The sequence below is a fragment of the Nicotiana tabacum genome, chromosome 7 (genome assembly GCF_000715075.1).
Source record: "Nicotiana tabacum cultivar K326 chromosome 7, ASM71507v2, whole genome shotgun sequence".
Classification (NCBI taxonomy): Eukaryota; Viridiplantae; Streptophyta; class Magnoliopsida; order Solanales; family Solanaceae; genus Nicotiana; species Nicotiana tabacum.
In genome coordinates, this window is record NC_134086.1 from 168,178,038 (window position 1) to 168,248,933 (window position 70,896).

General features: G+C 36.7%; 7 protein-coding genes across 7 annotated transcripts; 4 read left to right on the forward strand and 3 right to left on the reverse strand.

The window, feature by feature from the left end:
- The first annotated feature begins 10,935 nt into the window (after positions 1–10,935).
- LOC107816761 (probable cinnamyl alcohol dehydrogenase 2) lies at positions 10,936–15,663 on the forward strand. The gene is given in 5 exon segments (NM_001325984.1): positions 10,936–11,115; positions 11,241–11,354; positions 12,742–12,969; positions 13,993–14,432; positions 15,222–15,663. Coding segments are annotated over 5 exon segments (1,074 nt in total). The 5' UTR covers positions 10,936–11,026; the 3' UTR covers positions 15,425–15,663.
- A 1,010-nt stretch (positions 15,664–16,673) lies between these two features.
- On the reverse strand, positions 16,674–27,001 carry LOC107816760 (uncharacterized). Its single transcript, XM_016642499.2, has 10 exons — positions 26,744–27,001; positions 22,407–22,474; positions 21,901–21,926; positions 20,336–20,426; positions 19,931–20,026; positions 18,877–18,945; positions 18,651–18,709; positions 18,401–18,523; positions 17,110–17,181; positions 16,674–17,031 (listed from the first exon to the last, which is right to left on the reverse strand). Exons 1-10 carry the CDS (start codon positions 26,828–26,830, stop codon positions 16,967–16,969), a joined length of 756 nt encoding a protein of 251 aa, XP_016497985.1. The 5' UTR covers positions 26,831–27,001; the 3' UTR covers positions 16,674–16,966.
- A 922-nt stretch (positions 27,002–27,923) lies between these two features.
- Positions 27,924–32,273, forward strand: LOC107816759 (uncharacterized). Its single transcript, XM_016642498.2, has 3 exons — positions 27,924–28,057; positions 28,138–28,398; positions 31,701–32,273. The coding sequence occupies exons 2-3, from the start codon at positions 28,138–28,140 to the stop codon at positions 31,953–31,955; spliced, it is 516 nt and encodes a 171-aa protein (XP_016497984.1). The 5' UTR covers positions 27,924–28,057; the 3' UTR covers positions 31,956–32,273.
- A 670-nt stretch (positions 32,274–32,943) lies between these two features.
- Positions 32,944–37,148, forward strand: LOC107816758 (reticulon-like protein B11). The gene is made up of 6 exons (XM_016642497.2): positions 32,944–33,173; positions 33,411–33,591; positions 33,857–33,998; positions 34,109–34,178; positions 34,257–34,429; positions 36,876–37,148. The coding sequence occupies exons 1-5, from the start codon at positions 33,122–33,124 to the stop codon at positions 34,424–34,426; spliced, it is 615 nt and encodes a 204-aa protein (XP_016497983.1). The 5' UTR covers positions 32,944–33,121; the 3' UTR covers positions 34,427–34,429; positions 36,876–37,148.
- A 1,578-nt stretch (positions 37,149–38,726) lies between these two features.
- On the forward strand, positions 38,727–40,698 carry LOC107816757 (uncharacterized). Its single transcript, XM_016642496.2, has 2 exons — positions 38,727–38,755; positions 39,528–40,698. The coding sequence occupies exon 2, from the start codon at positions 39,558–39,560 to the stop codon at positions 40,566–40,568; it is 1,011 nt and encodes a 336-aa protein (XP_016497982.1). The 5' UTR covers positions 38,727–38,755; positions 39,528–39,557; the 3' UTR covers positions 40,569–40,698.
- Positions 40,699–41,762: 1,064 nt separating this feature from the next.
- Positions 41,763–44,869, reverse strand: LOC107816756 (protein TIC 21, chloroplastic-like). Its single transcript, NM_001325983.1, has 4 exons — positions 44,591–44,869; positions 43,553–43,810; positions 42,505–42,702; positions 41,763–41,876 (listed from the first exon to the last, which is right to left on the reverse strand). The coding sequence occupies exons 1-4, from the start codon at positions 44,867–44,869 to the stop codon at positions 41,763–41,765; spliced, it is 849 nt and encodes a 282-aa protein (NP_001312912.1).
- Positions 44,870–53,906: 9,037 nt separating this feature from the next.
- Positions 53,907–55,143, reverse strand: LOC107796458 (uncharacterized). Its single transcript, XM_016619230.1, has 4 exons — positions 54,854–55,143; positions 54,334–54,534; positions 54,240–54,270; positions 53,907–54,191 (listed from the first exon to the last, which is right to left on the reverse strand). The coding sequence occupies exons 1-4, from the start codon at positions 55,141–55,143 to the stop codon at positions 53,907–53,909; spliced, it is 807 nt and encodes a 268-aa protein (XP_016474716.1).
- Positions 55,144–70,896: the final 15,753 nt, after the last annotated feature.

Sequence of the window (70,896 nt, forward strand, 5' to 3'; positions counted from 1 at the left end):
TCGTCATTGTTTCGATCCGGTTAGTGGGTTTTTGAGTTTCATTTTTTGCCCGTAATTTGTTTGATATTTTTCAGATCCAAAATCGATAAATGATTCAATTCTTGTTTTGTTTGTTCATCATTGAAATAATTTTTTTTAGTTTGTTTATATGTTTGGTTGGTTTAAATTTCAGATTCAAATGAAAATTTAATTAATTGATTTTCAGTTTATTTCATGTTAATTTAATTTTTGCAAAAAAGGAATTGTTAGTTTAGGTTTAATATTGTTAGATTTAGTTTAAATCGCTTGAATCCGTTGTTTGTTTAATATAGATTTCATTCATGATCATGTATCTTTGTTATATTTTTTTTGTTGGATTTAATTAAGAAAGATTAATTGATTATTTGAAGATTAGTGATTTGAATATGTTTATTTGTTTTGTTTAAGTTCAATTCGAAATTTGAATAAAGTTTGTTATTGTGGTTGAATCTTTTCATTCATGTTCATACTTTGTTTGATTGATCTTGAATCCGAAATTTGTATAGTTTGATTTTCTTATTTCTTGTTTATCATTTGTGATTATTTCTTGAATTGGTCTCATAATCTTGTTTAAAGTTTAATATAAGAATTGTTTGTTGTAATGTTGTTAGAGTTGATTTTAAGTTCAATATTATTGAATTTAAGAATCTAAATATACTTGTTTGATTGTTATTGTTTAAATCCGAAAAATAGGTTTGTTGTTGCTAAAAATATTGTTCAATCAAATTTTAGTTGTTCTTGGTTGTTCAATTTGTGTTCATGTGATTTGTTGTTGAAATGTTGTTAAAATCATGTTCATGTGATATTGTTGTTATGATGTTCATCCGTGTTCATATTGTTGTTTGAACATTGTTAGAAATTGATCATATTGTCTATATTTTGGTTAAGTTTGATTAATTGATGTGTTATAGCTGATGGGTAGTTTGGTAAATTTGTAATACGTTCAGGGGTAGTTTGATAATTTCAGTAAGGTCGGAAGGGGTAGTTTAGGAATTGTACATTTTGTAATTGTTTATTTGAAGCATGGGGGACAAAATGAAATGGGGTGGGTTGTGATAAGATTATTTAATATAAAGGGGGGACAAGATTTAATTTAAAGGGGAATCTTGCATTATTTTAAATGAAGCATGGGGGACAAAATGAAATGGGGTGGTGTGATATGTTTATTTAATGTAATGGGGATGAGTGGAAAGATAATGGGTTGGGTAGAGAAAAAGTATTGATTTTAATTAATTGAAAGGTTTATGGGATGGGTTATATATGTGAAGTCTTGAAATCAAAAGAAAATATACAGAGAGATAGAGAAAAAATACACAGATACGAAAGAGAGAAACAAATCTGAAAATAAGAGAGAGAAAAGGGCTGAACATTTAAGAGATAGAAAATTCCGAAAAATATTTAAGCTTTCAAAAATAAATAAAAAAACTAAAAAAATATTCTGCTTTCTTTTGTTGTTTGAAATCAGAATTAATTGTTGTTTCATCAAAGCTGGAAGATTTTGTTTTTTTTTGGATTGCTACTCCACTGGTTTGTTACTGTTGCTGGGCTATTGTTGCTGTGTTGTACTGATTTTACTGCTGCTGCTGATACTCATATTCATTTTTCTTTTGCTTCCAATATCAGGTACACAACTGAAAAGCTGGTTATTGTAATCCGAAATATGAAGCATGAATACATATGAAGAATGAAAATTTGAAGTTTTAATTTCGTTTTTTTTCTTTGTTTCTTTTGTTGATTGTATTTAAGCTATTTCATGAATTACTAAATAATAGCTGGAATAAGAAAATAATATCATAAGTTAGTCTGTAATAAATCAGTTCGGCAAAACAGGTTAATTCACTAGCTATGAAGGCTTCAAGATTGTAGGTTGATCATGAACAAGTAGCTAAATTTAGTTAAAACATGAATTTAAATTAAACATCGTAAATTAGGCATTAAGGCATGACTTGAGCTTAAGCAAGATTAGAAGAACGTTTAAGTCTAATAAACTTTCTAATAAGCTTTAGTAATTATGGTTAAATCTAGTTTCAAATGATTGTGAATAATTAATCTCAATAATATTTTTTTAAAAAAAAAATAATAATAACAATGCTGAGTTTTAATCTGGCTATATTTATTTATTTTGAATATTAGTTGTTGAATTTTTATTTTATTTAAAATTTCGAAATTAAGAGTAAATTTTATTTATTTTTTTTCATCAATATTTGTATTAACCAAGCAATTAGCATGTCATGTTTTCTTAAAATTATAAAAGTTAGTAATTAATTAGGATTTTTCTTTCTTTATTTTAGAGACTAATTTTTATAGAAAAAATGTAGTCGCTTTAAGATTTGTCCATTTAAAATAAATGAGATGAGCATCGCTTAATGAAATGTATAGATTTCGGGGCCCTCAATAAATGTACAGTTAATTGCTTAGAATTAGGGAGGAGCCGTTTTAGCAAATTTCACGGCCCTACCCAAAATAATGACACGCTAGTCGCTCTAGACGCGTATTTAATAATGTTATTTCCTTAAATACGGGTGTGCATTTATGTAACCCAAATCTAAATCTCAACGGAGTCGAAATGTGTCGATAACCACGGGTGCAATTGATTGCGACGTGATTTGAAATACGTTTTCATAATGTTGCAATTATTTCGTAAAATAATAACAATAAATAAAAAGAATAATAAAAGCGGCTAAGGGATAAAATTTGCACATAAGTTTATAATACGTATTATATTAGATAATCAAGCCGAATATAACAGTTAAGCGACCGTGCTAGAACCACGGAACTCGGGAATGCCTAACACCTTCTCCCGGGTTAACAGAATTCCTTATCCGGATTTCTGGTGCGCAGACTGTAATACAGAGTCATTCTTTTCCTCGATTCGGGATTAAAATAGGTGACTTGGGACACCCTAAATCTCCCAAGTGGCGACTCTGAAATAAAGAAATAAATCCCGTTTCGACTGTCCTTTAATTGGAAAAAACTCTTGTACCCTCGCGAGGGCGGAAAAAGGAGGTGTGACAACATGTACCTGGAAAACGAAGGCAGAAGGAGAAAATTTCAGCAGTAGCAGCAGTAACAAAATCAGCCGAATACCAGTTTTTCCGCAGATTTGAGCAATAATAAGACCCGAGAAACCCAGATGAATAGTGACAGGAACTTGAGAAAAATTTCAGATTTGAACCGAACAATATTCACAAGCAAACAACGGACAGATTCTAGAAAAATAACATTTTTCAGATTTCAGTTTCTTTCCTCTATCTGTTTCAAATTCCTATTTCTGATCTTTCTGTTTCTGCTTTTGTATCTTTTTCAGATTGTATGTGTGTGTGTGAATGTTCTCTTTTCTATTTCTTTTTCTGTTTTCTTCCTCTCTTTCCTTTTCTTAAAAAAAATCTGAGTTCTTTTCTTTTCTTCAAAATCTCAGTCCTTAAAATCTGAGTAAATTCCCTCTGAAAACTGATTTTCCTCTCTCTAAAAAAAACTTCCTCCTATTCTGAAAAAACTTCTCCTCCTCAACTGTCTGTCCAGCTCCTGTATTTATACAGGGCTGGTTCTATACTAATTAGTGTTGGATGGACCCTTTATCCCTTTAAAAATCAGAAAGTTTTTCCATTAGAACTACTTTTGAATATTTTAAAACTAAGTGTTATTTATCCTGTTTTTCAGCAGCCCCATTATCCCTTGTTCCCCCTTTATTACTTAAATATAGCCATTAACATTACATTATAATACACTAGCACTAACACCCTGTTTTTACTGTTTCATTCCCAGAAATGCTCCTGACCTACTGTAATTACTGTCCAAGTTATCTGAATTAAACTTGTTTAGCAGCTAACAACCAATTCCTAAATCAAATAACATTCTGTCCTTTCATTGTTAGTTAATTAACCCAACAAACTCAATGTCTAATAACTAATGGACAAGCTAAATTCAGATTGAGCAGCTGAACTTGCATACAAACACATTAACACTATGCAGAGCTTAACAGAACCAAAAAAATTGAATTGAAATTCAGATCAACATAAATGCAGGGGCATTGTCAGTATGCTGACAATGCCCTGAAACTTACTGGTTCAGAAATCAATCATATACACAGCATTCATTTTGACAGACTCATTGAAATGTAAACAAGGATGATTTAACTGACGAGTATTGATTTAAACTGATTATCTACAACAATTGTCCATAATTGGTCTAAAACAATAGAAGCAGACTGTTTTTTATTAGCATTATCATAAGTGAGAATTCATAATATAACTAATCGACGAACTTAATCGAGTCGATTACTTACATTATGAACAATCACAACCAACTGAAACAGTTTCATATTTGACCATATAGACGGGCATGAGACAAAGGTGACAGAATTAATCAAATAAAATCATGAAAAATTAACAAGCTATTAAGACAAACAACAATACATGTAGAATACACAAAATAATAGAAAAAATACCTTTGAATCTTCAATTTTATTCCGACTCGAACTCAACTTGGATTTGGACTTTGTTTGAAATCAAACAGACCTTAGTCGAAGTATTTTCTTTGACTAAGGTCAATTAAACCTCAATCTTTGTCTGAAGTGAAAAAGATTCCACTCTTGGAAAATTTAGGATTTCTGAAGGTTCGATTTGGGATTTAACCATTTCTGGTCAGATTCGAGGGAAACCAAAGATGTTCTAGGCACGAGGGAGGCCAGGGGGTAACTGGTGTGAGTTTGAAGTAAGTTTGGATAATGTCAGGTGGTACTCGAATCTTCAAATGAAGATTCGAGTAGTTCCAGTATGATTCGAACCATGCAACTAACAGATCCGTGATGAGGGTATCTAGGGGAAGTTGTGGTGTTATTTTGGAAGCCATCGGAGAAGATCAGGTTTTCAGGCCAACCTTCGATTTAAGATTCGAAGAGTTGGGGCCTGATTCGAAGGAAACTAAGGTCGGATTCGTGTAGGGGATGTTCAGGAGGTCCTAGGGTGTTAAGTTGGTGACCGGCGGCGTTGATGCCGCCGGGTTTCAGGCGAAGGGGAATAGGGGCGGCTAGGGTTAGGGGTCTGTTTGGAACGATGATGAACAGGAACGGAGAGGGGGGTGTTCAGTTAGGGGGCCGGGTAAAGGATTATGGGTTTATATAGGGGAATGGTGGGTGGATATTGACCGTTGGATTAGGCAGGATGGATGGCTGAGATCTATTCACTTAACCAAACGGTGTCGTTTGGTTTAAGTTAGGGGGACGGGTTGAACCGGGTATTGGATCGGGTAAGGGTCTTGGGTTAGGGTGATGAAATCTTGGCCGTTGGTTGGATTTAATCCAACGGCCCTTGATGAGAGGTGACCAAACGACGTCGTTTGGTTCTGGCTTTGAATTGGACCGGACAGGCTGTTTGGATTGGGCTGACAGGGGGGGTAAATTGATTTGGGCCTGGATTTTAATCCAGGTCCAATCTTTACAACTTGTATATTTTTTATTTATTGATTTTATTAATTAATAAAATCCTAATTAAAAATAAAAACAAAATTATCATTACAATAATATTAACTATAATATAATTTTAACTTCACAAAAATATATTAATTACTCTATAACAATTATTTAACACATAGACAAAACATCAATCACACAGTGAAACATTTGAAATAGAACCAATGCATATTTTTGTGATTTTATTTAAATTATCTTTTAAATGCATAATTAAATCCTATATGCATGCAATATGTATTTTATTTTATTTTCATTTTATTAAGACATAGTAAACATTTACGGATATAACACAATTATTTAGCATCACGCAAAATTCAAAAATTACACAGTAAAAGAAATTTATTTTATTTTTTGATTTATTTTGGAGTAGTTTTCGTAAGGCAAAAATCATGTGCTCACATGTCATGTCTCTGAACCTCCTAGTGCGGCCGCGGTCACTGGTACGCGGTCCGCACTAGGCCCTTTCTTCTTCAATTCTCTTGGTCTTTGATACTTGAGTAGGTTTCACTCCTTTTTTAGCCGATCTTTGACATTTCGTCACTTTGTCGATCAAACCTGCAATCGAGCACAACTTGTGAGCATTTTGGGACTATTTTGTATCAATTTATACTCAAAGCATAGGCAAGTAGGGGCATAAACACGTAAAAATCCTAAGTTATCAACTCCCCCAAACTTAAGCCTTTGCTTGTCCTCAAGCAAAGAGACTTTTGGCCAAAGATATTCAGAGACTAGAAGATACAGGTATCAAATTTAGTGTCGGAAACTCAGAGGCATTGTTGGCTTGTGCTCAGGCTAAGTCTTAATTAGTTGAGCGCATTAAGGCCACCCAATATGAGGATGAACGATTACGCAAATACAGGGATGAGGCCTTAGCTGGTAAAAGCAAGGATATGATTGTTGAAAGTGATGGTGTTCTTCGAATGGGTGACAAGCTATGTGTAGCAGACGTAGATGAGTTGAGACATGCTATTCTTAAAGAAGCTCACAACACTAAATACACTATACATCCTAGATCCACAAAAATATACCATGACCTGAAGTAATTTTATTGGTGGGAAGGTATGAAGAAAGATGTTTCTAACTTTGTTTCTAGTTGTTTGACTTGTCAGCGGGTCAAGGCTGAGCATCAGCGACCCGCAGGACTATTACAACAAATTGAGATTTTCGAGTGGAAATGGGAAAGAATTACTATGGATTTTGTCACTAGGTTACCACGAACCCTTAGAGGTTATTACTATGTATGGGTGATTGTAGATCGACTCACGAAATCAGCACACTTTTTGCTAGTGAAGACTACATATGGTGGAGTGAGGTATGCATAGATATTTATGAACGAAATTGTACGACTTCAAGGAGTTCTAGTATCCATCATCCCTGATAGCTGATCACAGTTCACTTCATGCTTTTGGAAATCTTTTCAAGAAGCATTGGGTACACGAGTAAATCTTAGCACTGCATTTCATCCACAAACAGACGGGCAGTCTGAACGTACTATTCAGATCTTGGAGGATATGTTGAGATCTTGCATTCTTGAGTTTGGAGGTAGTTGGGACACTTACCTACCATTAGCTGAATTTGCTTACAATAATAGCTTCCAGTCCAGTATTCAAATGGCACCGAACGAAGCATTGTATGGTAAAAGATGTCGTTCTCCTATCGGATGGTTTGAAGCTGGTGAGACTAACTTATTAGGACCCGACTTAGTACAAGAAGCATGGACAAAGTCCAGTTGATCAGACAGAGATTGCTTACAGCTCAAAGCAAACAAAAGTCTTATGCTGATAAGAGGAGAAGAGATTTAGTGTTCACAATTGGAGACAAAGTGTTCCTACGAGTCTCTCCTATGAAAGGTGTGATGCGGTTTGGGAAAAGAGGCAAGCTGAGCCCCAGGTTTATAGGACCGTATGAGATACTAGATCGAGTGGGAGCTGTGGCTTATCGTTTGGCACTTCCTCCCGAGTTGTCCTTTATTCATCCAGTGTTTCATGTCTCAATGCTAAGAAAATGTATATCAGACTCATCTCAAGTGCTTGAAGCACCAACTATACCGTTTGATGAGAAGTTGTCTTACGAGGAGGAGCTTGCGGCAATTGTTAATAGACAAGTAAGAAAGATACGGTCAAAAAAAATTGTGTTCGTTAAAATTTTATGGAGAAATCATACCATTGAAGAAGCTACTTGGAAGGTAGAAAAAGATATGCAAGTGAAGTATCCTCATTTGTTTCAGTTTACAGGTATGTACTTGAGTTAAATTCGGAAACCGAATTTTATAAGGAGAAGAGGATGTAATACCCTATATTTTAATAAGGGTGTATTGGTCATTAGCAAAATAATAATAATATAAGAAACTAGCTAAAAAAAAGATAAGGAATTCAAAAAAAAGGGTCGAAGCCCAATCTGTCCAAAAAGGAAAAGAAACAAAACCTAGCAAAATAACAAACAAAACAAAAAAAAAAGGAAAAAGTTTAAGAATAAGAATTAAAAGGGCACGAAGCCCATTCAGTGAAAAAGGGTTAGAAACAACAAAACGGAAAAAAGGGGAAAAGCAGCAAAGGTTGTGTTAAAAAGAAACATAGCTTTGAGCCTTCAAAAACAAATACGGACCAAGCTCAAGCTCGGCAGAAGCAAAACGGATAGAGGCGATCAAAAGCAACGACAAAGTGGGTTTACTTTGTTCTAACAAAGGGATTTACAGAGAAGGGGAACAAGGTAGGTAAATTTTTGGAACTTAATTCATAGATTCGATTCATAAATTCCATGGCTATAGAGATGGGGTTGAGAATTAGTTGAACAATTAAAATTAATGAATTAATGGAATTCATGAAAATTTTCATGAATCGGTACTATAGGCTTAGGGTATAAACTTATATATATTCTGTATATGCCAGAAAAAAATCAATGTAATTTTGATAGCAGTGAGTTGGGATACTGAAATAGGTCTTGATATTTCAAGTAGAATAAGAGAGATTTGTTGGGTTATTATAATTCGACGAATTAAGAGCCAAACACTTAAACTCTTAGAGTTGAGCATTCTAAATTAGCTACGAATTAGCCTAAACATGAAAATTAACATGAGAACGATATCATGTGCTATAACTATATTTAAGTTAACCAACTAACTAATTGACAGCTCATTAGGCGCGGCTGTCATCTAACAGAAAAAGACACGTGACTAACTAACTAATACATGTGCTATACTATTTTATATTACAATACCCCTTGACCACTAAGCAATGCTTTGGGACTATTAACAAGGAATTCAAAACATAATATATAGAGATAAAAAAAATAGATTTTGCTTATATATATAATGTAATTTTTCAACGAAGTGGTTCAGGTCTCCTCCCGCCCCCTAAATGAATGGGTGCGGTGGGCATTTGATTAAATGCAAAACCTACTCTCATGAACGGGGGCGGATCTAGAGCATACAATACGAGTTCCCGGGAATTCAGTAACTTTTGCGTAGACCCTATATTTATATTAAGAAATTTATTAAATATTTATAAATATTTAACTGTGAACCCAATTATTATTGCATATTAATCTAAAATTACGGTAGGAACCCATAAGTCTCAAATCCTAGATCCGCCTCTGCTCATGAAGTATCAGTTTAACAGCACAATCAACCAAATAAATTCTAAAAACAAGAATTTTATTGAATAAAAAACGTTCGAATAAATAAGAATATCGTAAATTTAGTAGGAACCAACAATTTTGCATGGTTCCAACTTATAAGCACGTGAAATGATTTGTAAAATACATTGTTTGGATCCAAAGCCTGGTTAATTTGTTTCTTTACCTTCTTTTGCACAAGCAATCTAGTTTCTTCTACCTATATTACCTAACTTTTAAAAGTTCAAAACCTCAACAAAATCAAAAGAATATTTAAAAAAATAATAATAATACCTTACCTAAAAAGATGACGATCTAGTGACGCATACTTCTACCTAACCCCGGGGGACCCAAACTGCTGTCCAGAACAATTCTTTCTTTTAGGAAGTTATATCATTCACATAAATCATTAAGGCATGTGATAAAGATAATTGGTCATCATTGGAAAGTATCTCGCGTAGGAAAGGCAGAACTAGGTTTTTAAATTTGTGGGTTTTGAATTTGACGGCGAACCCATAGTATATCTTAATTATTGAGTTCACAATTATATATTAATATAAATTTATTAGATTTTTTAATATAAATACAGAATTTATGCAAGAGTTATGAGTTCGGTTAAACCCGTAAAAAATATCCTACTTCTGCCACTGATAAGAAGACAGAAACAAATACCAAAAAAAAATAAAAAAAATTGAGACTCTGCGTACATTTCTATAATTTTCAAAATAAATATAAAAGCTGGTGAAAGGGAAAAATGGTTGGGGGAAGAATAAGATAGGAGAGAACAGGGCGGAAATCTGTCGTAAGGGATGTAAAATTAAAAATATAATAATTTTGTTGATTACAAGTTATTTAAAAACTATAGAAGATGAAGAACAACAATGTTTCTGAATCTTTTCTGTTTTACAGTCAGTAGTTCTCCTAACAAATTAAATAACAAATGAACTGAATGTGCTTTTAAAATGTTTAAGGGAAAAGAAAAACGATAAATTAAAGTTGTTGTATCAAGAAAGCAAAACATATGATCAGATTTTACGGCATATTCTTAGTATTATTAACGATGGTTTAATTTACTCAGTTTATAAAAGTTCCTGAGAAATTGATTTGAAATTCTAACAAAAAAAAAGCTCAAACAAATACTTTTTTCTTTAAGATTTATTTATTTAGCTGTCTTCGCATTATTCTTTATTGAGGTTCTATTAATCAGTGGCCGCCACATGCATTCCCCTTAGTTGGAAAATCACATTATGCAGTTAGATAAATTTTTCTTAAATATGAATATATATTATGTATTGACACTCTTGGTTTCTTGGTGAGTTTATTTCTTTATATTTTGAACTCCTTAATGAAAATCATGGTTCCGCCACTGCTATTAATGAGCCCAAATTATTAATTCTCTTAACAAACAGTGAGTAGTTTGCCAAACGGTATATTCGTTTATTGTACGTATATTGTGTATTATAAGAATTAAAAAACTATTTAACACTTACAATTTGGTTAGTATTAACATATTTAAAGGATATTTTCCAAGCTGTATCTATTCTTTTTTTTTTTCCTGCTCCCATCTCAAGATGCAAGTGTCATTTAATTTGTACAACATGTCGATTAATGTAGTGATTGCAATTTTACCTTATTATTCACCTATTGGTTGGAAATATAATATAAGCATCTACTCAATTTAATTATAGAACTTGATGTCAATATCTTAGCTACTGAGCAAAAAATCAACTATTGTAAATTCTAGAAAAAAACGCCACCTAAGCTCTGTCTTCCCCTTCTTGAAACTATATATATGTGGTGTTATTAACCAAACAATACTAAAATAGCTCACCACTATTTCTTTCTCTTTCCCTTGAACTGTGTTTTCATTTTTTCTGCTCTGAAACAATAGTGTTTTCCTTGTAGATTTTAAGTTAAAAGAAAACCATGGGTAGCTTGGATGTTGAAAAATCAGCTATTGGTTGGGCTGCTAGAGACCCTTCTGGTCTACTTTCACCTTATACCTATACTCTCAGGTACGTTACATTAGTTCTTTCTATAATTGTGGTGTTCGCATCACCTCAACTACATTCTTATAATAACTATTCTACCAATTTTAAGATGAGTTATGAACCTTGTTTTTTTTTTAAATCATGTCCAGAAACACAGGACCTGAAGATGTGCAAGTCAAAGTTTTGTATTGTGGACTTTGCCACAGTGATCTTCACCAAGTTAAAAATGATCTTGGCATGTCCAACTACCCTCTGGTTCCTGGGTATTTGCTCTTCCCTCTCTATTTTCCCTGTTTTTTCTCTCTCTCTATATATATATATAAAAGATAATTTGAGAGTTCAAGTTTTGTGGACAAAATGAGGATCATGACTATCATGAGACCAGTGAGGATTTCTCAGTACCTACATCAGATAATTTGAGAGTTCAAATTTTGTGGTCAAAACGAGGATCACTATTGATCCCCTAATGATGGAGGAAAATTGATTAATTAGAAGAGAAAATACAGTTTAACAGTAATTTTTTCAACGATAATTTAACTTGTTTTAGCGGGTTGTTGCAGAACTTTTTAGATTGCTAATTTCACTTATGGTGAATACTTGTAGCTATATTTTAAGTGATACGATAGCGTAAAAATCTTTACACGCTTTTAAAAATTAAAATTCTCCTACTGCAATGGTGCCCTTTGAATCTTTGTTTGATGTCAATTTCAGTTTTTTCCTTAGCCACAGAATAAATCAAGAGAAATGTAGTGGTCCTTGTGCCTTTTTTAATACCAGTTCACTATCCTCGGAGACCTAATAAATTAGCAACTGTTAGTGGTTCGGATTTGATTTATTATTCCAAATGTCTTTTTTTTTCCTTCCTTTATTAAACGAATAATATTACTGAATTGTTTAATTGTGGCAGACACGTATTTTAGTGGCCTATAAATGTCAAAGCAAACACGTAATAACGTACGACTAAGTTTACTTCTTTCATTTGATTAGTAAAAGTTGTTGGTGACACTTACGTTTTATCCAATGCTAAGATTGTTAGATAAATTTTTACTTTTAGTCCCTAAAATGATTGATAAGTTCTGATTTTAACCCTCGTAATATTTGGCTAAGTACATTTAGTCTTCAATTTAATTCGAATTAGACTTTTGATCACGCCTCTGCTTGTGAATCTTCACATAGTTAATCAATCATGAATTATGTTAAATTTGTGTTGTTACTCCCTAAGGATACTAGAGTTCTAATTCAGGGTGACAAAATGGATAAATATAATAATTATTCATTCATATTATTCACTAAAAAATAAATAACCAATGAATTTAACTTTTACATTTACAAATGCTCAATTAAGGTTTTTGGAAGTTTGGGATTTTCTTAAAAGTAATCATATTCAAGAAGCTGTGGATAATATGAATATACATATTATCTGCCGATTAACTCATTTTCTATCCGTATTAAATATCAACCGGATTGAATATTTCATTCGTTTTCAACCCGCCCATATCCAACAAGACACCCAATTTGTTACCCCTATAATCATAAGGGACTAAAACACACTTTTTTATTTAGTTATCACAATTATCAAAATCGAAAGTGCAATATCCCTTTTTTGTTTTTTATCCCTTTGTAACTTTATATTTGTGGTGAATGATGTAGACATGAAGTGGTGGGAAAAGTAGTGGAGGTAGGAGCAGATGTGTCAAAATTCAAAGTGGGGGACACAGTTGGAGTTGGATTACTCGTTGGAAGTTGTAGGAACTGTGGCCCTTGCAAGAGAGAAATAGAGCAATATTGCAACAAGAAGATTTGGAATTGCAATGATGTCTACACTGATGGCAAACCCACCCAAGGTGGTTTTGCTAATTCTATGGTTGTTGATCAAAAGTAAGTCTCTACCCCTCCATATATAGACAAGTACCTTTCTTTCACTTACGGACTTTATTTTTTTCAACTATATTATATGCTGACAGATCGAAGTATTAAGTTATATCTAATAAGGGAAGTTTTGGCGTAATTGGTAAAGTTGTTGTCATATGACTAGGAGATTACGGGTTCGAGCCGTAAAAATAACCTCCTATAGAAATGTAGGATAGACTGCATACAATAAATCTTTGTGGTTCAACCTTTACCTGGACCTCGTGCACTGGGCTGGGTTGCCCTATTATGTTATATCTAAACATAGTTGTTTATAAAATAAGATTTTAACTAATATGCAGTGACAATGTAAATTTTTTAATACCATTAGGTTAAGATGATCTATAACCACGTATAATTGTTTATATTAATCCTAATTTGGTAACATGACAATGCAGTAAATAACCTGCTCTAATCAGAATAATTTTACGTGTCAACTTACAAAGTTATAACTAGAAAAAAGAAAGGTAGTCAACATAGTACAATACATAAAATTGCGTATAACTGCCATGTCGTAATAGGTTTTTTTTTAGGTAATATGTCGTAATAGGTTGCTTGCCTTATTTTTGAGGTAATTAGTTTCACTTATTGTGGACTGAGCAACAACTATATTTTAGATGATAAGATAGTACAAAATAATTTTTACACTGTCAGTGTATTTGTTAACTCTTTTTTAAATCCATTGGGTATTGACTCAGGATAATGTTACTAGGACGATGAAGAAATCATATCATTAAAAAGGGCGGTCCAATGCACTAAGCTCCCGTTATACGCGGGGTTCGGGAAAGGGCTGACCACAAGGGTCTATTATACATAGCCTTACCCTGCATTTCTTCACTGCTCAAACCCGTGACTTCTTGGTCACATGGCATCAACTTTACCCGTTATGCCAAGGCTATCTTCAAGAAACCATATAATTAAAGTGGTTAATTCACATTTTTTGAATTAAAAGATCAACAATGGACTGAATGTTTATTTTTGCCTTGTTTATAGCTTTGTGGTGAAAATTCCAGAGGGTATGGCACCAGAACAAGCAGCACCTCTATTATGTGCTGGCATAACAGTATACAGTCCATTGAACCATTTTGGTTTTAATCAGAGTGGATTTAGAGGAGGAATTTTGGGATTAGGAGGAGTTGGACATATGGGAGTGAAAATAGCAAAGGCAATGGGACATCATGTTACTGTCATTAGTTCTTCAAATAAGAAGAGACAAGAGGCATTGGAACATCTTGGTGCAGATGATTATCTTGTTAGTTCAGACACTGATAAAATGCAAGAAGCTGCTGATTCACTTGACTATATTATTGATACTGTCCCTGTTGGCCATCCTCTTGAACTTTATCTTTCTTTGCTTAAAATTGATGGCAAACTTATCTTGATCGGAGTTATCAACACCCCCTTGCAATTTATCTCTCCCATGGTTATGCTCGGTAAGTCATTTAATTTATTTACGCTGACAGTATAACATGTTCAGACAAAATGCATTATTACGACAAATTAAAATTGGTTTCTAACAACATATTGTGTTAGTACTTGCTCTGATAAAAAGGGCAGCACGGTGTACTAAGCTCCCGCTATATGGGGTCTGGGAAAGGGCCGAACTACTAGGGTTTCTAGTACTTGCTTTGAAAAGTCGATTGAAAGTTTAAACGTAGAATTTGTCTATATATGAAAAAAGATAGAACAAAGGGATTGGAAGAGTGGTCATTTTAGTCAATGAAAGACATGATTTATTGAAATATGTAGGTGCCATTGTCTATTTTTGCGGCATAATAATGTTATGAGCAGAATTAATATATAGACAAATTCTAGGCTTGTAGGGTTGTGTTATTTAAGGAACCATGTCTGCAATAATGGACTGCTATAACAACAGTGACCATACACGTATTAAAGTTAATTGATTTGATAACATTTGTTTAATGCAACCTTTTATTAGTAGTATTAATTTAGATAGTTTAAGCACAGTCAGTGTGTAAGTTTTTTGTACACCATCAAGCTAAGTTGGTATATGAAAAAAAAAAAAACTAAGTTGATGTACACATAACACAATAGGTAACTTTTTATTAGTCGGATATGTTAATCTGAAAAATAGTATTATTTGGTATACACTTTTTCGGTTACGGAATGTAAATAGTTTCTGGTGCGGGCTAAAAGTAAAAAAAAATCATATTTTTTTATACTTTTATTTACATGACTTTAAACTTTATTGTTATGACCAGGGAGAAAGAGCATCACTGGAAGCTTTATTGGTAGCATGAAGGAAACAGAGGAAATGCTAGACTTCTGCAAAGAGAAAGGTGTGACTTCACAGATTGAGATAGTGAAAATGGATTATATCAACACTGCAATGGAGAGGTTGGAGAAAAATGATGTGAGGTACAGATTTGTTGTTGATGTTGCTGGAAGCAAGCTTGACCAGTAATTGCACAAGAAAAACAACATGGAATGGTTCACTATTATACAACAAGGCTATGAGAAAAATAGTACTCCTCAACTTTGATGTCATCTTTGTTACCTTTGTTTTATTTTCCACCTGTATTATCATATTTGGTGGTCGAGAGTGACGTTTATGTATATTTTCTTTCTTCAAAACAATCTTAAATGAATTTGGATGTTGGTGACGATTTTGAAATATACCAACCATGCAAACTTACTTTGGTACGTGAAAGCTATCTCCTCTTCTCGTGACCAGAGGAATTTTTATATTTTATAAGTGGCCGATCACAATTAAGATGATGTGGATTCTCAGAGTAGGTTTTGAAATGTTTTTGTGTCTCTATCCATACATTTTTGCGAATACATACAGTGTTCCATCCAAATACTTAGTTCAATTGAATCCATGGAACCTATTATTGGATCCGCCATTGATTTTAATTATTCTTGCGACCCCTTTAAATAAGAGATGTGACAGCATAACTAGTAACCAAACAAATCTAAGAAGATGCTGTACGCTTAATAGTGAGATTTGATTGTCCTCCAGTTCCACCATTTGTTGGTATTTGGTAATAATAAAATATACCCGCTGATTGCGTTCTAAATACGGTGGTAGGTGTGAGTTTTAGATTATATAAGAGTCGGGTCCATTTCGTCGTTTGCTTTTGAGTTTTTTATTTCTAAAATGCTTATAATTGGGAGGGAAGTCATCAAAATCCTTTCATGTAACTATGTTGTGGAATACTTATCCTAAAGAGTTTTAAGTTTGGATCAAGATGTAAAAACAATTCAGTCTTTCTAGAACGGATTCAAATCAATCAGTCTTTCTAGAACAGACTGTTATCCTTATGTAACATGTTAAATGCAGAATTACTCATTGTGTTTGGTCAGAATTATGGCTGAAATAATTCTGACTTTTTTTTCCCTCAAAATTTTAATGAATAGAAGGGCTACTAACCTAAAACGTGAAGGGAACATTGAGAAACAACAGAAATATTCTGGTATAAACTATAAACCATGTCACTCTTTCCTCTCTAAAATAATTGAAGAGAATTATCTCAGTTCACCAATGCTCGCATTAGAAAGGTAAGAATGATGGGTTAGCTGTACAGAGAGAATTAGCTGAGGTGCGAACAAATCTTGATCCAAACACAGAAAGACAATTGTTTCGTCCAACATGAAGCTAATGAGTCACGGACACCAACAAATGGTAAATGTTATAACCGCAGAACAAGAAATCAAGAATAATGCTACAGTCACCACTATGATTCAAAAAATCAGAAATAAAATCTTTACATTGAATGAACTCATCGGGTGAAGTTTTAGGGCTGAAGCACAAATAAGGCTCTTGTCAGATATATTTCTCATTCATAACATCAAAATTACCTAACCAGAGATACTAAACAAGTGTTCCCAAATCACATTAACAATTAAAGCCTCTGCAAATGATCTCAACAATGTCCTATTCACGACATGTATGTCTGAAGGCATCTTTCATCCTAACATGTCCTCATCCAGTGTTAGCTTGATTTCATAACGCTCTGCTGAAGTAGATGTTCATGAAGTGTCTTGATGGATTGAAGCCAATTAAGATAACTATAAGCAAGAAACAAAATTTGTCACCTTATTAACCAATATGACGCAACACAATCATGAATTAATAAAACTACTTACAGATGGGTGAAAGGACGATGACAATGCCAATTGGATATAGGAAGAATGTTGTCCTCTCCAAAAAGGGTAATACTGCATAGAGCGAAAATAACTTCATCATCCACATCGACTAGTTAACATAAATGGAATGCACCAGCGGACGGTCATGCATTAAGTCAGAATACTACGTTTCACAATAGTGTTTTAAGGCCATGCTTATTTATTTGTGTCAGAGTACCTAGGAATGAAACACACCGACTCCAACTAACATTTGACTTCTATTTATAGCTATACCTTTGGAAGGAAAACTCATACAGCACCGGCCACCGGTCACAATAATGACTTACGGGTTGTTTGGTAGGATGCATTAGATAAAATAATGCATGCATTAGCTTTGTGTATTAATAATACATTGTTTGGTACACATTTTGAACCTATGCATTACTTATGCAAGTATTAGCTATACATCCTATTTGGTATTATCCTATGCATAACTAATGCATAGAAAACAATGGTATTAGCAATGCAATGAGTTTTAATGCATGCATTAGCTTAGTTAAAGACAAAATTGTCCTTTCAAAATTTATGTTTGATTAAAATATACTAGTTAGTATATTAATGCAAGTTCAAAATAATCCAAATAGTGAGAAATAAAATTATATCCCTAGTAAATAAATAAATAATTAGCATATTTTTTTATAAATAAATATTTAATTTTATTTTACAATATAGGTAGATAAATCAAATAATTTTTTGTAAATTTTTCATATAAAAATATTTCTCAACATATATTTCTTTTAAAAAGTTAGAGTGTGAACTAGTTTTGAAGGCATTTTTGTAAACAAACAATTCTTTTAGAAATTGTGCAATGCTTTAATACATCAAACCAAACAATGGATAAGAAATATGTCAGCATAACTAATACCAGCATAACTAATGCAAGCATAATTAATACCAACATTACTAATACACCTTATTCAGCATTATTCTTATGCACCCTACCAAACGACTCCTTGGTGAATTTGGATATCTAAAACCAAGAAATGATTGAATTTGAACAGACCAATCATGATACAAGAAAATACATCAGTATATTTGTATACACAGGTAGTCAACAAATTTAGCCACTGGAAATCTCTGAATAGAAAATGGAGAGAAACCAGGAAGATTATGTTATCATTTCAGTACAAGTAAATCTTAAATGCTTTAGGTGAACACCAGTGGAGATGCTCCATACACAACAATCACCTCATGTTGAATTTTCACGAAATTCAAGAAGGAAAATATTCTTAGGGTATGGAATTTATCTTACCATCATAACCTAAAAAGTTGAGGTAATGATAGTAGGAAGCAGCAACCATGAAGAGCAAATTTGACAGCAAAACAGGAATGAAACCATGAGCTACCAAAACAGGGGAGAGAAAATAATGTATAACTGCGACAAAGAGAAAGCCATCAGTCTTCATCAAAAAAAGAAAGAAAGAAGGAAACCATCAGTAGCAGTCAAATATTCTGTCTCTGGAGATGCGCAAACAGCACGTTTCTCTTAACACTGGCCTTACCGTATAGCAAAACAAACATAGGGAAGAAAGAGTTGCAGTGGACATCAAACGCGTACAACCTTCATGAGAGACAAGAAAGTGTGTAAGAAAGAGAGTTTTTCAAATGAAAGTGAAATTTCTTTAACCCTAGATGTAGAGTTTCAGAATTCAGCACGAGGAGAAAGAGGTAGATAGAATCAACTATTAAGTATACGAAGAGTCTGATATGGAAAGGTTCTGAACTTGCCATTCTACCCGTTGTTCCACGGCATGACTGCTTGGAGCTTCCTCTCGAAGGTAATTGTTGGTTAGGAACCTGCAAGGAAAATGCTAGCTAAGATTATGCTGGAGTACAATTTTTTTATCACCATAAATATTGCAAGCATAATGTCATGATACAACCAAAGATTTATGCTTTCACCATAAACAAGGAAAGCTTGAAAGAGAAACAGAGGAAAGTCTAGATAGCTGTTTCTCTTGCTTGGTTTATGTTGAGAATGAGGAAAGATCATAAGGGAAATCATTTTCTTGATGGCCACAAATTTTTAATCCAATGAAAAAAAGAAAGTCGAACAATGTTCCATTTCTTTTTTATTTCACCCTAACTAAACAAAGTAAAAGATGATTTCCTTCACTTACTCATGTGTTTACTCTTTTTCTATCTTCTTCTCCTTTTTCTTTCTTTCCTTATTTCCACGCATAGGTTATAGTCTACAGAATGTTATGATACGGTGTAGATCTGGAGTCAAAGAATGTTAAGAGAGAATGTCCATAAAACTACTCAGGCATCACTTAATACAGGAAACAGAGTGTAGCATAACCCTGCAACGGATTGTTCCAGGTGCTAAAAGTCATTGATTTTAGATCACCAATTAAATCCAACGCAGATGATCTAGGTTGTACCTTCCCTATAATTACGGTTAGCACTCTTTTGCTATGAAATTCATGTTTGGTAAAGCACAGTTAAAGAGAGCACAAGTGGATGTAGTTATAATGATGATCAGTTGACTACCAATGTATTCTCTTGATGAAGTTGATCACCTATTTATTTTATATGCTGAATTGTGAGAATTCCCCTGTTTGGAATGCAAGAAGTTTCTGATTCCTTACTATAATTCCCCTCAGAAATTTGGTTGCAAGTTTAACCAACTAACTGAGACACAGATGGAAAGTTTATTCATCCATCGTTCCACCAAACATGATAGAAAATTGTAAAAATCATGGCAAGACTAATATAAGTTAAAAAGAAAGGGAGCCATGATGAGATTGTATCAAATATTCAAGACTATACTAGCCCTTACCAGCAACATGTTGCCAAAGTAGCTCCAGTGAGTACAAAATGAAAAAGCAATACCGAGATAACTACAAAAACAGCATGTCCTGCACTATGATCATACCTGAAACAGATAAAAAGATGACAAATATGCGGATTGCAACAGGATTCAACATCAAGAAGAATATAAGCAAAAAAGAATACAAATAAGTCAATATCCAACTGGAGCGTATTTACATATTAAAATTAGTGAGCTCAACATTGGCGCACATGGATGATATAGTACAATGTACTTCTCCAAACCATAATAAAGACTCTTAATTTCATTCAAACTATGTCGTCAGTAAAATATTCTCTAAGACAAAGTTTTACGATTCTCAAGGAAAGTAGTCGAGTTTAGACCAAAATGAGTAGCAGAGAGTAGGAAACATACGCAACACAGTATGCCAAAGTAGCAACCACCAACAGAAGACTGCATATTACGATAAATGCAGGATCATCACGTGCCCACTGGTTCTTTGTTTCTAAAAAGAAAAGAAAACAATAAACGAAATTTAGATGAACAGTACAACTGCAGTAACAAAAATATTTTACGAGAGAGATCGACAGAACACCAACAGATGACGAAAAAAAGGAACAACGATAGATGATATTCAAGCTCAAACTTGTGCACTAAACATCAAGTTGCTAAAGATAAACATGGGCACATTTACATGTAACTATTGGTAGAACTGAATAAAAGCGGAAAAATTGAATAGAATAATACACCATAGTTTCTTTTCTTTCTTTTTTTGATAAGGAATAATACACCATAGTTTCTTTTAAACACTCACCAAGTTTTGCTTCAAGGGCGTCTCAATATAAATTTTAAACTATGTGCACCAGATCAGAGGTCCAAAAACAAGCACTCCTAACGCTCACCATCCTAATTTTTTTTTTGATAACCGTGGTGTCCGGGCCAGCTTGTGCGCACCTCGACTAATTCCACGGGATACCTGTCACCTCCCACCACAGGTACCAGGTAACTCTATCCACCAAGGCTTGGATAGATGGGAAGAAAATCACCTAGTGTGCCTCCGCTGGGATTTGAACCTGAGACCTCATGGTTCTCACCCACTTCATTGACCACTAGGCCACACCCTTGGGTGCTCTCACCATCCTAATTTATATGAGCCCCTTGATCAGTTCAAGGATTTAGAACAGAAAACAGGGTAGTATAAGTTGGAGTTTCGTATAGATTTCATAGCAAGATCAATACAGAGAACGAAGTACATCTATAATAACCCCTATATCCCAATTTATCTGATACTGGACACAAATTTTAGGATATCATTTGACTTGTGTATTTACATAGAGTAATTAAAGAAAAATATTAAAGTTAATTTCACGAAAAAATATTACATCACGATCAAGATATAAATTTAACTACTTAAATGAGTTTGAATACTTACTAGAGAAAGCCGTAGAGAATAAAATTACTTTCTATAAGTCGTATATGATGAAATTATTGAGGGTAGAAGTGTAGGCCCAATATACCCAGTTCCTAGACTGAACCAACGAATTACCTCAGTCTTCAAGAAATTTGATAAGGGAGTGATACCAGATCTTTCTTCTGACGTCCCAAAATACATATAACTTGGAATGGATGACTAGTTTAGACTATTGAGATTGGAGGACTTGCCATTCTTATCCCAAAAAAAATAGGTGTAAGGATCTAACTGGAAAAACAAAGAGGAAAGAAAGCCGAATAAATTGAATGTAGGGTGGAACTCCTAATTCCAAAACATGAAAGCAAGGATAGTCCAATAAAAATATAAAAGTTGATACAAGACAGGGGTGCCCCCGAAAATGGGCTTCTCCTTCTGAAACCTACACAACAATGACTAAGAAACTACGGATTGAGCATCACTGGACCAATTCACAAATTCATTTTTCCAATCCAAAAGAGTCATTAATGAATGAGATGATAAGGATAATGGAACAGAAGAAGAAACTTACGCTTGTGGTACTTTGTGTGCTGATATCTGCATCCATTGTCCAATACCACAAACAAAATGCAAATGCAACATCAGTAATTCAGACTTAAATTAAATAATGAGCTGATTTTTGCATTTACTATAGCATATCAAGATCAAATTCAAAAGATTAGACAAAGATATGAAAAATGGACCAGTACTCTAAAATTCTCAAAAATAAGGTCTCCAACCGTTATTTCAATACTTAATCTCATTGAATTTACATCCATATATGAGTATGTTTGGGATGAAACAAATCGCTATGGTTCACAGGAGTTCCAATGTTTATTCATCTATCATCAAATCAGTATTAGATCTTGTTAACTGATACCCAGAAAGGTGATCAAGATTGGATCGTCTGAAACAACTTACTATACGATACACAAGATTAATGCAAGTTCATTAACATTAAACATCCTATGAAATATTAGCTGATGCTAGCAGTAATAGTGCAAACGGAGCATGGTCCTCAATACACAAAGTACTTACACTACTTTAGGAGAGGTGCATAGGTGAAGCATTTGCCAAAAGGTATATTCAATGTCCATTTGTTGCCACTGCGAAGATTAAATGAGAAAAGGAAACAATAAGATTACCTTGGAATGAAAACCAGCTCTGAACAAACGATTAAACAGAAATCAACAAACGAGCATATTCCTCGAGTAACTTCTCAAATTTGCCAAAATATAATAAAGGAGCACTTATTAGACAATATGGAGTTCATGATGGGGAGTTACACCACAGATGAGGTTCAAACATATGCAAACTAACCAGATTAAATTAGACAACGGGAAACAGTAGAGTGATTTTGGCACTACGATTGAGAAAGACATCTCCACAGAGACCAGCGGATCCAAGACACTGCAAACTGAAACGGGCTACTTTATTATTAATTTGTACGTTTCCGTTTTGCACATCAAGGAAATATGTAACTGTTTAAGAGGGTTCAGGATGCAGTCCAGAACCAATTCGGATTTATGCTGGAGCGTTCGACTACAAAAGCTATTCACCTTGTTAGGAGGTTGATGGAGCAGTACAGGGAAAGGAAGAGGGATTTACATATGGTGTTCATCGACTCATAGAAGGCTTATGATAAAGTGCTCAGGGAAGTGCTGTGGAGATGTTTAGAGGCTAGAGGAGTTCATGTTGCATATATTAGGGCTATTAAGGACATGTACTATGGAGCTAAGACCTGGGTGAGTAGTGAGGACAATGAGAGATCTTGGGTCTAAGTTGCTCCGACACGGCAGTTTAGGTGCCGCACCCGTGCCGACACGACACTAATATGGGTGTGGCAATGGATCCATACCGGATCTGGTCAAACAATGTTGGATACCTTGACCACGACGGATGGAAAAATTCCAGACAAGATACAATTTAATTCCCGAAATCAAAATCAAAACTAGGATAAATTTGAAGAAAATAGCGTACCTTATCTAGGAAATCAATCCTTTACGTATCTACAACTTGAGAATAAAAAAGAAATACTGACTTTACAAACTATACGTAAGTATTTCACAAAATTTCTCATAATTTAGAGATATTTTTATTTTTTTTGAATTAATTTTAGCCGGATCCCCGCAGTGTTATCAAAGGCGAAAAGCGCAAAAAAACTCTAAGGTCCGTTGGGGCTTTAAGCACAAACCGCAATTAAAGCGTGGGCTTTAATGAAAAAAGGCGCAACTGGAGAAAAAGTAAAAATATGTATATGTAGTCCAAGACCAGTAATTATAAGCACGAATAACAAATATATAGACAAAGAAATTAAAAAAAAATACGATAAAAGTGAAATATCAATTGGTTAGTGTCACATATTCAGGATTACACTCATTGGCAAGGAAAAGTATGTCTTAGAGCCTTGGTGCAACACAGAAGCGCCCACAAAACGAGGCGAAGCGCTCAACATGTTTTGAGTCTTGCTTCAGGGCTTAAGCGCGCTTTAAGCGCTCCTTTCTTAGGATTATTACGAATTTACATCTCGAAGGATTCGACCTCTAGATCCGCACCCGTGTCGAATACCTGTACCTGTGTCCTAGCAACTTAGCCTTGATGAGGATGTCACACACCGTATTGGGGCGGGATGGATGAAATGGAGGCTCGCTTCTGATGTTTTGTGTGATAAGAATGTGCCGCCAAAACTTAAAGGAAAGTTTTACAGAACGGTGGTCAAACCGACTATGTTGTATGGGGCGTAATGTTGGCCAGTCAAGAACTCCCATGTACAGAAGATGAAGGTGGCTGAAATGAGGATGTTGAGATAGATGTGCGGGCATACCAAGTTAGATAAAATTAGAAATGAAGTTATCCGGGACAAGGTGAGCGTGGCTCCTGTGGAGGACAAGATGTGGGAGACGAGACTTAGATGGTTCGGACATGTAAAGAAGTGAGGCACCGTTGAGGAGGTGTGAGAGGCTGGAATTGGAGGGCCAACGAAGAGGTAGAGGTAGGCCAAAGAAGTATTGGGGAGAAGTGATTAGGCGAGATATGGCGTTGCTCCAGTTTACTAAGGACATGACCATGGATAGAAAGTGTGGAGGTTGAGAATAAAGGTAAAGGGTTTGGTAGTCGAGCATTGTGCATATTTGTAGCAGTCGCTTTGATACATCACTTAGTGTCTTTTGTGTATTTTCGTATCCCTAGACTTCTGTTATTACTTGTTACTACCTTTGTTTCGATTTTCTGTTTGCATTCCTTAATGTTAGTTGTGTATTTTCGCTTCGGTTGTCAAATTTGGTTTGCTTGTTATTACCCCTTCCATTTATCTTTCCTGAGTCATGGGTCTACCGGAAACAGCCACTCTATCTTCTTAGAGGTAGGGGTAAGGTCTGCGTACACTCTATCCTCCCCATCCTCCCCAGACCTCACTTGTGGGACTACACTGGGTATGTTGTTGTTCGTGGTGGATGCAGTCCGACTTGAATACTATCTCCACCACACTAGATGGAACACCCCGATCAAGAGTGATATTTCCCTCAAATTACACAATGAAATACCCATAGATAAAGGCGGAGCTAGCCTTGAAGATACGGGTTAAACCTAATAACTTTGGTGTAAACTTCGTATTTGTCTTAAGAGTTCCGTTAAATATGGACAAACTATCAATTTAGAACCCAATAACTTAAAAGAGCTAGAATCTCGAACTCATAAGCTTCAAATTTGGCTCCGCCTCAGCCCACATATGTGACAAAACCAAAGGTTAGGATCTCCTAGTTCCCCACTTTGTACCAACAATGTGGAGGATCAAAAGGACTTTCTTCCATCCTTTAAGTGACGGTGCAAAAAGCAAGTGTGTATTATCAAGTATTTGTCCAAACAACCACCAGCGTAACTTTATTAACTTGGAACTGCCTGGATCAACAAACCTTCACGTTCAAGTTTCAACTTTCCTCGCCTCACCTAGACTTTCCTAATTCCCAGTTCTTTTTATAAGAGATTTTCCTAATTCCTAATAATAGCCTCGAATAGTTGAAGAATAAGAATCAGTTAATTGCTTGAAAAAATGGAAAGATTTACTGAAACCTGCAGCAGAACTAAATGCATCGATTCCAATCTTAATATAGCTTCCATAATGCTAGGTGCCTCACTATGTTTCCAGCTACCCCTAACTAATCTAATACTGACAATGGCCAAGTGAAACTATATTGCCAGCAGTGGAGGGCCATCCGAAGGAATGATGAATCTAGGATAAATAGTTCTGGCAGTCAAACTTCCTGCTGCTCCATCTACAGAACTGTACACAGTGCACACAGAAGCAGGCCGGAAGTAGTGTAGGGAGGAAGCGGAGATCATAGAAGACTTTTAAGGGGTTGTTTGGTTCACATACTAGTTGTGTGGGATTATAATATAAGAATTGTTTATCCAATGAATAATAATATAATAATAATTTTGCGATGAATAATAACACACTAAATGTTATGCAGGGTTACCAACCTAAAGGGCTTTTCCATCTTTAGATACGCTTAGTTACATATTACTAATACATGTATTCTTATTTCACATTTATCCCGCATAAAACGTTACATAAATTCCTTCATAAGTTAATCCGCTACTAAGTTTAATACTGCCAACTAAATGTTGCATTAGTTATATGAAGATCACGGTATTGCTTATGTGAAATTTTATGCAGGGATTATCTTTACTGATACAAAACAAAACAGCCCCTACGGATGTTCTTTTGTTGATCAACCAAGCCAGAAATGGAAAGAAACCTCTTGCAGCACATATGGAGAATTGTTGGTATAAAATTGGAAACCTCATGACCCAAGCTCAAGCATGTTAAAAACGTGACCAACAGAGCGGCAGATTGCCTTGTTAGTCATGTGCACATATGTTAAAAGGCTCACACTAATTTGTCACCTGTTCCCTAAAATTCTTTTGTGTTTAACTTAAGGCAGTGGAACTGTAACTCTTCCTACATTTCAGGCAATTGGACATCTGAAGCACAAAAATAACTAAACAACATATAAGGACGTGAAACATGCCCCTAGTTCCTCAGCAGAACACCATTCTAGTTCACTGGCCCACTGCTCACATATGCATTCGCACAAAACTCCTATGATCACCTAATTATAGTGGAAATGCATTCAAAGCATAAAAGGAGCGCCTGAACTTAAACACTCGTGATCATAAAGAATGATAATCATTAAAATTTCCTAATTTTAACCTGAATTATACAGAGGATTGCGAGGATATAAAGCCTGCAACCAGAAAGGCGACTAATTTAAACAACAGAATGACAGGATCAAGATCTGATCTGTACAAGGTAAGCAAAACCACATATCCATGGCACACTGGAGAGTTGAATGAAAATAGAGAATGAGAAAAACCTTGATTATTCGGCGAAGGTACTGAGGCAATACTGAATTGGGTCGGACATGAGAGCTCGTTCGACCTTTCGAAGTTGTGGGCAGCATCTTTCTCTTTTTCCTCTTCTTCTACAATTTTCTGTTTGTTCTCTTTAGTTGATTCAATTGGATCAGAGATTCAGATGTCTCTGGATTTTAAGCTCTCTGTCTGGTTAGACACTCCAGTCCGCTCTCTTGCTCTCTCTCCCCCGTGTGTTTCCCCTCTCTTTCTGGTAAGGCAGGTGACTCGCTGACGGGTTCGGGTGAAATAACCCAGCCCAACAAAAAGGATCCAATTGAAGGCCCGAGGACGATACCTTCAACACTTTTTCCTTTTTTTGTTTTTTTTCAGACATCAACACTTCACAAATTACCTGTTTACCTCCTCTTCTTTTTCAAATGACAAATCTATTCTAAATCTACAATAAGGGGTCAAGAAACAAGTCATGTGTAGATTAATGATATACGGATTTAATGTATGAATAGTAATGTAGAAATTAATAATGCATGAATTGTATGTTTTTTTTTAATAATAATTATTTAACACATGAGGGTGGGTTATTTTGGTCACTTTAGTTGGCTTAATCTATTTACAGTAATCAATATATTCTTATTTACCTTTTACTATGCATAAATAATACATAATTTCTGTTATGAAATATTATATTATGTAGTGGATGTCTATAACTCCTAAAGAAGTTATTCTCACTCATCTTCTCTATTAACCTCCCACTACTTCTTACAATTATTGTTGTAACTCTCACACCTCCATAACCTCCTCCATGATCTTCCACCATGATCTCAATAATTAATACAATATTCATGGCATCCCTTTGTATTACCTATATCATCCTATAAATATAGGGTTTGGGCATCACATTGTACACACTTGGAAAACACTTGAAGAAATAAGAATCTCTCCTCCCTTTCTTTCTACATTCTTGTCTATTTACTTGTTTCGTATTATTACTTTGAGTTAAGTTTCTTAACAATTCCTGTATATTTTATGCAAGTATTACTAATGCGAGGGACAAAAATGATAACCTAACATTATACTGTTAATGTTGAATTTTATGCAAGTATTAAAATGTTAACCAAACATAACATTGCTAATCCCAAATTCTAAAACATGAGGAACTCAGGGTCAAAAGTGTACTGTATCTAAACTTTAGATGCCAAGTAGCATTTCAAATAATCACAGGGGCATGTTGCCCTAAAAGATTCATCGTCGTCCAGGAAATCAAATTCAGTGGCGAAGCACCGGTGCCCCTAGGGAAGGTTTTCTCAGTCGCAACGGTAAAGAATATATTCTTCTATACCTTATATTCTGCCGTCAGTGGGAGAGTGAAATTAAATATCTTCTTTCGTTTGCGAAGATGTCATCATCTGGTCGATCGGCGGCCGTGGCGGCCGGCGATTTACAGGTGGTCCCTGCGTCGGAGAGGCAGGTGGCTGCCCTACCTCCTCGCCCTCCAGCGTCTTCATCCACCGCTCTTGTAGAATACACGCCACCTGCAGCTAATCCTGAAGAGGAGGATCTCGAGATCAAGCTCCGTCGTATACTTGAATGTGTGCCTGTGCGGGTTAGCAATACATCTGGTAGTTCTGCTGGTTCTGGCTCTGGTGACTTTCATCAGGTACCGCTACACTATTCTGGTTCGTTGTTGAGCCGTAGTTTGCTCTGGTTTGTTTTCTTTGTAGTTAACTATATATGCTGCTATTCCGAGCGTTTGATTATTTCCTACTCTATTCTGATATATAATCGTGTTAGCGTGCTTTGAAGTTAGAATTCATTCTGGTAACGGCTGCTGAACAGGAAATTACTTGAGTTTAGAGACTCTGTGTGTGGACTGTGGTAAATTGAGAGCACCAGAATTAGTTGTTAATTTAAGGTTTTGAGAATGATGTAATTCTTGTAGTAAACATTGAAACAGATAAATAGTAGGACTTTGTTGTGCTGCAGCCTGCAAGATGTATAAAGTTCGATTGAATGTGTTCAAAATTGATGATTTGCTTAAGTCTAACCAGAAATTTGCGAGGCTGCACCTGTCTATTGAAAAGCATAATAAGGTAAACATATCATACAGTTGCTGGTTTGACTCTTAGATTGAGTTGCTATTTGTGAAATGACTTTCTGGCGAGACACACTATTTAGTGATTCACTTATTTTGCTGAAGTTCATGTTATACAATGTGATAGAGTTAATATCCTATGTGCTGAGTTGCTATTTTGCTGAGTTAATGTCCCTAATTCTTTTCACAAAGAAGAAACTCAGCATCATATTAAGAACCCTTTTCCTTCTGCTGTCCTTTTTTTTAGGATCGATAAAGATATAATTTTGTTGATGACACATTCTTCCTTTTCTTTCTGTTTACTGCATTATCACTAGATGAATTATAAGTTACGTAAAGAGGTCTGTTCCTTATGTTTTCAACTTGAACAGAAACTCGTCTTACAATGTTCTGGTGAGGCTATAGAATTGAATGATAGGGCTCCTTGTCATGGTGGCTAGGAAAATTCAGATGAAAAGTGAGATCACTTTCAGATAGCCTGATGGAGCTTATGTCCTACCTAGAGGACCTAGGTGCTCTTTATAATCCCTCAGTCTGCGTGTTTTGGGCTAATCTCATGGAGGAAACAGCCAAAAGTAGTTAATTGTGTTCACCACTTTGACATAGCCCTTCTACCCTTACTTTCCTACTAATTAGGAAGAAAGAGGCACTTGGCCTTGGCCTGACCTGCAAGATTCGCCACTGGGGACAGTAGGGGCATAATTTTATTGGAAGCAATCACGTGTTTCAACGCTGACAGCTGCACAAGCGATGCCTCCAAATTCCAGTATCACTTTTTCTGCCTTATCGATAGTTTAGTGGCACTTTGCAGTCCAACTATGGTTTGAAATGATGTCTCCTGGCTGCTTTTACTGTTGTCTCATCAACTGACTTTTCTTGCTCTCAGTATCTACTTGGTTATAATTCATGTCGAGCTTAATTTTCAACCATAGGTCTTTGGCAGGCAATATAGTTAGTTTCTTGAGCAAAGCTTCCAAGTTCCAAGGAACCTGTTTGCAGATTGTGAGTGTTCAAATAATAAAGCCATAGCTGAAGTAGTAGGGTGGGGATGAGAGTAGTTTAGTTCTAGAGAATTTCCATGAGAGAGAAAGAGATTGCAACGGCAGTACTTAAAAGGGCGGAAAAGCCATCTCTTGTGTATAGTTTGCTCTGTGAAGAAAGGGAATGCAGTTAAGATAGCACTCTAGAGGGCCAGGGATTGAGAATGCATGTTCTATTTTGAAGAAGAAAATAGAAGTGCTTGTTGTTTATCGAAGAAGGCCTACGTTTTTATTGCATTGCATTTGTGAAATGTCAAAAGGATGAGACATGTCCTCAAGAACTCTAGAAGTGAGATAAATTTCACTGAAGATTACCGGTAAAGTGCACTTTGAAAGAAATAATATATCAGATGCAGGCAAATAGGTAGGTAAGAAATAGCTCCCAAATTGCTAAAGGTTCAATATCTTATTTATTTTAGTGTTAACATTTTGAAAGATTGAAGCAGTATCCACTCTCAAAAGAATATTGAAGAAGTTTTAAGAGTTAATGGAGATCGGATGATTCATTCCGTAAAAGATGCAAGTGATTACAGTGGTTTTTAGTGGTCAAAGTTGGAAGTAGATATGTGTAAATGATTGCACTAACCTAATCTTCCCTGAAATTAGGAGAAGAAATGTGCTTTAGAGTGTAGAGAAAGGTTTGTTGTTCTGCTCAGGCAATTTCCTTTTATTATCTTGTTTTTGTGGATCTGTACTGACTCTGAAATCTGTTATTCTGACCCTTGATAGAAAATTTCTTGTAGTTTTGTCATATTTACTTCCAGTAAGCTCAAGTGGCTTTTCCTTAAGTTTTTCCTTTTTTTATTCCTGAAAAGATTGGAACACAATCCTGTAACTAAATGCAGGCAAATCAGAGATGACTGTGTCTTTCTAGTTGCCTCAAGCCTAACCTGAACGAGTTAGTTGTGAAATGGGATCGAAGTGTTTGAACTGATAACTCTGCCTGTTTTTTCTCGTCTGGTTGAAGATTTCACTATTTGCAAAATGTCTAGTGTCTGCTAAGTTTGACAATTTGTTATCTTGAAAAAAATTGGGTGCTGGAATATTTGCTGATGTTAGGATTATAGTTATGTATATATATTGTAGGAAAAATACAATTTTACAATTGCGTTTAGATGTTCGTGGGGTGCAAATAGTTCATCTTAAGCAGTATGAGTATTAGTGTATACTCATCGACCTGGAGCTTGTCTTGGTTTATTTCCTCCCATTACTGCCATAATATGATATATGTTGACTTTAGTGACTCATATTGTTGCTTTGAGTTCAAATGTGCTTGAGTAGTATTCGAGTCGTGTTTATATGTGCATATATGTCTTCTTATCTGACTGCATGCCGAATCAATCAACGCTGACAAGAAACTGGATAGTATTTCATCAGTTACCTAAATCTGGAAATTTGAAGTGATGCCAAAAAGTAAAATGAACTCGTTATTTAAGTTACGTCTTACTTGAAATTAAACCTGGTTTCCCCCATAAATGGTCAAGCTTACCATGATATGGTCCATGGCAAATACATACGTATAGATGACGTTCTTCCTTTTCCTCGGTCAAGCTTTCTATTGGAGGCATAATCTTGGATGTTTAGCCTGTATTTGTTCATATGTCAGAGTTATGGTTGACAAAAGCTATTGAAATTTGTTATTCTTGATAGGTGTTTTCCTGCATTTTGATATCTGAACATGCATTTTGGTATTCAACATTGTAATTGCAATCTTTTGAATGTTGTGTAAGAAGTGATTTACTGCGATTGGGTCATATCTGGTTTTAAAGAATACGCTGACAGCGTCAATTGGCAGAAATAACATTTTATGGGGATTTGTGGCTGCAGTATCGGCAGATGAGACGGAGAGAACAAGACCGACTTGCAAGGATGGACGCAGATTACCAAAAAAGGAAAGAAGTTGCTGAATTCAACTTGAGAAGGGAAGAAAAATTAAAAGCTGCGGAAGAGCGGACAGCGAAGAAACGTGCAAAGCGGCAGAAGAAAAAGCAGAGGAAGAAAGAAAAGAAGAGTAATTCTAGTGCAGGTGGAGAAGAAAGCCGCAGGGAAGAGTCGTCTGATGATGATTCTGACAACAACTAAGAAGGGAGAGATGGTTGACTTCAAATTTAGTGTGCACCGCCTAGATGCTTTGATCGGGAGCTTACATGAGCTATATAGTTCGAAACTTGTGATCATGTAACATAATTTGTGAACAGTTTTTCAACATCCAATATGTAATACTCCTGTATTTTGTCTTTTGTTTCGTTTAGTTGAAAAAAACTATCATCTAGAATCTGGGGGGCTTAAAACTTTGATTCGTGAAATCTAGATGGTCCTGGGACGGGCAATCTTGGCTGCTAAAGCTCTGGTACCATTGTCAATATAGTAAGGCGCTGTCCAGCTAGTTGTTATATAGTCTTTGGGAGGCCCCCACCCTATCTTTTATTGGAGTTTACAGTTGAATCATTGAACCACACCACTAGCAGTTGGTGGGCGTCACCAATAGTTGTCATTCTCTTTTGCGTACAATTCAAGAAATTGACACATAATTTTATATTCTTTCTTTTCTGGGAGCAGAAGTGAAATAATCAGCAACTCTCAAGCATTAAACTGATGCAACTTAGATCACAGTTGGTGAATATAAATATGTTCCCGTTAAAAAGCAGTATTGACATAAATACGACCAGGTTAGGCTAGATAACTTCTGGAGAGAAAATTTTGATATGCACAATGCAATATGTCTATTATTTTACAGTGGATTAATAATCACCCGGCTATATTCTTGACTTGTGATTTGTATCATATCATAATGCCAATTTGGTTGTTAGTCACAGGATGAGGATTGTAAAGGTTATAGTTTACCCAACTAGATCATTTATCTAATTGTGATTACTCTCTATTGTGCATTTGATGATGTGCCTTACTGGCGTGCAATTACTTGTAATGTAATAATTTAATTTGATCTTAAATTTGATCCGTCGTTCTTAGACATTATAATTATCGAGTAAAAAGTCCAAAAATAAAAGAAGAAAAGAAAAGTAAAAGTCTTTACCCTTTAGCGTAACGTCCTTTTGATATTTTTTTCTTCATTCATTATGTTATTGTTCAATTCACTAGCACGACTAAGGCGTATTTGAAAGTTGAAACTTGAAACTGATTTACCATAGCCTGACCGCAAAATTACCGTCATCGCCCTTTCAGATTCTCCCTCCGTCCCTGCGGTCTTCATTCTTCGGTTGCAGAAGTATACAGAAACCCTAATCGCCATGGGAGATAATCGTCAGTCTTTTGTTCATCATGCTCTTGGTGGTGGTCCAGGTCTCTTTCCCATCTACGCCTGCGTATTGCCTTCTTCATATTCTTGCCTCTGTATATAATTATGCATCCAATGCCCAATTCTTGCATTTTCATATATTCAGATTTGACATTGACCTTATTGCATTTCTTAATTACAGCATCAAATGACTGTTGATTGTGAAGTACTAATTGATCACGAGTATAAGCATCTGCTTTTTCTAGAATATTTTTTTTGAAGTGCTTAAATTGTGATTGCAGTGGCGGATGTGTTGTTGTGGAGGAGATGGTGTGGTAGTGTGACTCTGCTTGTCAGTTCCACTGCTCTTTGGATTCTATTTGAGAGAGCTGGATATAATGTCCTTTCCTTTATTGCTAATGTCCTGTTGCTTCTAGTTGTGATTCTCTTCTTCTGGGCTAAATCTGCTTCACTTCTTAACAGGTAATGAATAACTCAATTCAACTTTTTCGAAATACTCAGTTTCTGATTGCTCTGTGACTAATTGGTGGATCATCTATTTTGTCTATGAGTATTTGAAAATTAAAGCCTTGATCTGCTTGGTTGTTGCATTTCTTCTGCCTTTTCAACTGGAGCATGCATTCCGTTTGTGATTTTGATCGCGTTTAGATTTGATGTTCTTTTTATGGTTAAGATGAGTAAGACTTGTTATGGCTTAAATGTTCAATTAATGTTTCTACAATTTCAGGCCTCTACCTCCTATCCCTGATATGGAGATTCATGAGGAATCTGTGGTAAAAGCTGCTGATATGGTGCGTGTTTGGATCAATCATGTATTGATGATTGCGCATGATATTGCTATTGGTGGGAACTTAAAACTTTTTGTTAAGGTCTGTTTTTATGGGACCCTTTCCATTTCATGCATCATGTTTTGTTCTCCTTTATCATGCGTCATGTTATGTTCAAGTTTACAATTTATCAATATGGATTGGTTTATCAGGTTGCTCTTGGCTTGTGGCTGGTATCTTATGTTGGTAGTTTTTGCAACTTCCTCACGTTCATCTACATTGGTGAGTAGTAGCATCTCGTCAGGACAATATAAGTTGTTGGAGATTTATTGTTGACTGGATTGTGTATCTTGCCTTCAGGAATTCTTTTTAGCTTGTCAGTGCCGCTGTTGTATGACAAGTACCAAGATCAAATTGATGACAAGCTTATTATAGCACAAAAGGTCATTCAGACACAGTACAGAAAAATTGATGATAACGTCCTGAGAAAGATTTCAAGGCCTTTAAACAAGGAAAAGAAGACTCAATAAACTGTAACTTCTCACCTTACCCTTTCTCTTGCTCTCTCTTTCTATCAGATACTAAGAGATACATGCAGTTTTCTGTTTCTTGTGAAAATGACGACAGACTTAAACTTTTGTTTATTTAAGGATCTTGTGTTGTGCTGCTACACATTCGTTACATTGTGCCTTTTCTGGAAAGCAAAATACATTTGTGCTGCTCTAAGCTCTTGATATGCTAATACAAGGGGTACTAATAGTAGCTATTTTACTTGCTGATTCTGACTTGTTTTGGGATGAATTTTCATATTTCTTCTGGCCTAATTACAAGAGCAAGGCTCTTGAGGTACCTGAAGACTTTAAAAGTGCAGCTATACCCCTTATCTATGATTTCCCTTGTTCAAGTCCTTTCCTTGGGCACATGATAGTCTGCTGATCAGTCAAGACAAAATTTATAGATAAAAACTTATTTGTGCTCCAGATGCATTAACTTTGTGAGAAATTTGGAAACGTAGAAAAATCATAGAACAAGTAAAAAGTGGTGAAAGTCACACATTAGAGCAGATACTGAAAATTTGTCTAATTTTATGTTTACGCCTTTCAACCATGTAATTTTCCTCTGCTCTCGGATATCCGTCTGGGCCTTTTTAAAAAATTAAATGAAAGTCATCCGTAAGCTGCTTTGACCAGAGAAGTGACTCTAATTCCCCTAAGGACCACCAATTAGGTGTTCTCTAATACTAGAGGTTCTCTACAACCATATCAATAAATAAATAAATATGCGTTTCATCTTATTGCCAAGAATAAGTTATCCATATTTCTTTTTACCTTCTATATGTGTGATTCGTCTTCTAAATATCCTTAAGCTTTTGGCATAAAAGCTTCCTTAAATATTATTGACAAATATCACAAATCAATTCGCCCTCTTAAATTACTCAAAAGTTTATTTCTTCCCATATGTTCAAGCCTTTGTGGACAGAAATACCCAGTATCTGTGCTGGTGGGTGGGAGGTAGCATGTACCTCATGGATTTAGTCAAGGTGCGAACAAGCTGGCTAAGACATCACGGTATTAGGAAAAAGATTGCTCAAGAGTTTAACCGAGCTGGTCATGATGGATTTAATTGGATGCACAAATTTGGGAATCTTAAGAGCATTTAGATTACATAATAATTGCTGATTTAAAATTCTGGGTTTGGATTCCAAGGGATACCTTTGGGGTTGAAATTGTGCAATTAGATCTGATTCTTAACTTTTACAGTGAGATTCTTGTTCCGTGTCCTGGTTTTGGTTTGGAGGTGTGATTGACATAAACCAGATAGACAACTAAGCTCTTCAAATATTGCTGTACTCTTAGTTTTGAGTTGCTGCTCTAGCCATGGCTTTGCAGATGTGAAGATTCATCTCCTTGCTGTTGTTCAAACAACATGCAAGGCAGCTTGTGGATAGGATATTTGTCTGCCCTTGGAAATTATTTCCTTTATATTAAAATAAGACGTATACAGTACAACCAAACTTATCTAAACATGAGACAACCTTTCATCTTCAGAAGTATAATACCTTTGGCTCCTTTCTCCCAAGTTCCGAGTTGAGTATATTCACATTATTTGTTCTGTGTTCACAAAAAAATTACTACTGTTTCAATCATTTTCATTTTTGAAGATTGAAATTGTTTCTTTGGAGGGTTAGTTGGCATGTAAATTAGCATAGTGGAGCACAGTATACTTGTAGCCTACTGACAGCAGAGATTTAGGTTCTCTTATGCTTCATGTTGAACCTCAACATTGATCACCGAAACTACAGCTATGAATTTCAAACAGTTACCATGAACAGTGATTCACTGATTTGTTTAGCATACAGAGATGTCCTAATTCCAGCTCAAATGTACAGTTCCAAGCAGCTACGTTTTTTTTGAGAAGGTAAGTTCCAAGCAGCTACATACACCATGAGTCTGTGTCAGTTGGCTTACTTTTTTCAAGTGAAAAGATCTTCAAAGGATCTTTGAACCACAGTGTACCCCTGGTTTGCTTTACAGTTCAACAGGGTATACCCTCTAAAATCCCCAGCTTAGAATATCTTCAAGACATCCCAAAGCGATGTGCGTTATTCAGCATTTTGTGAAAAGTTTTTTCTACTTCATTTCCGACATTAAAGATGAACAATGGCTGGCATTACCTTGACGAGGAAGGATATAGTAGGGATCTGTGACCCATGTGGACTTAATGGCGAGAAGCCAGTCAGTGTAGATCATTAGAAGCTATATATTTTTCTTTGCCTCCATCTTCACCTGTCAATCTTTTGCTAACCGTAATTTGTTCTCTCTGCTCCTTTTCTTTATTTGCTCAGCTGGTTTTACTTCGATTTCAACTTTGTTTCTCTTTGATAATGGATCAAAGCAGACAGCTTAGATGCATTACTCCATGTTCATGAGTGAAGTATCATTCTCAGAATTTTCTGAAATCTGTTTTATTCATTTGTAGGTTCTCTAACATGGACCTGTGGGACTGGATCATCCAGTATTGATAGTATGAAGCTCAATTGCCTTGCAATGCAGTGTTATAAAGAAAGCTCAACTTACTAGTTTTTGCTTATTTTTTGTGAATGATTCTTGATTATCTTGGTTAGTGGAAGTGCCTGTTGCAGATGGAGTACTGGTTTACATGATTGGAAATAGAAATAGTGATATGGTCATTTTGATTGGTAATCCACTGGCATTTTAATGGAGCTTGTGCATACTCTGGAAATTATTTTGCTATGGATTTAGAATCTCTCTGGTCCTTGTTGCTTACTAATTGTACTATTTTCTAGTATATATTTTGAGCCTCAGAAACTGAGATTCATTTCTTTTTCTTCTTTCTTCCTTTTGGAGCTGTCCTCATGTGAACATTGTGCCTTTGGAAAAAGAATTTCCTTTGTCTGGGGTGGTGATGGGGACTGCTCTATGATTGGTGATGTGTTAATGTTGTTTGGGATGTTGAAGTTTAATCAATTTTCAAAATTTTGTTCTTTGCGCTTCTTTTTTTTCCCCGTTATTCGTTTTGTGAGAAGCTATTATAAGCAGACCTTTATTCGCAATGGGCATTATGTTGGCCAATATTGTGATCCAGAAAATAAAAACTCATTGCGGGACCGTACAAGTACTACTTGAGGATAATACTTAAAAAATATTTGTTTTAGTATTTTATATTATGGAGCAAAGTTTTGGTTGACAGTTTATTGATGTTTATGCTGTTTTTATGATGAATCCTATCTTATCATTCTTCCATGTGTTCCTATTTAGAATGGAATAAGTAAGACCAAAAAGAGAGCCAAGGAATCAGGTTGAGCGCTGTAATGATGCTCAATAGTATTAACTTGAAAAATATGTTCAATATCAAATCAATTGAGGTTTGTTTGTGAACATCTTGGAAAAAGAAATGAAGAGCTTCTTCCGGAAAAGAGTGAGTTCAATTTCTACAGTGAGAAAAGGAGGAATAAGATCATAAACAAATGTTAAAGTCCCTTTGCGCCGAATTATGTGAAATCCTTCTAATACCGTCGTAGTGTCAATAACACATTTCTCTAATTAATTTTATAGTCAATCTAAATCCTAAAAATATTATGGTTCAATCTTCCTAGTTTTAATGAAGGAAATAAAGGTATACACCTTATTTATTATAAATTAAAATTATTTTAAAATATTATTTTCTATAGCTACCTTTTATATTTTATAGCAAAATAAGTATTTATGGTATATACTACAATTGAGGCATGAAATATGCTATTTATGTTTTTTCTCTCTCTTAGATAGCTGGACATACCTATTTTTAAGGTGATTGTAGTTACTGTATTCATGAATACATGGCGTGAATACATGCGCATACAGCTGGAATGCCCTGATTTTAGGCGCTTTTTACTGTTGTGTATTCATGAATACAGCAGCGCGAATACATGCGTGTACAACTGGGCTGCCCTGATTTTAGGCGATATTTGCTGCTGTATTCATGAATACATGACGCAAATACATGTGAATACATGCACATACAGTTGGACTGCCCTGATTTTTAGGCGCTTTTTGTTGTTGTATTCATGAATACATGTGAATACATGTGCGTATAGATAGTAGCTATGAGAAGTAATTATGTATATGATAGTTATAGGAAGTTAATAGCCACTAAACAATAGTGGTTTATGAAAATTCCTCTTTAACGAATACTTCCAATTTAGAACCTACTATATATGGGCTTCAGTCGGCCCAAATTTCTCTAATGGGCCACTAACGCGCCGCAGGCCCTCAAGCCTTCTCCTATTTCTCCTCCTCAGGTTCTTCACCGTCCGTCTCTCTCCGTGCTCAGCTCCTCCATTGTTGATTACTCAACAGGTAACTTCTCGAATTTGAGATTAAGCTTTTTTTTTTAATTGAAACTTTTTAATTCTGTGGATACATCAAATAAATTTCCTTATTTTTCTATTGTTATCAATCAAAATGAGTATATAATTTTTAAAACTTTGTGTTACTTTCGCCCAAACTGAGCTTATGTGAGCTTTGTAAAAATAGCTGGTCCAACTGTCCAAGACCAGATAAAGGAGCCGGGTTGCGATATGTTGACAATCAGTGTAAAAATAGCTTAGTGCAATCTGAATAATGAATACAGAAATTCATTTAACCAACCTAACTTGGATTAGAACCTAGTTGAAGGATTGATGTGGGTCTTGTGGCGGTGGCGCAGTAAGAGCAGCGAGTGTAGGTGGTCAGTAGAGTGGGAGAGGTGGAGAATAAATTAGGTTTTGAACCGGTTCGGTTACTGTATCAACGTCTAGACAGTGAAAATTGAATCAACATTAAACTGAAGATGTTAAAACTAGAGCTAACCCAGTGAGTTTTTAGTGGGAGGTGAACATTTTCCGGTTGATGAGACAGGTGTGGCTGTTTTAAAAAACTTTATTTTGAATTCAATGACCTGCAAATATTAGTTAGCCCATTTTGGTTCGCTCCATTTTCTTTTCCTTGTTGTGTTGTTTAGTAAATTTAGTTTAATGATAAATTTTTTGGCTATCTAACATCATTCATTTAGTACTTTTTCATTGCTGGTTCATAATTTGTTTTATCCATTAGCAGTTTTTTACAGAAAATTTGATAATTTTTGTCTCAGAGAGTAAAGTTTATTCCTTCCCGAAGAAAAATGAAAGAGGAAGAAGTAAATAGGTGCCAGATCCAGGAGTGGTACCCCAGATTTAAATCTGATTCCGTAAAGACAATGATACATGAGCTGCCCGAATCCTTTGTAGAGTACCTTACCGATGATCACGGTCCATTCCTTCTCCCCCTTTCCATTGATGATAGTGATGCTCTACCTAATAGGATCCATAAACCTGAAGAAGAGGAGGATTTTGAAGTATCTGAAGGGTCGGAAGATGAATCAGATCGACCATCGCCACCTCCTTCTTTCCCAGAACTCGAACAGGAGATCAAGGAATCTATAAAGGTCCTTGGGGGTTCTGTCTTCGTGAAGCTTAATTGGAGCGCACCAAAAGATGCTGCATGGATCAGTTCAACTGGGAATCTCTGCTGCAACTCTTTCAGTGAGGTTGCACTTTTACTACGGGCATCAGACTCTCTAATCCATGATCTGTGTCATGCATATGATTCCTGCAGTGATAAGACTAACTCTAGGCCCCCAAAGTTTTTCCTTGCACTTCGCAAATGGTACTCTTCTCTGCGCCCCGAGATGGAATTCCGCTGCTTTGTACGCAATGGGATCCTTGTGGGAGTCTCTCAGCGCGAGGTGACAGGATTTTATCCTGCTCTTCTTGAGAAGAAAGACGAGCTGACAACCATAATCCGGGAATTTTTTACATGTAAGGTGAAGGAAAATTTTGAATCAGAAAGTTATACTTTTGATATATATGTCACGAATGATGAACGAGTTAAGCTTTTGGATTTCAATCCTTGGGGTGCATTTACCTTGCCTCTGCTTTTCTCCTGGGAGGAATTGGAAGATAAATTGAAGGAAGAGGGAAACTGCTTGGAGTTTAGAATTGTAGAAAGCCAGTGTGGTGTCCGTCCTGGTTTGAAAACCGCTGTTCCATATGATTACCTGGATACTAGTCCAGGTAGTGGTTGGGATGAGTTTCTTAGAAAGGCTGATGAAGAATTAGCACAACAGATCAGGTCTCCTCAAGCAGGTGCTTGATTGTTAGATTTCAAGGATGGGTATGATGATACCTTTTTGAGTAATTAGCCTATAATATACTTGTTTGCTAAAATAGTTCTTGGTGTTTATGTAAACCAGATCATTCTTCTAAGTGATTCATTTCTTTTAAGATGGTCTTTTTCTTTACATTAGTAAGGTATAGTGTAGAAGTTCCTCGAAATTGAGTTCCTAACTGACGGGAAAAAATAATAGTTCCTTTGTTGTGACTTCTCTGAATTAGAGCCGTTCAGCTCTTCTTCTTTTACCTATCAAACCTCATTTGGTGCTATAGTTGAATACAATAAGAGTGACAAATGTTTATCAATTGTGCTTACTGTCCTCGACAAGTTGCGATTGTGTCGATTGTTCTCACTTAGACTCTGCATACAGGTAAAAAATTGTCCTGTAATTAGACCATGTATCTAGTTGAAAATTTCTTTTACAAATACTAAGTTGGTACCATTACAAAATAGTTTGCTGGTGCAGTGCAGTAGTTTTCTTCATCACGACTTGATTTGCATCTTCTCTGTCTCAAGTCTCAACGATCGACTTGCTAATCTAAAGAATTTTAATGAAGGATATAGTTAATGTTATAGGCTCTCATGAAGTAAGCGAGAGATGGAGAAGATGCAGGGCAGCAGGGACATCATTATCTGCTCAAACCCGACTAGGCAAGTAGGAGAAACTCTGCAACTGATAATTAAAATTGTAATGAACATCTAGAAAATTTCATGCAACTTCCAGTGAACTTCTAAATCTGTAAAATCTACGACTCATTGCAAAAAATTGATCATATTGTTCTACATTGGTCTTACCCCATAAAGAACAAATAGAGTTTTAAAAAAACCATGGTAGAGAAGAAAAAGGAAAATGAAAACGCAGAAAGGAAAGAAATGGTCAGTATTTTATCGTCTAGTAGCCAAACACAGGAAAAGAAGGCGTTGAGTCTCTTATGGCACCGTGAGAGGGATTTTTAACTGGTAGCAAGCAACTTTTTTTGATTTTTGGACGCACCAAAAACCATATGGAAGGGCAGTTGTTGAAATTTTTATTAAAAGACACTCAGAAATTGGAGAAAGTAATTTCATTTGCCAAGAAGTGAATCACTCATATAATAGTAAATACATGGCTGCGATCTCAAAAGCCTTTTGTTAACCCTATTCTGCAGTATCATCTTGTCGACTCCCAATCACTTCATGCAATCCTTGGTACCGGAATGCCTTCTGAAGGTGGCAAGGTGACAGAGCGCAACAGCTCCAATGAGAATACTAGACCTAGAAAGTGTGCAACGATAGTATTTGCTGATGCCTGTAAAGAGAACACGTAAGACAACAGAAATAAGCAAATTACAATACCAGAGATAGATAACAGGTGGACCAGCTCGAGGGCCATCATGTAGGATAAGTTGATCTCTTAAACTCATTGAAGGCCGCAAATGCATGCGTGCATGACATTAGACTACAGATGCTGGAAACTCGAGAGATGAAAAGCGGGCAACATAGTTGTCCCTCTCCTAGCTTGACCTCGTGCAAGAATTCCATACCTATTATCACTAGTTCTAATCGTGATAGAATAAAGTATCTTGTTTTTCCATAGTAGACATCAAAATGAATGGATAGGAGAGGGAGAGAAAACGGGATATAGAGAGATCACCAAATTTAACCACTTCTTCCCCAGGTATGAAGTGTAAGAGGTTGCTGGTTGCCCCAAAAGACATATTCTAGAAGTACTTGTGTATATTCATTTCTGTATGGACTTTTTAGGTAATAACCACAAAGTAAAGGAGCCCCCCAAACCACTTTTCGACCCCTCATAAAGCAAATCTTTAATGTTCTTTTGGTCTCTCGATTTCAATTACCAGTTCACAAATGAATTATATTTAATACGTAAATGATTGAGGCCAAATGGTGACAGCGGGACAATTTGAAAAGCATACCTGAACCAGAAATACATCCAAAGCAAGCACGGGGCTACTTCCAGGAGTAATACTATATGGATTAGCTGAGGTGGTAAGAGCCTTAGCCACCAACGATCCGACAGTTGCTTGCATGCCAAGTACAGCAGCACCCATTCCCAGAAGGTTCACCACTATTCCATTCTTCAAGCTTTTCACAACGTCAGCACGAGGAGGAGCCTAAAACAAAAGCAGTCAGTACGAAGCTGGACAAATTGCCTTGGATTCAAATTCAAGGTCGAAATTGAAGGTGTATGAACAAGAACTTGCATCGAATATTCCTGGAGTAGCACAGAATGAAACCCTTTTTTTTAAATTGTTGTAGCACAGAATGAAATCTTAACAATAACAAGAGGTCCTCTTTGTGTTAAGTTAAACATAATAGGTTATATAGATACAAGAACCACAAAGATTGCAGAAGAACAGTTAAAAAATGAGATTTAGTAAGTCTCTTTCAACGTTATCAAATCCTGATCCAGAAATTCCACTTCGATCCACAGTCCAAAAGAAAAAAGGAAAAGGAAGGGGACAAAAACTTCTAGAGTCAACTCAAATAAACACAAAACTAGAAATTAAGAACTTAGAGGAAGTAATATCTATGGAAGCACCAAACGTTTCAGAGCACATGAAACGTCCTGTTCATCAATATCCCAGTATGTTTTGTGTATCTGTAAAGGGAAGTTCTGCACCAACTTCAAGGAAGCAAAAGGAAATTTAATGAAAAGCAGTTTCAAAAGCAAACTTAGGAGTATGTGAATCATTAGCTTCTCATACCACCTAACACTTCAAACATAATCTGGCTCACAAATGGTACATTTATTTCAGAAGCAGTTGGAGGGCTGAGGGAGCACTATCTGAGGTGAAATCCATGAAGTAAATACGCCTACCATTAACATAACACAGTTACAAGGCACTTGCATCAATTTAATAAGAATCTATTTCTTTTTCTTTTTGCATATCGATTTGAATGAACGTACAAACATACTGCAATTTAATTTACAAAGCAATTTGAGAAAAGGTGAGGCATTACCTTTGAAGGCTCATTAGCTGTCCTCCGAAGCTTTTCAGACAAGCGAATATAGCCGAATGACCAAAAAACTGAAACGAAAGCCGCTGCAATTCCACCCGCAGTTGAGTAGAATGTGAAGGGAGATGTAATATTCCCCGTAATAACAACAGAAAATGAAAGGATCACCGCAGCAACAAGCGTACATACCAGCTGTCCCCAAAACCCTAGACTACCCAATCTCTTGAAGTACCTTGCAGTATTCTGTAGTCTTTTCGCAACCTAAATTTAAGAGCAAATACCCAATCAATCGGCCTCTTACTCAAACACACAAACACAACAGAATTTAGTAATGCCCTCAATCACAAACTAGTCGTGATTGGCTACATGAATTCTCAGTGTACACTTCGCTTCATTGGGACCAGTTTCATTCTAATACTCAATAATTTTACCTATAAATGCCTTTTTTTCTATGACTGAGAAATCGTCTGGGGCCAACACTTAGGGCCAGCCAACCACAACCTCGAAACTCGGGGATAATGGACTGTCCCTCTACCCTTATCCACTTAAATTCCTATGGCACAGGGCTACTTATAAAGGTGTTCTAGGTATATCTGAATTTTCTACTAACTCAAATAAACGAATCAAGCAAGATAAAATGCAGCACGAATAGTTTGGCACATATTAAAACAACTCAAAATCACAATTAAAAACCCAAACTCATTCTTTCAAAACCTACAATAGATCCAACTAAAGTTATCTTTACTTCACACTCAAGAACGTGCAACAAAGTTCAATGCTCCTTAGCTAAATGCATCTTTAAATGAAAATTTGAGCATTTTGACAAACTTTATTTAGTATTTTCACACACTAAAACAAAACCCTAAAGCAGCAATTGATGCATTAAATTATACCCTTTGACACTTCTGGGAAAAATAAACAATTCAGTTCATAGCTAGACAATCCAAAATACAAACTTAAAGGTAAAATCTTAAAAGTTTGCTACACATTACAAAATGCTGCAGAAACGGAAATGGAGTTAAAGCAGAAATAGGAAAGTACCTGAGCTAATTTAGCTTTTTCAGACTCGTCATTTGGGGAAGTGTAGGGTGGAGAAAGGGGAGCAGAAGCTAATATTCTGGACCGTTTGTTTATGAGACTAAACTGGGGCAAAGAAAGAGGCTTTGTCTTTAAGGGAGATAAAGATAATGATGAGGGCGAAGAAATTAGGGTAATTTGGCGTCCAAGGAAATTATGCCGACATGGTTTTCCGGCCGAGGAAAGAGCTGATGGCGCACTGCCGGTGACGGAGTGAGCCGACGGCAAGAGTAGAGTTTGCATAGCTAGTTTTGTTCGAAGAAGATACAGTAGCTTACACAGCGCAATGTCTAAGCAGGTTCAGTACTGATTTTCATCTTCTTTTCCTTTATTTTGTTTCTTTTCTCCTTTTACCTATAGTGATTTTTTTAAAACTTGAATGTAAACTCGAAAAAAAAGGAAGTTCCCAAAAAAAATGAAAATAGAAAAAAAAACGATATTAACAGTACATTTTAGATTTTTTTAATAATCAAACTATAATGTTATATTGAATTTATCTTTGGTTGCTCACATGAATTTATTCAAAAATAAAAGAATAAATAAATAAATGAAAAGGGAAAAAGTGTTTTCAGGTCATTGCATGGCTAAAAGCCTAAAACATTAGATTGGCTAAAAATCTATGAATGCATAAGTTAGGGTAAAAATGGCGTGTAGTAGCCACTAATTAAGGGAGTCTTTAATTTTTATCCATTAATTATAATGCTCAGCAAAAACTGTCACTACTAATAGGAAAAAGATAGTATTACCCTTTCTTCAATTCTTATATTCCCAAACCCTTATTTTATTCATTCAGAAGAGGGAAAATTTGAGAGCGAATATTCCAGGGTTTTCGTGTGTTCTCAGCATCTGTATCATCCTCGCATGCAAATGAGCTGCAGTTAATCTTTCTCCTTCTTCATCTTCTCTGCATCAAACGATTGAACTGGTAATTTTTTTTTCTTGTATGCATTTTTGTTTTTGTATATGTGTAATCGCGATCAATGATGTGTCAAGTATGTGTGAAATTTCAAAAATGATCATTATAAGTTGATTCAGTGTCGGAGAAGTATCGTATTTTTGTGATGCTGTTATTCAGAACTTTTTGGTATTGAAATGCGAAATGTGTTTGTGGTTGAATCAATATATTTGATTTTGTAAGGACATTTCATAAAAATAGTCGTAGGAATTCATAAGCTAATTGTGTTTATGAATTTTTAGTTAACTGTGTTCATAAAAGATAAGGACCAAACGACATTAACTTTTGAACTTGGAACTCAAAGTTAAGGACTGAGTGTCCTTAACATTTGAACTTGAAACTTGAAATTAAGGACCAAGTGTCCTTAACTTTGGAACTTGAAAGTTGAAGTTCAGGACCAAGTGTCCTTAACTTTATAACTTGAAACTATAAGTTAAGGACTGCCTGTTTTTACTTTTTTAACTTGTAACTCTAAGTTAAGGGCCAAGTATCCTTAACGTTTGAACTTGAAACTATAAGTTAAACACTGCCTATTCTTCCCTCTTTAACTAGTAACTCTAAGTTAAGGACCAAGTGTCCTTAACTTTTGAACTTGTAAGTCAAAGTTCAGGACTAAGTGTCCTTAACTTTTGAACTTGGAATTCAAAGTTAAAGACTATGTGTCCTTTAGTTTTGAACTTGAAACTTGAAGTTCAGGACCAAGTGTCCTTAACTTTTCAACATGAAACTATAAGTTAAGGATTGTCTGTCTTTAACTTTTTAACTTGAAACTTGAAGTTAAGGACCAAGTGTCCTTAACTTTTGAACTCCAAATTTGAAGTTCAGGACTTATTGTCCTTAACTTTTTAACTTGTAACTTTAAGTTAATGACTGTTTGTCCTTAACTTTTTTACTTGAAACTTGAAATTAAGGACCAAGTCCCTTCAATTAACTGTAAGTCCTAATATTTATTTTCTTTTTCCTTCTTTGTAGTGTGATAATGGAAGGAGATCATGTATTCGAGTTTGATGTTTGGCATAATTTTATGATCTATTGGAAAGGAGATTTACAGTATAAGGAAACAATCAAAAGTTTTTTATCAAACAGGCAGTGGAAGAAGTTGAAGGATGGTATTTTCGGAAACTTTTTCCGATTACAAAGTGTGAAGTTTTGTGGTAAACTTATTCGTTGTGTATTGCTTTCAGAAATTGTAAATAATGACCCTGATTCGATGACATTCAAGGTTTTTGACCGTGAAATTAAGTTTACACGTGATGCATTTCATATAATTACTGGTTTGAAGTGTTATTCTTCATCGGACATTAAAGGTTTACATGAAAAAGAGAATAGGCTTTCGAAAGTCTATTTCCCCGCAAAGGATAGAGTTGAGTCGGGTGATTTGTTTAATTTTATTACTAGTCACCCGCATGGTACAACTGCATCATTTGTAGGAAGCGATGATGATGCTGTGAAGTTGGCAACAATTTATTTTGTTGAATCTGTTTTGATGGGCAAGCGGAAGAATAGGAATGTGTCCGAGCAGATAATGAAAATTGTAGACGATGATAAACTCTGATCTTCTTTCAACTGGGCTCTCTTTCTTATGAAACTTTATTAAAATCATTTAAGAGTTGTTTGAAGCCGAATAAAAATGAGAATGGGAAAGAGAAAGATAAAGATAAAGACAAGGATAACTACACTATACTTGGCTTTCTTTTTGCCTTTCGTGTTTGGATTATGGAAGTAATTCTTATTCTTCAGGAAAAACAATTTGTGAACTTCCAAGAATCTGGTTATCATCGGATGTTATGTTATTCGGAAATGAAACCTCCACAGTATGATTCTCTGTGTAAAAAATACTTCCATAATGAAAATGTAAGTTAATCTAATTACTAGCTATTTTTTTTGTTTATTTGTTTTAGTTCTGAAAATTTATGTTTATTTTTTGTTATATTATAGTTGTATAAGTTGATCGAGGTGTCACCATTTATTCCTGTTGAAGAAGATACAGAGTCTATTAGTGTGGAAGAGCCAATTTCTCAAGATCAAAGCTCAATGCCTTCTTCCACACAATTTGATGAAGCCATGCTTAAGGAAATTATTAAAGTAGGTTTTCTGCCTTTGAATATCATTAATTTTTTATTTGATTATTTTTTGCTTACGAGACTTTTTTGTTTTTATATTTTTGATTCAGAGATTATCAGAGAGTTTTAAGAAGGATCTGCAAGCTGAAATTACTAGAATAAATCAGAAAATAGATGTATCAGAAAAAAAGATTGAGAATTAAATCATGGTAATATCATTAATTTCAGTTAGTCTAAGTTCAGGACTTTGTGTCCTTAACTTTTGAACTTAAAACTATAAGTTAAGGACTGTCTGTCCTTAACTTTTGAACTTAATACTTGAAGTTTAGGACCAAGTGTCCTTAACTTTTGAACTTAAAACTATAAGTTAAAGACTGTCTGTCCTTAACTTTTGAACTTAAAACTTGAAGTTTAGGACCAAGTGTCCTTAACTTTTGAACTTACAACTTGAAGTTTAGGACCAAGTATCCTAAACTTTTGAACTTGAAACTTGAAGTGCAGGACCAAGTGTCCTTAACTTTTTAACTTGGAATTCAAAGTTAAGGACTGCATGTCCTTAACTTTTGAACTTGTTATTCTAAGTTAAGGACTTCCTGTCCTTAACTTCTTTACTTGTAACTTGAAGTTTAGGACTAGTTGTCCTTAAATTCTAACTTAGTTTCTTTCTCAGGATTTAAAGAATAGTCTAGGATCAAAGCTTGATACTTTGTTGAAGATTTATGTGAAACCTGATGAAGGAACATAGAGAGAGAATCTAGTGTTCCAATTACTAAAGATGGAGTTGATGATCATTGCCGTGGTACAAAGCCTACTGTTACAATTAACAAAGATGCGGGTGGTGATGAACGTGATGATATGGATGTGTATGTAGAAGTTCAGTATGAAAGCGATTTTAGAGATGCACATCTAGATGATGAAACTGAGAATGTCACTGATATTGGGAAAGGTTAGATATAGATTTTGAATTTTTTTTCATTGAAATTTATATTCAATAGCATAATACATATAAACTTTTTTGTGATTACAAATATTTGTAGAATCTATTGGTGAGTGGAAGTTCAAGATGTAGGAGAATGTCAAGGCCAGGAAAATCCAAAAGAGACAGGAGTAACAGAAAAAATTTGTAAATGTGGATTGCAATCTTAGGAGGATTTAGAAAGTCCATTGGGAACAAGTGTCAGTGAGATTGTATGCAAATGCTTAGAAGGAACATATGATTTGTCTACACCTCTGTCATATAAAGAGAAATTTGGAGTTCAAACTTATGCCAATCAAGGTTAGATAAAATTTTCATTATATATTGAATGTTAGTTTTAGTGAATTATTAGAATGGATATTAATTGCAAATGTTACAGAATCTTTTGAAGCTGCAAGGGAAGAAGCTGGAGTGGAGTATCAAGAGAAAAGTGGAATATAATCTCAAGACGTAGAAAATACTGAATGAACAAGCAGAAGTGAGATTGTTTCCAAATGCATAGATGGAACATGTGATCTCTCTACACCTCCCTCTCTTACCGACAATATTGGAACCCAAGAAAATGCTAGTGAAGATAATGATTTAATTGGGATGATCTTGACTATTGCAAACGGTTAGACAGTGTTTTTTTTTTAATTTTTTACATGTTTGTTTTAATCAAAGATTAATAACAAGTACTAATTGTGTTAGCTCTTGTAAATATTTTGCAGAATCTTGTGAACTTGCAACTGAAGAACATGGAGAACAATTGCAATATAAAGAAAATGTACAGTTGGAAGATAAAGAAAATGATGCAAGCAATATGTTAGCTGAATTGTCTGTTGAAAAAACACAAGAAGGCAGTGTGAATAAGACAGGTATTGATTGTGTCCTAGATATTATATTCATAATTGAAATTTTGTCTTTTCATTTGACGACTTGCAACAAACTAATATATATATATATATATTGCATGCAGAGGAAAACAATGATGAAGATCTTAACCAATATACGAGGAAAAGAAAGAGAGATAGTATTGGTTATGATGGTCCGTCATTTTCTATTTTCCTCCTGCTCCTACAAGTACACGAATGAGCATTGATGGGGGTTTGTCTATGGATATTGAAGGAAATGTTGAAGAAGAGCTTGGTCGAGGTAAAAGGAACAAGAAGCTTAGTTAGCAGTTGAAATCTCCTTTTGACCAGGAAAGAAAAATAGGAACATCGATGGCAGACAATCAAAATATTCCCAAGAGTTCAGGCTGGATAAAATCAACATATGCTCGTAGGTGTATTTTTCATTATTCCACAGATGATGCAAAATTATTGAAGAAATTCATTGTGTGGTTGCGCAAGGAGAAAAGGAGAGGTCGCAAAAAAGAGTAAGTCCCTTAATATATTTCAGTATTGATATTGAAATTGCTAAAGTTAGTGTCCTTAACTTCTGTCATTGTAAGTCTAAGTTTAGGACCACGTGTTCTTAACTTTTGAATCTGAAAATCAAAGTTAAGGAGCAAGTGTCCTTATCTTTTGAACTTGTAAGTCAAAGTTCAGGACCATGTGTCCTTAACTTTCGAACCTGTAATTCAAAGTTAAGGACTGCTTGTCCTTAACTTTTGAACCTGCAAGTCAAACTTATGGACTCATGTCCTTAACTTTTGAACTTGATACTCAAAGTTAAGGACAATCAGTCCTTAAGTTTTGAACTTTTGAACTCAAAGTTAAGGACAAGAGTCCTTAAGTTTTGAACTTGATACTCAAAATTAAGGACAAATTGTCCTGAACTTTTAAACTTGTAAGTCTAAGTTCAGGACCATGTATTCTTAACTTTTGAACTTGAAACTCAAACTTCAGGACCAAGTGTCCTTAGCTTTTGAACCTGTAATTCAAATTTAAGGACTGTCTGTCCTTAATATTTCAACTTGAAAGGCTAAGTTCAGGACTAACTTCTAACTTTGATATTTTCAAAATTTTCAGGGGACAAACTGATATATATGTTGATGATAATGGTGTGAAAAAGAATTCATACAAATTGTATCATCAAAAATCAGTAGCAAAATATTCTTCCTTGAGCTTTTAGATAACAGCTTTGTACTTGATGATAAGGTTAGATAATTCGCAAGGCATTTATTTTCTTTATTCTTAATTTATCATTTTTAATTATTTTATGACTGATGGATTTGTTTTATTTTTTGCCTTTTTATGAAGCATATTGATATTGCCCTATATTATCTGAGAAAGAAGGAATGCTACCACCCTCGCGACCATCCTTTTCATTGCACAACTACTGATATTCTTTTTGATAACTATATGGTGCTTGTGCATAAAGATTTCAGTGAAGATGCTACTGATGACTTTTGGTGTGATGGTGATAATCAGTTGTTTGTGACACCATATGTGTGGGGGGACCATCATAGATGTGGAATTGCTTGGACAGAGGTTGACAAAATCTTTTTTCCATGTCGGCTCCCTTCAGAAGATGATAATGTTGTGACACACTTTCTTTTGGCGGTATTGGACTTGAATCAGAAAAAGATTGATGTATACGATTCCATATATAGTGAGTCATATGAGGCAGGAATGAATCACATGGAAATGTATGCACGCATGATCTCCCACTTGCTAAAGTTCTCACAGTTTGACAAACATCACAAGTCTTTTGGAAATGCCTTCAACAAATTTGATATTCAGCGGCAAAGATCACCATACCAGACTGGATCGTACGTGTTGTTATTTGTTATATTATTTATATGTACTTTAGATTTATTGTTTAATTCACTGCATATCTTACATTTTTCTTAGGACTGATTGTGGTCCATTCCTGATCAAATATGTGGAATTGTTGATGATTGGAAAGGATGTGGAGAAATTCCTACCTGAAGACATTAAAGACTTTAGAAAAGAAGTTGTCACAAATCTTTGGGCACATGATGAGTGGAAAAGAAATTCTGGTTATGATACACCACCAGAAATTGTTGGCGATGATTATGAGAATGAAAATGAAACTTGTTGTCCAAAGGAGTTGTAGTTTAGTTGTAAAGAAAGTTAGTTGTGTTTGATCTTTTGTATAAAATTGTTGTAAAGAATCCATATGAATTTGGCAAGTTCAGAAAACTTTTGAAATATTCTGTAAATTCCTCAAAAGGCATTATATTTTGTTTGCATAGCATAATATTTTGTCACGGCTATGCAAAATTACAATTTCAGAAGTAATATCAAGGCATCATGTTATTAATTTCTTTGTTTCTCTCAAGTGTTGATTTGTCCATTGAGTTTGTTAGTATTAGTTCATGACTAAGTGTAATTGAACTTCAAATTCAAAGTTAAGGACCAATTGCCCTTAACTTTTGAACTTTGAACGCAAAGTTAAGGACTGGTTGTCCTGAACTTCTGAACGTGTAATTCAAACTTAAGGACTGTTTGTCCTTAACTTTTGAACCTGCATGTCAAACTTAAGGACTCGTGTCCTTAACTTTTGAACGTGTAATTAAAACTTAAGGACTGTCTATCCATAACTTTTTAACCTGCAAGTTAAACTTAAGGACTCATGTCCTTAACTTTTGAAGTTGAAACTCAAAGTTAAGGACAGACAGTCCTTAAGTTTTGAACTTTGAACTATAAGTTAAGGACTGTCTGTCCTTAACTTTTGAACTTTCAACACAAAGTTAAGGACTGCATGTCCTGAACTTTTGAACGTGTAATTCAAACTTAAGGACTGCCTATCCTTAACTTTTGTAAAGTTAAGGAAAGACAGTCCTTAACCTTTGAACTTTGAACTCAAAGTTAAGGACTGTCTGTCCTTAACTTTTGAACATGTAATTCAAACTTAATGACTGTCTGTCCATAACTTTTTAACCTGCAAGTCAAACTTAAGGACTCCTATCCTTAACTTTTGAACTTGAAACTCAAAGTTAAGGACAAACAGTCCTTAAGTTTTGAACTTTGAACTATAAGTTAAAGACTCCATGTCCTTAACTTTTGAACTTGAAACCTAAAGTTAAGGACATACAGTCCTTAAGTTTTGAACTTTGAACTATAAGTTTAGGACTGCATGTCCTTAACTTTTGAACTTTCAAAACAAAGTTAAGGACTTCTTGTCCTGAACTTTTGAACGTGTAATTCAAACATAAGGACTGCATGTCCTTAACTTTTGTAAAGTTAAGGACAGACAATCCTTAACTTTTGAACTTTGAACTTAAAGTTAAGGACTGTCTATCCTTAACTTTTGAACGTGTAATTCAAACTTAAGGACTGTCTGTCCATAACTTTTTAACCTGCAATTCAAATTTAAGGACTTCTGTCCTTAACTTTTGAACTTGAAACCAAAGTAAGGACAGATAGTCCTTAAGTTTTGAACTTTGAACTATAAGTTAAGGTTTGAACTTTGAAATAAGTTAAGGATTGTCTGTCTGTAACTTTTGAACCTGTAACTCAAAGTTAAGGACTGATTGTCCTTAACTTTTGAACCTGCAAGTTAAACTTAAGGACTCTTGTCCTTAACTTTTAATCTTTGAACTCAAAAGAAACAAAAAGAAGGTAAGCAGAGAGAAATTTTGAAAATTCAGACATTTGCTCAAATAAGAATAATCTAAATGAATCCAATTTATAGCAAAAACTTAAAAGAGTCGATAAACAAAAGTGGATATATATACTATTCTCTATGCTTTCTTGAAAATGGATGGACTGCGGGAGAATATATACAAGGTGTTCTATTATGACCAATTCTTCTGCAACGACCACATTTGAATGTTATTTTTGATGACTCGGTAGCTGGAATATGCCTTTTCTTTTGCCTTCTACCTGGTGGCACTTTGAAATCTGGAGGTTTAACAATTTGTGACTTAACACTCTCTAGTACAATCCAAGAATCAGTATGTTCTACAGGATGTATTTGTCTTTCATATGTTTTCAGCCAAGATTCCTTTAAGTACTAGTGCGAACAAAAGTTAGACTTCTTGATGTTTCTCTTCTCGATAGCTGCAATTGCATGTATGCATGGTAATTCATCAAATTGAAACTGAAAACAATCACATGTTCTTTTGTTTAAGTCTCCCAAGAAAGTTATTCCTTCTTCTTCAACTCTAGAACGCCATGAGTCAATAGGGAAGACCTTCAATGTTGAAAAATTATAAGTTAGTACATTATGTTAAATTATATTAAAATCATAAGCTAAACATAATACATAATACTTACATTCAAAGTAAATGTTAAATCTATTTTTTCTTTAATTCCTCCTCTACCCAACAAGAAACATCATAAAAAGTTCTTTCTGCTTCATTTCTTTTTTCATAAAACCAACGTTGTAGCTTCACTTGAATGAATCCATCATTCTTAATATAGGCAGCTCCCTTGCTTCTAATAGGGCAGAATTCATTGACTCAACTATGTTTTTTGTGAGCATGTCATATCTTCGTCGTGGACTACAAGAATGTGCCCACCTTTCCGGTGGTTCTTCCATCAAGTAGTCATAAGTCTTCTTATCTACTTTTGCTATATCTGACATATATAGGTCAAATTCTTTGCGCCTGTATACTCTTGCAGCACTTTGGAAAAGTTTTATAAGCTCATTTTTCACCTTCTTTCGCTTTAGGTTCTGCTCCAAATGATAGATGCAAATCCCATGATGGCTTTAAGGATATACCTTTGCAATGCCATATGCAATAGCTTGATGCCTGTCCGATAAAAAAATTAAATTCTCACGGCTCCCAATTGCATTGCGAAGCTAACTAAAGTGCCACTCATAGGAATTGTTATTTTCAGATTCTGCTATTCCAAAGGCTAGTGGAGAAATTTGGTTATTTGCATCCTTTGAAACTGAAATCATTAAAACACCACGATATTTTGACTTCAAAAAAGTTGCATCAACAGCAATGACTGGTATACAATGATTCCAACCAGATATTGATGATCCATATGCAAAAAACATATAAAGAAACCTAAAAATACAATATAAAACAAGGTTAACAAAAGTTAAGGACATGTAGTCCTGAGCTTCAGATTATAAAGTTAAAAGTTAAGGACAGTCAGTCCTTAACTTATAGTTTCAAGTTATAAAGTTAAGGACATGCAGTCCTTAACTTTGAGTTCAAAGTTCAAAACTTAAGGACAGGCAGTCCTTAACTTTGACTTACAAGTTCAAAAGTTAAGGACAGCCAGTCCTGAACTTCTGGTTACAAGCTCAAAAGTTAACTAGTTAAAGACAACATGTCCTAAATTTTATAAAACAGACTAATAAACTTTTTTTTTATTGTTTACCTGTTGTTGTCGTCTATCTTTATGTTAGTATATGTTCTCGGGTTTTTACTTCTCATCATATACAAGTATAAAGACAATAATTCATAATTATCTTCGGGAGTTCCTCTTATTAAAGCGGAAGCAAGTTGAATAGCACGCCACGCCTTGTGATATCCAATGTCTAGTCCATGCATTTTTTGCATCTCTACCATGACAAAAGCTAGTGTAACTTCAAACCTTGGGTCTCGAAGATTGTCAATAATGTAACCACTAATCAACTTTGAAGTTGCATGCCTTTGATCAACTTTCATAGTGTTAACAGAGCAGTCATTATTTTTCTCAATCTTTACTATCTTGAATCTTTAATTCTGAAAGCACGCACACACCAAACACACCTATTATCATTGTATTTCAACAAATATCTTGTTGAGCTTGATCTAACAACCTTGAATTCAAAATGTCCTTTAATTGCTATGTTCAAAAAATAGTTAATTATACTCTTTTTTTGTCAAATACTGATCCCACTTTTATTTCATCCAACGAAGCATTTTCTCTTAATATCGTAGTTGGGGATTCTTTTTGTTTCAAATTTGATCTTCGTCTAGTTAGTTTAGTAGAGGGTTTTTCAGCAACTTCTTCGATTACCGGTGCACTCTCTAAGACTTGAATACCCAAAGCTTGTTCGTTGTCAATCTCTATAATGCTTTGTCCTTCTACTTGAATAGAATCAAATGTTTGAAGCACCTCTTCAGTTATTGGTTGAGCTTCAACCATATCTATTTCCATTATCTGTTGGCATTTGTTTTGATTATCATGTTGAGTTTCTCTGTTGACATGTGTTTGAAGCACCTCTTCAGTTATTGCTTGAACTTCAACCATATCTATTTTCATTAATTGTTGGCATTTGTTTTGATTGTCATGTTGAGTTTCTGTGTTGATATGTTCGTTGCTTGTTGATCCAAAAACTCTTTCCGAAATATCAACAATGAAACGACAGCCCTTGAAGAGTGAATGAGTTTTTAGTAACTCTATACATATGTGAAGATAAATCTTTGGATACAAGCATTCCATTGCTTGTTCCAAGGTTGATATCAAACCATATCACTGCTTCAAACTTGTGTCTATCCAATTTAATAACTTCAAAGATCTGTTTAATGAAATCTTCAAACCGAATTGCCTCAGGTACTAGAACAAGCTTTGTTTGATGATCAAGATATTTATAGTCTTCAGTCCATCTACCATTAAAAGCAACTATAATACATATTGTTTCCATCGTGCAAGTCAAGAGAATAGGAAACTCAGGACATATTTTATAATGTAATCCTTGTATAATTAAGAACAGGTACTGTAAGTTCAAGACCAAGTTAAGGACCAAGTGTCCTTAACATTTGAACTTGGAATTCAAAGTTAAGGACTGCATGTCCTTAACTTTTGAACCTGTAATTCAAACTTAAGGATTGTCTGTCCTTAACTTTTGAACCTGTAAGTCAAAATTAAGGACTCCTATCCTTAACTTTTTAAATTGAAACCCAAAGTTAAGGACTACCTGTCCTTAACTTTTTAACTTATAACTGTAAGTTAAGGACCAACTTTCCTTAAATATTGAAAGTTCAGGACCAAGTGTTCAGAACTTTTCAACTTGAAACTCAAACTTCAGGACCTAGTATCCTTAACTTTTTTAAAGTAATTTGCAAAACTATGACAGTATGTCCTTAATATATAGAAGAACAACAACAAAGTTAAGGACATTGTGTCCTTAACTTTTTCAATTCAATTTGCAAAATCAGGACACTATGTCCTTAATATTATGTGCTCATTTTTTGTAGAATTATCATAGGATGCGATGTCCTTAACTTTATCAATCCAGAAATTCAAAAAAAAAATCAAGTTTCTGCTTACTGTATAAAAATCAATAGAAATCGGAAAAAGTATAACTATGTCGAAATAAAAATCAATAGAAACACATAAAAGTATAAATTACTGTAAATCTATGTCGATTTTTAGATGAGAATGTTGAATTCTATAGTTTGAAATCGGAAGAGAATCTTCTGCAATTGTGACGATCGCATAGAAATCTTCTATAGTTTAGCACTGTTGCTGCTAATGCTGATCGTGTAGGTATAAGTTATAGCAGAAGGGTATTTTCATCCAATCAGGTACAAATTTATTAAACCAGTGGCTAAAGACTAAAGACATTTAAAACACTGGTTTTAAAATAAAGACAGGTGTTGTTAGTGGCTATTTGTGCACATCGCCCTAGGCGAGGGTTTCTTGTTTTACTAAATTATTTTACTAAAGATATAGTGGCAGTTCATTCTTGGGAGAAATTCAAAAATAGCCAGATTTACAACTAGTTATTCAAGAATAGCCCAGTTTCAAAAGTAATCGAAATTTAGCCACTTTTCATGTAAAGATAAATCTGAGCGAAAACACTGTTCAAAACCCGAAAAATATGCCAGTATATTATACTGGAGTTCCATCATAACTATACTTGAACTCCAGTATATTATACTGGAGTTCCAGGATAATTATGCTGGAACTCCAGCATAATATGATGAAGTTCCAGCATAAGTACACTAAAACTCCAACATAATATATTGGAGTTCCAGCAAGTATAATTGTCCAGTATAATATGCTGGAGTTTGGAACACCGTTGTCCAGTCTCTAGTATTGTGACGACCGGCCAGTCGTCTCATGAGTTACCACTCCGTTTTTCCCCATTTCTGCTTCCTTATTCTTCGTTATCCGTGTTTTATATGATCGAGTTGATTAGTTTGAGTTCGGAGAGGATTTGGTAAGAAATGAGATAGTTAGTCTCTTTTAAGAAGGTTTAAGTTGGAAAAGTCAGTCGGATGTTGACTTATGTGTTAGAGGGCTCGGATGTGAGTTCCGGTGGTTTGGTTAGCTTTGGGAGGTGATTTGTGACTTAGGAGCGTAATCGAAATGGGTTCTGGAGGTTCAGAATAGAATTAAGCTTGAATTGGCGAAGTGTTCATTTTGATGATTTCCGGTTGATATGCGAGATTTTGATACAGGTGTTGGAATGGAATTCCGAGAGTTGCAGTAGCTTCGTTATGACATTTGGGATGTGTGTGTAAAATTTCAGGTCATTCGGACGTGGTTTGGTTGACTTTTTAATCGAAAGCAATTTTGGAAAGATTTTAGAAACTTAGGCTTGAATCCGAGGTGTTTTGGTTGATTTGATGTCGTTTGAGGTGTTTTGATGAGTGGAACAAGTTTTAATAAGGTATTGGTCATATTTGTGCTTTTGGTTGAGGTCCCGAGGGCCTCACGGTGATTTTGAATGGTTAACAGGAAGATTTGAGAGATTGCAGAAATTTGCTGCTTCTGGTGTTTTCGCACCTGCGATTTGGGAGCCGTAGGTGCAGCGTCGCATGTGCGAGGGAGAAGCTGCAGAAGCAGTTTTTTGGGGGGGGGGATTGTCAGGAAACCACAAATGCAGTTGTGGGGGCCACATTTGCGGAACCGCAAATGCGGTTGTGGGGGAGGGGGGCGCAGATGCGGCAGTGGCAGGCTTTAGTGATTTCTGCAGAAGCAGAGTGTTAACCGCAAATGCGGTACCGCAGAAGCGGATTTTGGACCGCAGATGCGGGTATGCCTGGGCAGAACATATAAGTTATTTTATTTTCGCGAGTTTGAGTTATTCCACCATTTTTTACTTCGGCTTGAGAGCTTTTGGACGATTTGGAAGAGGGATTTCAAGGGAACTTCGTTAAGGTAAGGATTTTGGACCTAAAACACATTTCTATGGTAGTATTTCATGGATTAAGGTTGTAATTAAATGAATTAAAGGGTTAAAATGGAGGATTAGAGCTTGAGTTTAAGAGGCCTTTAAAGGAGGATTTGAGGGGTCATTTGGACTCCGATTTTAGTGTTCTTGATATGCATAGACTCGTGGGGAGATGGGGAATCTATTCATGTAAAAATTTCTGAGTTTCGAGAAGTGGGCCCAGGGCTCGGGTTTGGCTAATTTCAGGATTTTTGGTATTTTTCGATTATTTTCGCTTGGGCTTTGTTCCCTTGGCATATTGTGATGTATTCGTTCTGATTTTGGATAGATTCGACGCCCGTGGAGGATGATTCGAGGGGCAAAGGCATCGCGAGCTAGAGATTTAGTCGGTTCGAGGTGAGTAATGATTGTAAATGATGCTCTAAGGGTTTGGAACCCCGAATTTGCACATCGTAGTGCTATATTGAGGTGAGACACACGCTTGATGACGAGTGTGGGGTCGTGCACTATTGGGGATTGTGACTTGGTCCGTCCCGATTGGTGATTTTACCGCGTATTTGATTGAAACTTATTTGCTATCATCATGATTTGGGTTGATTGCCATATTTGGGCTTTGTGCCAACTATTTGAACCCTTCAAGGATTTTTATTACTATTTTCTCACTGTTTTGACTTATTACTTGAACTCAGTCATGTTATTTTCCATTGTTTTACTACTCAACCATCTTTACTCAGTTTTGAGACTTAAATGATATTTTTAAATGATGTTTTGGGCTGGGAAATACTGTTTTACTATTGCCCCGGAGGCTTGTGACAATTTTTGGATTGAGTAAGGTCGAGGGCCTAGTTGTGAGGATACATTGATATTGATATGAGGCCGAGGGCCTGAGATACATAAATATGCCACAAGGTGGCTTGATTGATATGAGGCCGAGGACCTAGATTTGATGCCACGAGATGGCTTGATATTGCGCTTGGGCCGTAAGGGGCCCCTCCCGGAGTCTGTACACTCCCAGTGAGCGCGGGTACCCTTTGTGATGTGAGATTGAGCTCGAGGGGATGACATTGTTCTGAATTGAGCCCGAGGGGCTGGTACTGTTTCCGAGATATTGCCCGAGGGGCGGATTTGTTGATACTGTTCCCGAGGGGCGAACTTCTATTTGTTTACTTACCTGTCAACTACTTGTTTTACTTGTTGAAAAGGGATTTTTACTTGACTCTTCACTGTTTTACTGTTTTAAGTGATTCTTTTACTGCTTCATTATAGAATGGCTTATGCCTTACGTGTTTTCTTACCTTCAGTCATTATTTATATTTATTATTCACTGGGTCGGAGTACTCACGTTACTCCCTGCACCATGTGTGCAGATTTAGGCGTCGCTGGTTCCGCTCCTGACTGCTGATTCCTCCAGTTCCAGGCGATATTCAGAGACTATGAGGTAGTTGTTGGCGTCCACAACCCCGTGTCTCTACTATCTTGTCATTTCTATTTCCTTCAAACATTTGTACTAGATATTGGATTTAGCATACCTGTATCATGGTTGCAGATCTCTGAAGCCAGGTCCGCGGTGGAAACTTCGCGGCCGCAGTGGGGACTCCGCGACCACGGTGGGATTTGTGCGGTCCGCGGTGAGCAAGGCGAAGCCTCCACGGCCGCGCTCGATTTCTTGCGGTCCGTGGTGGAGCTCCGCGGCCGCAGTCCTTTTCATGCGGTCTGCGGAAAGGGTCTGAGAGGAGTATATTTAAACGGACTTTTCAGTTAATTTTTACTTTTCAAGACCCCAAAACATAAGAGGCGATTTTTCAAATATCATTTCTTCTCCAAATCAATTTTAAGTCATTTTTAACTAGTTTTTTTCAATCATTAATATCTTTTAACATGATTTCAACTTCAAATCAATTATTTTCATGGGGGAAATTGGATGTTTTGGGTAGAACCTAGTTTTCACAAAAATGGGAATTTGGACCTTGATTAGAGGTCCGATTTCAAAACAAATTACATATTTGAGCTCGTGGGGGAATGGGTAATCGGGTTTTGGTCCGAATTTCGGGTTTGGACCAAGCGGGCTTGGGGTCGATTTTTGACTTTTTGGGGAATTCTTTATAAAATCTATTTTCATGCATTAGAATTGATTCATTTAGCATTTATTGATATCGTTAAGCAAATTGTGGCTAGATACAAGCGAGTTGGTGGTGGAAACAAGAGGTAAAGCGGTAATTGCGGCTTGAATTGTGTTCGTTGCATCGAGGTAAGTGTTTGGTCTAACTTTATCTTGAGGGATTAAGAGTTGTGTCCTATTTGCTATTTGCTTCTTGTCGAGTACGACGCATAGGCATGGTGACGAGTATCTATACGTTGGTGACAAGCATGACCGTGAGTCTTATATTGTGATTTTCATGATTTTGTTGTATTATTCATGCCTTGGTGAAGATTTCTAATTGTTGTATAAAGTTTGTGGAAAGAATTGTGACCTATGAACATTGAGGAGCATTGGCTCAAGTTGTATAGCGAAATTGTGAAAGTATAAGTGACAATTGAACTTTTAGAGCATTGGCTCGAGTTGTGAAATGAGTTGTGAAAGTATAAGTGATAATCGAACCTCTAAAGCATTGGCTCGAGTTGTGAAGTGAATTGTGAAGTAAAATTGAGAAAGAGAAGAGATCATTATGTTGTCACCCTTGCCGGGCTATTACTGATTTATTTGTTGTTCCCTTGCCGGGATTTAATTGGTGACTTGTTGTTCCCTTGCCGGGATTCTTATTGCAAATTATTTCCTTACCCTATTGTTTGTGATTATTGTTTGGGGTGAGGAAGAGAGTTAAAGCACGAAGGCTGATGCCGTGCATTATTTGTTATTGTGAGGAAAGAGTGTAAAGCACGGAGGGTGATGTCGTGCCGCACGATGTACCATTCTGTGTCGATTTTATTGATTATATGGTGAGGAAAGAGAGTAAAAGCACGAAGGGTGATGCCGTGCACATTTTTATTATATGATTGCTTTGGTGAGGAAGAGAGTAAAAGCACGAAGGGTGATGTCGTGTATTTGTTGATTTCTGATTCCTTGTTGATATTCTAGTTATGTTGTTTCTTTCCTTACTTGATGCCTTTCTCTTCAGAACTATTATCTCCCCCACAACATGTTTCCCCCTCCCTCATTGACTGGTTATTTTTGTGTGTGTGTGTGTGTGTATATATATATATATATATATATATATATATATATATATATATATATATATATATATATATATATATATATGAACTGTACAGGTTTATTTGGTAGTCTGGTCCTAGCCTCATCACTACTTCGCCGAGGTTAGGCTAGACATTTACCAGCACATGGGGTCAGTTGTGCTAATACTACACTCTGCACTATGAGCAGATCTAGGAGAAGCTTTCGGACAGTAGTTGGAGGGCTTCCTTTAGTCCACTCGGAGACCCAAGGTAGACCTGTAGGCGTCCGCAGGCCCTAGCATCTCCCTCTATCTCTATTTCCTGTTTCATTTCCTTTATTCAGAAATAGTGTATTGTATTTCTTCAAACCTTGTATGTAGTAACTCTTAGACAATCTGTGACATTGTGACACCAGGTTTTGGGGTATTTGAGGTTTATAAAAAGTTGTAATAGGCGTAGTCTTAATATATATAATTGTTGACCTCCGTTTATTTATTTAAAATTCCGTTTTTATCATATTATCGGCTTGTGTTTGTTAAAAGAGGCAAAAAAATGAAAGTGTAGCAAGTAGTTAAGGTTGGCTTGCCTAGCTCCCATTAGTAGGCGCCATCACGACTCTAGAGGGTGAAAAATCCGAGTCGTGACAAGTTGGTATCAGAGCTCTAAGTTACATAAGTCTCACAGTTCACATACAAGCTTAGTAGAGTCTGAGGGATCGGTACAGAGACGTATGTATTTATCCCCCAGAGGCTACAAAGTTAGGAAAAACTTCACATTTATTCTTTCATATTGTGCGGTTTTGTTTCTCAATGCTAATTTAACTTCTACTCTGTTCTTTCGCAGATGGCAAAAACATGTGCTTCCTCATCTTCCGCTCAGCAGCCCGAGCCCCCAGCAGCCGCTCCCACAAGGGGCAGAGGGCGAGGCCGAGGCCATGTTAGAGGTCGAGGTAGGGGCAGATCTCAGCCCCGAGCAGCAGCCCCACTGACGGAGCCTCAGGTTAATTTTGATGAGGAGGTTCTGGCTCCAGCAGTTTTGGTGGGCCCAGCTCAGGTCCCAGAGGGGGTTATTGCTACCCCAGTTCTTTAAGATGCTCTAGTCCGATTAGTGGGCCTCATGGAGAGTGTCATCCGGGCAGACTTTGCTTCCTGTAACACAAGCCGTCTCTCAGGATGGAGGAGGGGCCCAAATTCCTGCTACTCGCACTCTGGAGCAGGTATATCCTCAGATTCAAACTCCAGCGGTTCATCCAGTTGGAGTAGTACAGCCGGGAGTGGTAGCTCAGACCGGTGATGGAGCGGCTATGTCCGTCGATGCTTTGTGGAGACTAGATAAGTTTACCAAACTCTTCACTTCTACTTTCAGCAGTGCATCTACTGAGGATCCCCAGGATTATCTAGATAGCTGCCACGAGGTTCTCAGAAACATGGGAATTGTTGGGACCAACGGGGTCGATTTTGCTACATTTCGCCTGTCTGGATCCGTCAAGACTTGGTGGAGGGATTATTGCTTAGCGAGACTAGCCGAATCGCCAGCCTTGACTTGGGAGCAGTTCACGCAGCTATTCTTGGAGAAGTTTCTCCCCGTTACTCAGCGAGAGGCTTATCGGAGGCAGTTCGAGTGCCTCTAGCAGGGTTCCATAACTGTTACCCAGTATGAGACCAGGTTCATCGACTTAGCTCGCCATGCTCTCATTATACTCCCCACCGAGAGGGAGAGGGTGAGGAGGTTTATTGATGGTCTTATCCAGCCGATTCGTCTTCAGATGTCTAGAGAGGCTGGGAGTGAGATTTCTTTTCAGGAGGTGGCTAATATGGCCCGTAGAGTTGAGATGGTTCTATCACAGGGAGGTGGACATAGGTCATACAAGAGGCCCCATCATTTAGGCCGATTCAGTGGTACCTCATCCGGAGGTCGAGATTCGTATGGTAGAAGTCATCCTCATAGGCCCTTTTAGTCAGCGCTCCAGGTTTCTCACGGTACTCCAGGTGGTCGTGGTCCCCAGATGCAGTATCCTGATCAGTAGTCTTACAGTGCACCACCTGCTCCTATCAGTGCACCGCCACTTCAGAGTTTTCGGGGTGGTCATTCAGGCCATCAAGGCCAGCAGTCTCAGCAACCGAGGGCTTGTTACACTTGTGGTGGTACGGGTCACATTGCCAGGTTTTACCCTCGAGCACCGAGTAGCTCTCAGCATCAGGGTTCTCGTGCTATGGTATAGGCACCAGGTGTTCCATAGCCCATCCAGCCAACTAGAGGTGGGGGTAGAGGTGCTAGAGGTGGAGGTAGAGGTACTAGAGGTGGAGCTTAGGCCGCCAGAGGTGGAGGCCAGCCAGTTGCAGGCCGTCCCAGAGATGTAGTCTAGGGTGGTGGAGCCCAGCCCCGATGTTACGCCCTTCCAACCAGGCCCGAGGCTGAGGCTTCAGATGCAGTCATTATAGGTACTATTCTGGTTTGTGATAGAGATGCTTCAGTGTTATTTGATCCAGGGTCTACCTACTCGTATGTGTCATCTTATTTTGCACCGTATCTGGTTATACCTAGTGATTCATTGAGTATTCCTATTTATGTGTCTATACCGGTGGGTGATTCTATTATGGTAGATCGAGTCCATCGTTCTTGTATTATGGTGATTGGGGGTCTTGAGACTCATGTGGATTTGTTGCTTCTAGACATGGTCGATTTTGATGTTATATTGGGGATGGACTGGTTATCATCTTACCACGCTATCTTGGACTGTCATGCCAAGACTGCAACCTTAGCCTTATCGGATTTGCCCCGTTTAGAGTGGAGAGGAACTCATGGTCATTCTACCCGCAATGTTATCTCGTATGTGAAGGCTCGGCGTATGGTCGGGAAGGGGTGTTTGGCCTATTTGGCATATGTTCGTGATTCTAGTGCTGAGGTCCCTTCTATTGATTCTGTGCCCATTGTTCGAGAGTTTCCTGATGTTTTCCCTTTAGACCTACCGGGTATGCCACCCGATAGGGATATTGACTTTTGCATTAATTTGGCTTCGGGCACTCAGCCCATTTCTATCCCGCCGTATCGTATGGCCCTGCCTGAGTTAAAAGAGTTGAAGGGGCAGTTGCAAGACTTGCTTGAGAAGGGTTTCATTAGGCTGAGTGTTTTGCCTTGGGGTGCGCCAGTGTTGTTTGTTAAGAAAAACGACGGATCGATGAGAATGTGTATTGATTACCGGCAGTTGAATAAGGTTACAATCAAGAATAAGTATCTATTGCCGAGAGTCAATGATTTGTTTGATCAGCTTCAGGGTGCCAAGGTGTTTTCAAAGATTGATTTGAGATCTGGCTATCATCAGTTGAAGATTAGGGCATTCGATGTCCCTAAGACAGCTTTTCGCACTCGGTACATACATTATGAGTTCCTGGTCATGTCATTTGGGTTGACCAATGCCCCAACAACTTTTATGGATTTGATGAACCGAGTGTTCAGGCATTATTTGGAATCATTCGTGATAGTCTCCATTGATGATATTTTGATATATTCCCGCAGTCGGGAGGAGTACGAGCAATATCTTAGAGTGGTTCTTCAGACCTTGAGGGATAGTCAGTTATATGCTAAGTTCTCGAAGTGTGAGTTCTGGTTGAGTTCAGGTGAATTTCTAGGTCATGTTGTATCAGCAGAGGGTATTCATGTTGATCCGAAGAAGATTGAGGCAGTCAAGAACTGGACTAGACCAGCATAAACTACAGAGATTCCGAGTTTCTTGGGATTGACAGGTTACTATCGTCGGTTTGTGGAGGGGTTCTCATCTATCACAGCCCCGATGACCAGGTTGACCTAGAAGGGGGCCCAGGTCAGATAGCCGGACGAGTGTGAGGCGAGCTTTCAGAAGCTCAAGACACTCTGACTACGGCACCGGTGTTGGTTTTGCCCACAGGTTCAGGGCCTTATATTGTCTATTGTGATGTATCTCGTATTGGGCTTGGTGCAGTATTGATGCAGGATGGTAAGGTAACTACCTATGCTTCGCGGCAGTTGAAGATTCATGAGAAGAACTATCCGATTCATGACTTGGAGTTGGCAGCCATTGTTCACGCATTGAAGATTTGGAGGCATTATTTGTATGGCGTGGCATGTGAGGTGTTCACAGATCACAAAAGTCTTCAGTATTTGTTCAAGCAAAATGAGTTGAATTTGAGACAGAGGAGGTGGTTGGAGTTGTTGAAAGATTATGATATCACTATCTTGTATCATCCAGGAAAGGCCAATGTAGTGGCTGATGCATTGAGTAGGACGTCAGCCAGTATGGGCAGTCTTGCTTATATCCCGGTCGGTGAGAGACCACTTGCTTTGGACGTTCAGGCTTTGGCCAATCAGTTTGTGAGGTTGGATATTTTTGAGCTTAGTCGTGTATTGGCCTGCATGGTCGCTCGTTCTTCTGTATTGGAGCGTATACGTGATCGGCAGTATGATGATCCCATTTGTGTGTCCTTAGAAACACGGTGCAGCGCGGAGGTGCCAACCAGGTTACCTTAGATGATGATGGAGTTTTGAGATTGCAGGGTCGAGTGAGTGTTCCAGATGTGGATAGGCTCCGAGAATTGATTTTAGAGGAGGCTCATAGCTCCCGGTACTCTATTCAACCGGGCACCGCGAAGATGTATTTGGATTTGCGGCAACATTATTGGTGGCGGAGAATGAAGAAGAATATTATAGCATATGTGGCTCGTTGTTTGAATTGTCAGCAGGTCAAGTACGAGCATCAGAGGCCTGGTGGTTTATTTCAGAGGATTGAGCTTCCCGAGTGGAAGTGAGAGCGGATCACTACGGATTTCATTATTGGACTCCCGCAGACTCGGAGAAAATTCGATGCAGTATGGGTCATTGTTGATAGGCTGACCAAGTCAGCACATTTCATTCCTCTGGCAATCTTCTATTCATCCGAGAGGTTAGCTGAGATCTATATCCGGGAGATTGTTCGTCTTCATGGTGTGCCTGTATCTATCATTTCGGACCGAGGTACGTAGTTTACCTCGCTTTTCTAGAGAGCAGTTTAGCGAGAGTTGGGCACCCAGGTTGAGTTGAGTACAACATTCCATCCTCAGACGAACGGGCAGTCCGAGCGGACTATTCAGATTTTGGAGGATATGCTCCGAGCTTGTGTCATTGACTTTGGAGGCTTGTAGAATCAGTTTTTGCCTTTAGCAGAGTTTGCCTACAACAACAGTTATCAGTCGAGTATCCAGATGGCTCCTTATGAGGCTTTATATGGTAGGCGGTGTCGATCTCCGGTTGGGTGGTTTGAGCCGGGAGAGGCTCGATTGTTGGGTACAGATCTGGTTCAGGAGGCTTTGGACAGGGTCAGGATTATTCAGGATAGGCTTCGTACAACTCAATCCAGGCAACAGAGTTATGCAGACCGCAAGGTTCGAGATTTGGCATTCATGGTAGGTGAGTGGGTATTGCTTCGAGTGTCGCCTATCAAGGGCGTGATGAGATTTGGGAAGAAGGGAAAGCTTAGCCCTAGGTTCATTGGCTCGTTTGAGATTCTTGATCGAGTGGGAGAGGTGACTTATAGACTTGCATTGCCATCGAGTTTATTAGCCGTGCACCCAGTGTTTCATGTGTCCATGCTCCGAAAATATCACGACGATCCATCCCACGTGTTAGATTTTAGCACTGTCCAGTTGGACAAGGACTTGTCTTATGAGGAGGAGCCGATAGCTATTCTAATCGGCAGGTTTGTCAGTTGAGGTCGAAGAGTTTTCCTTCTGTTCGTGTTCAGTAGAGAGGCCAGCCCGCTGATGCATCGAGATGGGAGTCCGAGTCCGATATGCGGAGCCGTTATCCTCATCTTTTCCCCGACTCAGGTACTTCATTCTTCTATCTGTTCGAGGACGAACAGTTGTTTTAGAGGTAGAGAGTGTGATGACCCAAAAGGTCATCACTTGTTTTAAAATGAAACTTCCATGTTTTGAGGCCTTGAAAACCTCATTTAGAGTCACATCGATTTGCGTGCACAATCCGGGCGCGTATACGGAAAGCTTAAATATGAAATTTTGTGAAAAATGATAAGTTTTGACTATAAAATGAATAAATTTGACTTCGGTCAACATTTTAGATAAACGGACCCGAATCCGTTATTTGACAGTCCTGGAGGGTCCGTAGGAAAATAGGGGACTTGGGTGTATGCTTAGAATCAAATTCCGAGGTCCCGAGCCCGAGAAATGAATTTTTAAAGGAAATTGTTTTTTGAAAATTTTTAAGGAAATTTGAAATAAAGTTTGATTAGAAAGAGATGATATCGGGTCCGTATTTTGGTTCCGGCGCCCAGTACAGGTCTTATATATGGTTTAAGTCATTTTTGTAAAGTTTGGTTGAAAACGGACGTCGTTTGACGTGATTCAGACCTTAATTGCTAAATTTTATATTGATGAAGTTTGAGAAAAGGTTCTTGATTTTGAGGTTTGATTCATTGTTATTGAGGTTATTTTGGCGATTTTATCGCATGGATAAGTTCGTATGATGTTGTTGAGTTAGTACGTGTGTTTGATTAGGAGCCCCGAGGGCTCGAGTGTGTTTCACATGCGTTTCGACAAGTTTTGAACTTAGGAAAAAGTTGCAGATTTAGAGAAGTTGCAGGTCTCTGAAGCCAGGTCTCGCGGTCCGCGGTGGAAACATCGCAGTCACGGTAGGATTTGTGTGGTCCGCGGTGAGCAAGGCCAAGCCTCCGCGGTGGAGCTCCGCGGCCTTAGTCCTTTTTATGCGGTCCACGGTGGAGCTTCGCGGTCACAGTCCTTTTCATGCGGTCCGCATAGAGGGTCTGAAAGGAGTATATTTAAACGGAGTTTTCAGTTATTTTTCACTTTTCAAGACTCCAAAAACATAAGAGGCAATTTTTCAAATAACCTTTCTTCTCCAAATCAATTGTAAGTCATTTTTAACTAGTTTTCTTCAATCATTAACATCTTTTAACATAATTTCAACTTCAAATCAATTATTTTCATGAGGGAAATTGGGTGTTTTGGGTAGAACCTAGGTTTTCACAAAAAATTTCAAAACAAATTACATATTTGAGCTCGTGGGGGAATGGGTAATCGGGTATTGGTCCTAATTTCGGGTTTGGACCAAGCGGGTCCGGGGTCGATTTTTGACTTTTTGGGGAAATCTTTATAAAACCTATTTTCAAGCATTAAAATTGATTCATTTAACATTTATTGATATCGTTAAGCAAATTGTGGCAAGATACAAGCGAGTTGGTGGTGGAAATAAGAGGTAAAGCGGTAATTGAGGCTTGAATTGTGTTCGTTGCATCGAAGTAAGTGTTTGGTCTAACCTTAGCTTGAGAGATTAAGAGTTGTGTCCTACTTGCTATTTGCTTCTTGTCGAGTACGACGTATAGGCATGGTGACGAGTATCTATACGTTGGTGTCAAGCATGACCGTGAGTCTTATATTGTGATTTTCATGATTTTGTTGTATTATTCATGCCTTGGTGTTTCTAATTGTTGTATAAAGTTTGTGGAAAGAATTGTGACCTATGAATATTGAGGAGCGTTGGTCTAGTTGTATAGCGAAATTGTGAAAGTATAAGTGACAATTGAACTTTTAGAGCATTGGCTCGAGTTGTGAAAGTATAAGTGATAATCGAACCTCTAGAGCATTGGCTCGAGTTGTGAAGTGAATTGTGAAGTAAAATTGAGAACGAGAAGAGTTCATTATGTTGTCACCCTTGCCGGGCTATTGTTGATTTATTTGTTGTTCCCTTGCCGGGATTTAATTGTTTAATTGTTGTTCTCTTGCCGGGATTTAATTGGTGACTTGTTGTTCCCTTGCCGGGATTCTTATTGCAAAATTCCTTTATTTCCTTACCCTATTATTTGTGATTATTGTTTGGGTGAGGAAGAGAGTTACATCACGAAGGGTGATGCCGTGCACATTTTTATTATATGATTTCTTTGGTGAGGACGAGAGTAAAAGCACGAAGGGTGATGCCGTGCATTTATTGATTTCTGATTCCTTGTTGATATTCTAGTTATTGTTGATGCCGGAACTATTATCTCCCTCACAACATGTTTCCCCCTCCCACATTGACTGGTTATTTCTGTATTTCTTTTTCGCTATATATATATATATGAACTGCACAGGTTTATTTGATATTCTGGTCCTAGCCTCGTCACTACTTCGCCGAGGTTAGGCTAGACACTTACCAGCACATGGAGTCGGTTGTGCTGATACTATACTCTCACTGTGTGCAGATCCAGGAGCAACTTTCAGACAGTAGTTGGAGGGCTTCCTTCTGTCCACTCGGAGACCCAAGGTAGACCTGTAGGCGTCCGCAGGCCCTGGCGTTTCCCTCTATCTCTATTTCCTGTTTCATTTCCTTTGTTCAGAAACAGTGTATTGTATTTCTTTAGACCTTGTATGTAGTAACTCTTAGACAGTCTGTGACACTGTGACGCCAGGTTTTGGGGTATTTGAGGTTTTTTAAAAGTTGTAATAGACGTAGCCTTAAGATATATAATTATTGACCTCCGCTTATTTATTTAAAATTCTGTTTTTATCATATTATCGGCTTGTGTTTGTTAAAAGAGGCAAAAAAATGAAAGTGTAGCAAGTAGTTAAGGTTGGCTTGCCTAGCTCCCATTAGTAAGCGCCATCACGACTCCCGAGGGTGGAAAATCCAGGCCGTGACAATAAGAGAGGGCATTAGAGATAGAGTACACAAAATTTGTATGTGTCTTGGAATTAGTGATGAAATCCTTAAGCCAAACAGGAGGCCTTCCTTGTCGAGTAGATTTCCTAGTCTCTCCTTCTATAGATGGTCGTTGTAAGTGTACTTCTTCTGGTCCTACTTCTTCTATGTTTGTCTCAACTTCTGGTTGCAAGATGGCAGGAATGAGATTCTCACTTACTGAAGCATCTGTTGGAATCTCATGGTTCACACCAGACTCTGCATGAACTATGGTTGAATCCAGATTATCTGAAGTCTCATGATCATCACTAGATTCTTCATTGTCTGTACTAAGTCCATATTAGCAGTCTCCACCTCTATAGTGATATTTTCATTAACTGGCACGTGTATGTTCTGAGGTGTAGTTGTAACCACATGTGCTTGTGGTTGATATCTATTTACTTCCATAGCTGGAGGTTGAGAAGGAAATAAATCCTCT

Coding starts and splice junctions, on each gene's coding strand:
- LOC107816760 (XM_016642499.2), bottom strand. CDS start 26,830: ATGCTGCCCACAACTTCGAAAGGTCGAACGAGCTCTCATGTCCGACCC. Junction 21,927..22,406: donor TGCACCTCTCCTAAAGTAGT/GTAAGTACTTTG, acceptor CAATGGATGCAG/ATATCAGCACACAAAGTACC. Junction 20,027..20,335: donor ACTTTGGCATACTGTGTTGC/GTATGTTTCCTA, acceptor TATCTGTTTCAG/GTATGATCATAGTGCAGGAC.
- LOC107816759 (XM_016642498.2), top strand. CDS start 28,138: ATGTCATCATCTGGTCGATCGGCGGCCGTGGCGGCCGGCGATTTACAG. Junction 28,399..31,700: donor GCTCTGGTGACTTTCATCAG/GTACCGCTACAC, acceptor TTGTGGCTGCAG/TATCGGCAGATGAGACGGAG.
- LOC107816758 (XM_016642497.2), top strand. CDS start 33,122: ATGGGAGATAATCGTCAGTCTTTTGTTCATCATGCTCTTGGTGGTGGT. Junction 33,174..33,410: donor TGCTCTTGGTGGTGGTCCAG/GTCTCTTTCCCA, acceptor TTGTGATTGCAG/TGGCGGATGTGTTGTTGTGG. Junction 34,179..34,256: donor CCTCACGTTCATCTACATTG/GTGAGTAGTAGC, acceptor TCTTGCCTTCAG/GAATTCTTTTTAGCTTGTCA.
- LOC107816757 (XM_016642496.2), top strand. CDS start 39,558: ATGAAAGAGGAAGAAGTAAATAGGTGCCAGATCCAGGAGTGGTACCCC.
- LOC107816756 (NM_001325983.1), bottom strand. CDS start 44,869: ATGCAAACTCTACTCTTGCCGTCGGCTCACTCCGTCACCGGCAGTGCG. Junction 42,703..43,552: donor CAGCTAATGAGCCTTCAAAG/GTAATGCCTCAC, acceptor CTTTTGTTTTAG/GCTCCTCCTCGTGCTGACGT. Junction 41,877..42,504: donor TGGATGTATTTCTGGTTCAG/GTATGCTTTTCA, acceptor TTCTCTTTACAG/GCATCAGCAAATACTATCGT.
- LOC107796458 (XM_016619230.1), bottom strand. CDS start 55,143: ATGAAAGTTGATCAAAGGCATGCAACTTCAAAGTTGATTAGTGGTTAC. Junction 54,271..54,333: donor AATAACAATTCCTATGAGTG/GCACTTTAGTTA, acceptor TTTATCGGACAG/GCATCAAGCTATTGCATATG. Junction 54,192..54,239: donor TTGCATATGGCATTGCAAAG/GTATATCCTTAA, acceptor CATTTGGAGCAG/AACCTAAAGCGAAAGAAGGT.